Source organism: Mastomys coucha, unplaced genomic scaffold (assembly GCF_008632895.1).
Source record: "Mastomys coucha isolate ucsf_1 unplaced genomic scaffold, UCSF_Mcou_1 pScaffold5, whole genome shotgun sequence".
Taxonomy (NCBI): Eukaryota; Metazoa; Chordata; class Mammalia; order Rodentia; family Muridae; genus Mastomys; species Mastomys coucha.
This window is the reverse complement of record NW_022196911.1, coordinates 66,990,031-67,062,119: the sequence shown is the minus strand read 5'-3', so window position 1 is coordinate 67,062,119 and position 72,089 is coordinate 66,990,031. Positions and strand designations below refer to the sequence as shown.

The window sequence follows — 72,089 nt, the reverse complement described above, 5'->3', positions numbered from 1 at the left end:
GGCTTTCCGAGGACACCTGTTATATCTGCCCCTGATATTTGATGGAGCCAGCATGGGCTAGATAGCATATGGCCCCAGACTTAACCAGACTACATATCATGTGTTCCCCGGAGCCACAGTGTTTTGTCTGTTAACTCATCACCAGATCACACTTGGAAGGGAGACATGGTGTTCAGCAGAGGCTGGTCCCAAATCCAATCATCTCACTGAGCAAGAAAACAGCTTGTCTCTGTTCATGTATCTGATGATTTTAAGTGTGTTAAAGAGGGTGTGGTTGTGAGTCTATGATTGAAAAAGGTTGTAAGCTTTCAGATACTTGTTTGTGACTTGTTGATAGTTATCACTCCATGTTGGGGGTGATGGGAGAATCCTTGTTGACATGGTAACAAGTATCTTAGGGTTACCTCCAAATATGTCAGTTTAGGACAGGGGTTAATGCTGGGGACTTAATTCAGCACCTAGATCTAGAAAGCTCTTGGAATCTGGGATGGTGATTAGAAAGGAAGAAAAAAGCCTGTCACAAGCAGGGAGATATCAATTTTGGCAGACTCATGAACAAAGGTGAGAGAAATCACAAGCTTCTAAGGAGCTCGGCAGCCATACTGGCTTTGTATAGGTGTCCTTGGTGGATTAACTAGCAGAAATTCAATCTTTCATGCTTCTGAAGATTAGAAGTCCTAACACAAAACACCAGCAAGTTTTCTACTACCTGGAAGACTCTGAGGGATTATCCTACATGCCAGGGCTTCTTTTAGTTTCTGGTGTTGCCTGCAATATTCGGAGCGCCTTGACTTGAAGTTATCTGATTCCAATCCCTCCTTCTATCATTATTCTGCATCACTCTCAGGGAGGGATATTTCTGATGATGGCATCTCACTTTGAATACATCTACAAAAAACCTTATATCCGAATAAGGTCACATTGACAGACAGTGAGTGTTAAGACTTCAGCATATATATATATGTGTGTATGTGTGTATGTATACACATACACACACACACACACACACACACACACACACACACACACACATACAGGGGGTCAGGGAAGGGGAAGGGAAGGGAGAATGTGACTTACATCAAGCCCCTACCACAAGCAATTGAAGCTTACCCAAGAGGCAGTTGAACAGGGAGGATGGTCACAAATCCAAGCAGGATTGTCCCACGGGTGATGCTCAACCCCAGATCTGTAGGTTCTGGAGAACAAGACTGTAAGGAAAAAGCAAGGAAACCCTGGACCTTAATACACAGTATGGGCAAGGGTGATCTCTTAGGAACAAGGGGGTCAAGGTAGAGATGGAATCTGCAGTGGGGGCACTTCTTGGGCTAATCCCTTCCTTGGGCTAACTGGATCTAATTCCCCACTCATATGGAACTCATGTTACAGGGGGAACTCAGAGATTTTTCTTTTTTTAGTATTTATTTATTTATTTATTTATTTATTTATTTATTTATTTATTTTAAACTCCAGATTTTATTCCTCTTCAGTCTACCCCCATACCACATCCCATACCTCCTCCCAGCTCCCCTGTCTCCACAAGGATGTCCCCACCCCACCCCACCAGACCTCTAAACTCCCTGGAGCTTCCAGTCTCTTGGCGGTTATAACGCTGCATCTTCTCTGACTAAACCCAGACGCAGCAGTCCTCTGCTGCATATGTCTTGAGGGCTTCATATCAGCTGGTATGTGCTGCCTGGTTGGTGTTCCAGTATCTGAGAGATCTCGGGGGTCCAGGTTAATTGAGATGGCTGGTCCTCCTACAGGGTCACTCTTCTCCTCAGCTTCTTCCAGCTTTCCCCTAATTCAACCACAGGGGTCAGCAGCTTCTGTCCATTGATTGGGTGCAAATATCTGCATCGACGCTTTCAGCTGCTTGTTGGGTCTTTTGGAGGGCAGTCATGATAGGTCCATTTTTGTGAGTGCTCCATAGCCTCAGTAATAGTGTCAAGTCTTGGGGCCTCCCCTTGAACTGGATCCCACTTTGGTCTTGTCGCTGGACCTTCTTTTCTATGAGGAAAGAGCCAGGAGAGGGGTAAGCAGGGGCTGAGATGCAGACAAAGCTGACAGCGCCCCCTAGGGAAAAAGCATTCCCTCCATAGTGTACCCTCGCCAGCTCCAGTCTGGCCCATAAGGCAAGAGCAGGTTCCATCCATTCGGACAACTCATCCAGTTTTGTCTTGATTTTCCTCTGAGATGACTCATTGGTCTGAGCACGTTCCTCCTGCATCAGGAATGGGAGCCACGGAGACGTCTGTGGTTCAGCACCCTCTAAAGTCATTGGTGACCGTGATGGAAGTATCTGGGGGTCAACAGTAAAAGACAGGGGCGAAAATTATTCAAGCTCTTAAAAAACGGGATAATAAGGTAACTTTCCTCCTCCCGGTATGAGCTCATTTAATTGTAGAGATCTTAATAAATTCAGCCTGATTAACTCCAACCTTGTGGGGGAAGGTTATTCAGTGTTGTGGAATTAATTTCAACAGAAGCCAAAAGAAGGGGAAAGTCAGAGTGAAAAGGAACAAAAAAAACTTTCAGTGCAGAAAAAAGAGGAGGTGTGTGTGTGTGTGTGTGTGTGTCTGTGTGTGTCTGTGTGTGTGTCCCAGTCAGCCCTGTCTGGGGAGCATCTATTGGTGGACAGTGAGTACCAGGATGGCTTCTGAAGCCAGACCGTGGCCTTCTGAAACCTGCAGGAACCCCAGGCACTGCCTCCAGACATCTAACTTGGTTCATACATACCTCAAAAAAGAGATGTGAATCCTCCAAGGTCTGTAGAATGATCCTGAACCCCTGCCCTGCTTCAACTCACCTATTGCAACTCCACCCCAGTGCTGCTTTGCCCCAGAGAGGCTTCAGGTCCCTGCTACTACAGCGCTCTGGGGTCCTTTACTTACCAGTTACTCAAACTTGGAAACATTCACCCTATGGACTTTGGTTTGTAATCCTCACTGGGAGGATGAAGTACTTGTAAGCAGCATGGTCATCCTTACCTAAGGAATAGGAAGGCTTGGGTCTGAGTGTGTGTGTGTGTGTGTGTGTGTGTGTGTGTGTGTTTGGGGGGGGGTTGTTGTTGTTTTGTTTGGCCTTTCCCATGGCCTCAGTGCTATATGGCTAACAAATATCATCTGGATTTCCCCATGTCAGACCACTCAGGTTACTTGTTGAGTCCTTAATGCTGACCTTGACCTACAGGCCATCTCGAGTAATCTGAAAAAGGAGCACATGCCCTAGATCCTTCTGTTTTAAAGTGGGGTTCAAGGGAATTGAGGGTTACTGGCTCATGTTCAAAGGGTAATGAATCACACCCACACCCAGGGCCAACATGGCTTCTAATACATTTGAGAATTTAAAATATGCATTAATTAAACAATCTCGGCTCCTCTGCCCAGGTTCAGGGCTCACTTAAAAGGAAGCAGGGCTCTGACAAGGGATAGAAAAGGACAGAGGATGTGCCCCCTCTCCCTTCCAGGCAGAGCATTAGTGTTGAGGACACCTCCCAGTGTAGGGGGGCTAAGCTGGTGGTGCTGAGTTTGGGGACCTTGTGAGTGAGTTCACCACAGGGTTGGTTAATGGTGTCACCCTGGTGGAGATCAAACAGGACAGTGTGCTCGTTCTTCAGCCTGTGTCCAGCTGAGCATCCTCCTTGCTGAGCCCCCACAGCCCCGACTTAGTCACTTTCTGCAACTGATAGGCCGTTAGGCCTAAAAGACACACCTCCCACCTGACTCAGAATTCCCTTTCCCTCCTGCTGGGTCAAGTTCATGCTCTGGTTGGCATGGGTGGCGGGCAGTGTAGGAGGAGCTCTGGGTCTACCCAGAGCAAGGAGTCTACCTCTGAAACAGGCTCTCCCCTTTGCTGACAGATTCCAGATCCCTGTCCTGCAGTCCTAGTGCCAAGGACACCTCTTTGTAGCAGCACAATGCCAGATAAACACAACCCCAGAGATTAAACAGAAGACAGCATAGCATGGAGAAGAAAGCGTGCTGGGAACTGGGCAGAATCCAAGGCTTGGAGCCCACAGGACCCTTTGAGGCCTCACAGCTTCCAACTCTGAGTTTCTTGAATGCTCCATTCCTCCCCTCCGTTCAGTACTCCTTCTTTCTCTAACATGGCTACCTATAAAACTTCGGACCTGTGACCCGTGGCTATTGCACCCTGCCCCGGGCAAAGGGTGGTGGTGTCACATGGACACAATCTAGGATCACCTGGGAGATGGGCCCCTGTTGGCCTGTGGAGGATTATTTTGATTACATTAATGATGTAGGAAGATCTTCCCACTGTGGGTGGCACTGTGGCTGGATCCTTGACAGTATAAACGAGGAAAAACGCCAAGCAGTAGAAGCATTCATTGTTCTCATTCCTTGACTGTGGTGCGGCCAGCTGCTCCAAGCTCCTGCTGTCTTGATTTCGCTGCTCTGACGGACTGTTAGCTAAGAAAAAGTTTTCTTTCTGTGGGTTGCTGTTGTCAGGGTACTTTATCACAGCTATAGGAGAAGACATTAAGACACCCTGGCAAAGACACCAGGCCAGAGGGGGCATAGGGGCTGAAACTGAGCCCCATTCAGATTCCCCAAAAGGCTTCCTTTACTCTCTGAATCCTTACAGGGGGCGCCCTCCTGTAATTTACACCATAGTGACCATGGGCCAAGAGATCTCCCTTTACCTAACCCGGCATGTTGGTCTGACCCACTTTAGCTGTGGTACCTCAAATCCATCTTCACACAGCTGAGTAGCCTTTCTGAAGGTGCCAATAGGACACTGTCACTTTGCTGCTTTAAGTCCTTCTCTTTATTGTCTTCAGCAGAGTCTGAGTCCCCAGGACTGCCCTTCCTGGCTTATAAGTTTTCCTAACCCTTCTGCCTTTGCTGAGTTGGATGTCTGGCCTCTTCTCCTATGCCCCTTTCCCAGGAGGCCTTGGCCCCACAAAAATCAAAGTGGATTTATTTTTGTTTTGGTTTTTGTGGTTTTTGTTTGTTTGAGACAGGGTTTCTCTGTGTAGCCCTGGCTGTCCTGGAACTCACTCTGTAGACCAGGCTGGCCTCAAACTCAGAAATCCGCCTGCCTCTGCCTTCCAAGTGCTGGGACTAAAGGTGTGCGCCACCACTGCCCAGCCTCAAAGTGGATTTTTAAGAAGCATCAAGGGGGCTAGCGAGATGGCTCAGCGGGTAAGAGCACTGACTGCTCTTCTGAAGGTCCTGAGTTCGGATCCCAGCAACCACATGGTGGCTCACAACCACCCATAATGAAATCTGACGCACTCTTCTGGTGCGTCTGAAGACAGCTACAGTGATTACACCGGAGCGAGCAGGGCCGGCAGAGGACCTGAGTTCAATTCCCAGCAGCCACACACATGTTAGCTCATGGCCATCTGTACAGCTACAGTGTACTCATACACATAAAATAAATAAAATAAATCTTTAAAAAAAAGAATCATCAAAGGTCAATACTGTTATTGTCTTAACTAAAGACTTTAACCATTTGATAATAGTAGAATTAATTTATTGGGTTGCAATCAACACCTCCTTGATCTATAAAATTGAATAAAAGACAGAACATCAGAATGATTTTTATTCAATAAAGGTGGATATTGTCTGGTGAAGCTATTGACATCACGTGTGACTTTGTGCCTATGTACCTAGGCTGTGATATAAAATAATTTTTTTTAACATGGAAAATAATTCCAAACTTTGAAGTCCATGGCTGTGTGTTTCTGCTGCCTAGCCAGGTTAAGAATCACAGCTCTCATTTGGGGAAGTTTTAGAAGCTCAGAGTATTGACTGGAGTCCCTGTTTAGGATCCAAAGGCCCACCACTGTTCTCCTTCTGGAGCTCTTTGTGAAAATTACAATGGGTATGTGTGGCTATGGCCACATTGTCTCTGAGGCGTCACCTCCCTAGAACCACTGCCCCGGTGCTCAGTCCACCTCTATGCGCTTAGCTCCTGACTGTGTATGGGTGGATAGCTGTGGCACAGATGCTTACTGGCTGTGATGTCTTATGTACACTGTAGAGCCACTGCCTTCCAACACTTGGTTGACTCTCAGCTGGTTGTGACAGAAGCTGCCAGATCTCACTGTACCAACTGAGAGACTCTTGTGGGATCTATTCTTGGCAGGCGCTGAGGACTTGGCTTTCCTGCCCCCCCCCATAGCCTGTGGCCAAGAGAAAGTGTTGGGGAGCCAACCTGATATATACCTTGCTTCTGATCCAGGTCCATGGGCTCCCCGAGAAAGGTGCTTAGCTGACTTTTATAAACAAGGACATTCATCTTTGTCAGCCCTAATGAACTGCATTTGTCAGACAGGAACCGGAGAGCAGCTGTGTTGGAGGGAGACAAATCACTTAATCCAGAGCTCCTGATGTGGCAGCCCCTGGTGAGATGGAGATCATGGCATTTAAGCATGGAGGAGCCTGGAGGACGCATGCGGAGGGGAAGAGCTGGCTGCCCTCCGTGGTTCCTGCCAGGAGGGACTGTGAGGGCTGGCAAACCCAGTGTGTGCATTGGCTGGTGCTTCTTTCCCTCATACTGCACCTGCTTCTGGGTCGTGCATCCTGCAGACACCTGGACAGGAAGGGAGACACAGAGCTGGCAGACCCTTGTCCCAGCACGGCACAGGCTCAGGAAAAATGACTAGGATCCGAATTTTGCCTTCTAGTCCCACCAACTTGCTTCCTTTCCAAGAGCATTTAGGAAAAGGCTATCGAATTCTAAGGACAGAAACCCTTCTCGAATGAGCTTAGGCAAAGGGAGAAGCTCAGCAGCTGTGCAGCCATGATAACAAGGGCACAGCTGGGCTTCCTGAAGAAGCCCATCAGAGACCGCAGACAGGATGCAGATGCCTCTGCCACCTCCTTTTCCTGTGCTTCTTCCTGCAGCACGCCTTCCTCCATGTGCGGAAATGGGGCCACTGGCAGCTCTTGGGTTTAGGATTCCATCATGGGGAAGTGGATAGAGATTTCTGTGACGTGAGTGGGGAGATAGGGTGGGGAGAGGAGGAGGCAGGAGAGGAAGGAAGGAGGCTCCCAGGAGATGGGTATTAAAGCCTTTCAGATAAGTCTCCATGATCCTCATCTATGACATGAAAGGTTATCTGAAGCAGTTTCCACAGGGAACACAGCTGGCACGAGAGAGATGCCATCTCAGGGAGAAACATGGAAGTCAGCAGAGACGATATAGCTCCTGCCATTCTGATAGTCTTTTATCCTTACTTCCCCTCAAATCCCCTCAAATCCAGCTTTTCCTCCCCTGGAAATACTTTCAGGTCCAGAGAGAGTGAGCCAGTCATTCTTCTTTAGATACTTGGAGTGAGATCAGGCAGAAAGGTGGGTGTTTTTGGATGCTACTCTGTGCCCATACAACTTTCAGGACAGCATGTGACATCTAGGAGTGACACCAGGCAAACGCTATGTTTTCAGGTAGTTTAGCTTTGTTGGGTTTTACAGACCAGGGTCTTAGTGTACTTTATACACTTACTAAGTAGCTTAGCCTCTGAGACAGCCAGGCTTAGATACACCCCACACGACAAGGGTTACCTGCTTTTGAACGGTGGCACCGGCCTAGCTGGCAAAGGTCTTTTACACCCATTCTCTCAGCAGCAAGCTTTTTTTTTTTTTATCATGAACTTCAGTAAAAATATATCTGATTAAAGAAAACAATTTTTCTCTTGTGACACAAATGTATTTAAAACATGAACATATTTATAAAATCAAGTTTCAGAAAGTATACCTACTGTATGAGCCATGGCTTAATACCTTTTGTCATTGTTTCTTACTTTTCTATTCTATTTTTTTAATGTCATTTTTTTTTCATGGATCAAAGCTGAGACTGACTCTCCATTTTGATAGCATGCATAGCTCATATATTCTTCCTACAATATCACATTGAACAGGCCTCTTTATACCAAGAACTCCATGTGCACTGTCCCCTCTGAATGGCAGGCTTTTGTCTTAGCTTTTTACATGTGTCTTATTTAATCTTCTGTTGCTTTTAATATTTGTAATGGAACCGAGGGCCAGTGACTGAGACTGGATAGTAACAAAATTCTGAGTAAGATGAATAACAAAACATAAACCTTGAGACTAGGAAACTCTACAAGACTCGAGGCATCCCTGAGTATAATAACTACATGCAGAGAGAGCTTAAAGGTAATCCTGGAACCTTTTCTGATGCCATCCTCTTAAGTCTGGGCTGTTATCAGCAACTGATCAACTGGCAAAAGAGATAAAAAGTGGCATTTTGAGATGACTGGGACTAGCTCAGAAGTCTTGTATCATCTGCCTTGGTATCTCAGGTTATCTCTTTAGGTATCCTGGGCCACCAGGCAAGAAATCCAATTACCCAAGACACCATTCTAAAGAGCCATGTATAGATTCTGTGGCCAACAAGAGGATTCCAGTCTTCCAGCCATGGCCAAGACCCAGGCATATGAGCAAAGATATCTTGGCCATGCTAGCTTTACTCATATTGAATAGAAGAATTTCCCTGCTTAGTTGAGCCCTTCCCTATCCCTATCCCTATCCCTTGATGTCTTCAATAATGAGTTTCACTAAGTTAGCTAACTTTTATAACCTACTGCATCTTGGGTATTTTGCTCTGTGGCACATGGCTTCAAGAGCTACAGGCTACCACTATCTATATCCGAAAAAGTCCCAGGAGCTGCTGCCCATCCCCATTGCTACTCCAAATGAGTCTTCAACTCTATGGTTCAGTGTGTCACAAAGTTTGTCCTGCTGGTGCCTCAGTCCCTAGGGTGGCAGTGTTAACTAGGTAGGACCTAGTGGGAAGATTTGGTCAGTGTTGATACTGTCTTTGGAAGTGACTCGCGTAGTTTTCAGGATACCCTTGGTTATAAAGAAAGTTCAAAAAAGCAAGTCTGGGGGTGGGTCTGAAAGGATGGTTAAATGGTCAAGAGCACATTATGCTCTTGTAGAGGACTTGACTTCAATTTTCAACGACCATTTTGGGCAGCTGCCTCCAACTCCAGCTCAGGGGGAACCCAGTGCCTCTGGCCTGTGTGAACATCTGGGCTCACATGTACATTAACCCCACACAGAATCTCACATACATGTGATTAAAAATAATGATAAAACAAATCTTTTAAGGATATTTAAAAAGCAAGCTTGGCGCCTGAATCTCTCTCATTTTCCCTTCACTCCTTGTGAACACTCTTCTGTATACACTCCTGCCACGCTATGCTATTATTACCAGGCTGCCTCCCACCAGAGCCAAACAAATGTTGGCGCCATTCTCTTGAACCTCTAGGCTCGAGAGCTAAGCAACCCTCTGCTCTTTATAAAGTGCCCTGCCTTGGGTATTTTGTTATGGTAACACAAAAATGAACCAGTAAAAGCCAATCATGGCACACCCCTATAGTCCCAGCTCCTTGGGAGAAAGAGATAAGAAGATCACTCGAGCTCATGAATGCAAGACAAACTCGGTCAACATAGTAAAACCCCAACTCAAAAACAAAGGCAATCAGACAAAAGGCAGACCAGAACATTATGATGGTTTGTATATGCTCAGCGGCCCAGGGAGTAGCACTATTAAAGAATGTGACTCTGTTGGAGTAGGTATATGACTGTGGCTGTGGGCTTTAAGTCCCTCCTCCTAGCTGTCTGGAAGACAGTATTCTGCTAGCAGCCTTCAGATAAGCATGTAGAACTCCCAGCTCCTCCTGCACCATGCCTGCCTGATGCTACCATGTTCCCACCTTGATGATAATGGACTGAACCTGTAAGCCAGCCCCAATTAAATTTTGCCCTTATGAGAGTTGCCTTGGTCATGATGTGTAAAACCCTAACTAAAACAAACACCTACTGAATGATTTCTGTCCATAATATGTGGAAGCTGGTCCCCAAATGTCCCTCTCCTATTCTGTTGCCTGGGTTGCATGAGTTCAGAACTTGATTATTCTGTGTACCGGAAGATACACTTAGAAAGACTTTGGGGGTATTCTCTAATCCCATATCATCCATATTAATCTGCCCTGCTGGCCACTCGCTTCCTATGGCTCTCTTTCAATGGCTACAAATTAGATGGAGAGTGCCAACCCAGGGTGAATGATCCAGGCTTGGAAATGGGCGTGAATAATAGAAAAGCATTGCCTTCCATGCCTACCCAAGTCTCAGGATGCCCAGCTGGAGAGAGAGAGGAGGGAGCAGCTCTGCAAGTGGGACACACTTGTTGTGGTTGTTGTTGTTTCTTTTATTAATTGATCCCATGTATAATAATTGCAGGTATCATGCCCTCTGCTGCTTCACAGATGAAACATATAAAATATTAGCTATAGATCACATATCTCAAGCCACTCCCTCTAAGCTAAGTTCTGGTTTAAGGAAATATAGAAAAGTAGTTAAGTGTTTTCAGAAAATCTGATGAACTTACCAGGACATCTGTAAAAAAAAAAAAAAAAAAATGGTGTAATCATTACACAAAGTGAGCACTTAAAAGAAAAAAATGGAAAGAGGTATGAGAGCCACTGTTGGACATATGGTTTTGGGCAGTTGGGAGAATAGATATTGGGTGAATGATACTAGCTATATACGGTTGGTTACTTGTCTAAGCTGTGTAACACTATAATTGTGGTCATGTGAGTGTTAAGTTCTTAGGCGATCCCACTTATTTAGAGGTGAAATGTCTCTCTGTTTACACCCACTTATTTAAAAAGTTATTCATTTCTGCTCCTACTTGCACACATACCTACATTTATACAGATACCATGCATATGTACATATATATATATACATATATATGTGTATATCCATTGTATACCTTAATTAATTAATTAATTACTTCATATGTATTCACTTTACATTCCCCTCAATGCCCTGCTCTTGGTCACCCTCTTCCACAATCTTTCCCCTATCCCCCATTCCTTTCTACTCTGAATGAGTGCCCTCCCACTTGGGGCATCCCTAGAACACACTTCTTAAAAGGAAGTTTTGTAGCACAAGCTCAGCACCACACAGGGAAGGTAAGAGTTGCCCTTAAACAGCACACAGACTCAATACCACACAGAGATGCTGGTGAACAGCACATGGGCTCAGTATTACAGAGGGAAAGAAAAGGCCCATGAACTCCTCCCCAGGGGATTGTGCTGTGGGGTGATGCAGAAGGACAGGGAGATGCAAGTGGGGGAGGAGGTGTGTGAACCGTTTGTTAATATTTACCCACATTAATAAGATGTTGAGCAACAGACTCCCCATAAAAGCCACAGTTAAAATTAGTAAGCTGTTCGCCCTGTTCTAACAATATGGAATAATTAATTTCCACACTTGGGTTTTTTTCTCCTATAAACAGTAATTAAAGAGAAATATTATATAGCTGCACCTGTTTTTCACTTCAGCTTTCCACAGTGGGTAAACCCAATCTTTTATGGATGAGAGGAGACACGCACTAGGAAACCTGTAGGAAGAACAACCTTCCCTTGAGACGTGTAAAAAATCTCAAAGTATTAAGCCATATGGAAGCTGTGCTGGGAGTGGTCTGTTCCCACCATGGGAATGAGACCTCATGCTCCACTGACGTCCAGCTCCTCAGAAGGTTTCAGGGCTATTAGGGGAGAGAGGGTGTTCTTCTAGGAGCAAGAAGACCCCTGTGAGTCCATTACCCTGAGGATGGGCTAACCTCTACACTACCTCTGGTTCTCTGACTGGAATGGATTCCCTGTATCCAAATAAGGGTGTCAGACGTGGCCCAGAGAAAGCCAGAGGCAGTTGAAGTTCAGAGGTTCTCAATGTTCCTCTGGCAGATGCCAGCCATTCCCAGCTGCTTAGCCCTTCTCAGATGAAGGGTTGCGGCCACATGGTCAAGGGGAAGCTGGAGCCAGAAGAGGCAAAGAGCTAATATTTGCACTGCACTGTACAGTCGACTCTCTACAGCTTCCTACAATCACTATGTAAAGCTCTTCGGCTTTCTAGCTAAATCCCAGCAGGCACTGGGCCACATCTGCCTCATAGAAATTCTGATGTCTGCCCAAGGTTCCTGATGGCTCCCTGCAGTCCAGGAACTAGGGACTAGCAAATGCCCTGTTAAGGTGTGGAAAGTTTATGTTTCTGATCCTGGCTTTCTGTGAACAGCCTACCTATTAGTCTGTTCAGTAGTTAAACCCTAGTCAGTTTTATTTCTGGAAAAGAGACCCTGCATCAAAATAACATGGGTGGCCTTTGGGTTTTGTCAGACAGGAACAAAGCTGTAATTGGAGGCCAGGGGCCCTAAGCAAGGACTTGGGGTACAGTTCAGAGGTATAGACATACACCTTGTTTCTTCAGTTTTAACAGACACAACTTGGGCTGCGGAATAAAGACACATCATCCTCAGTGACTATGCAGAGCCTGTCACAATGCCAGAGCAAGAATCTATGCCAAATTCTTTATAGTGGTTTGAGGATTTAATACCTGGGGTGACACCAAGGAGGAGACTGTCACCCACCGATGAGAGCCATGGGGAACTTTTCTACTGGATTGGAGCAATCTTACTCTATGATGCTTACCATGCCCACTCGTTTATACCTGCCTCCTAGGTGATCAAGAGGTGGGGGGGGGGGTCTCCCAGAGGTGCTTCAAAATATTTTTCTTGTTGGCTTAAACTCAGAGATCCACCTGCCTCTGCCTCCCAAGTGCTGGGATTAAAGGCATGTGCCACCACCACTGACTTAAACTTTTACTATTTCAAATTAACTTTTCCCATACATTCTCCCAATTGCTGTCTGTCTGTCTTGCCCAATTCTTGGGATTTCATTCCGTACAAAAGAGACATGGTAGCTTCAGTCCACTGCACTGTTTATGGCTCATGAAATTAGATGACGGTTGGAGGAGAAGAGCCCCAGGTCCCTCGAGTCCTGAGCGTTTCACATAACATTACCTGCTTTAAATATTTTCTTCTTCTTGTAAGCCTGTCATCTCACTGTCATCTCAAATCTGGGAAGCCACAGTTGTCACATGACCTCAATCTATTAGTTCTGTTCCATTCTTTCCTCCCTGTAATGCTTACTCCCTATGGTTGGCAGATTCGCAAGAGCCCTGTCTTGGTTCACTTTCCATTGCTAAAACGAAATACCCAAAGCTTCCTGACTGTCAGGCTGGCCTCATGTTCCCAACGTCATGTCTTCTTGCCATGATGGACTATGTCCTTCTTGGGTTGAAATCTAAAATCAACCCCTTTCTTCTCTAAGTTGTTTTTGATCATGGCATTTTAATATAGCAACAGTGAAGTAGCCAGTGAGGACATTCTAAAGAAAAGAGATTGATTTGACCTCACAGCTCCAGAGGTGGCAATGTTAGAGAGCATGATGCTAGCATCTGCTCAGTGTCAGGTGAAAACTTCAGGGCAGAAGGACATCAACTATGAACAGAAAAGAAGCAAAAGAAACGCAGTACTGCAGAGTTCCTGGCTTGGTTTTAATAACTTAGTTTGCAGTGGCCAATCCAATCTCAAGAGACCAAAAACTTATAAAAGCATCAATCCCACATAACCAGGGACCTTTGAATGGTCCCCCCTCTCAGGATCTTTATATCAACAATATCTTTAGCAGAGACAAACCATGCACACCATCCTAATCTTCAGAACCTGTATGCAAACTGGAAATAGTGAGGTGGCTCTGAATTATTTGGGTGGTCCTTAAAGGCAGGAGAGGTGGCCAAAAGGATTTGAGGGAGACTCAGCTATGGTGCTGACTGGGAAGATGGAAGAAGAGCACTAGGCAAGGAGTGCAAACATCTCTGGGAGACAAAAACAGACAAAACCAAGGAAGCAGGCTCTTCTCCAGTTACTCCAGAGGAACATGTTTCTACTAATGCTTTGACTATAGCTTAGAAAAAGCCTTGATCTTGTACAAATGTGTAATGAACTTCAGTGTGAGTTGAGACAGCACCAGCAGAAAGTCCATCCACCTCTCTAACATGTCCTTCCCACACAAACCTTCACAACCATAGTGACCCCTTCTACATCAATCTGAATTACACATTTCTTTATTTAGGTCACTATCAAATTCAGAACATGTCCTTAGTCATCCCTCCTCTAATCTAAGGAGGGAGACCCCTGGTCATGGATGAACAGTTTCTCTTCAGTCCTGTGAATCCAGCACCTCTGTTATAACACATATATTCCAGGACCTGGAATGCAGTGAATGTGAGACTCACCAAAGCAGGTTGGAATGCTTAAGCCTGTGAGGGATTAATCTTGTAGCTCCCTTGAAGCTTTCTTCTTCCACCAGCCACCCAAGTTTGCTATCTTGTCTCATTACCAGAGGAAAGGCAGTGACTATGGCCCTTGTTTGAGTCTCACAGAGTGACACTGAAATTTGTCCCCAATTGATGGCGCTGTTTGGGGTGGGGGAGGTGATGGAACTTTTAGAAGGTAGAACTTGGCTAGGGAAAGTATGCCTTTATGGGTATGATTTGATGTTTATAGACCGACTCTACTTGCTACTTGCTTCCCAAACCCAGCTTCCTATGTGTAGACAAAATGTGATCTCACTGCTCCCTGACTGGCTGGCTTCGTGAAGTCCTATCTTCCTGCCATGATGGACTAGAGTCTATCCTCCCTGGGTTTTAATATAAAATCAACCCCTTTCTTCTACAAGTTGCTTTTGGTCATGGAACTTTAACATAGCAATGAGAAAATAACCAACACGGGCACCAGGGACAGCTACGGTACTCACCAGACCTTTCTGCTTGCTAGGCTCTCCCACAGACCATCCTTTCCAGCACTCATGGCAGAACTAGAGGTCTGCATGTCCAGTGCTTAGAATATGAAGATGTCTCAGGTATCTGGCTGTCTGGCTATGGTTGCTAATGTTTTCAGAGCATGTCATTATTTCCAGAGCATGCCACTGGCCTTCAAGACTAAGACTCAGGTAAGAGAGTCCGAATGTAAATCAAGCCTAACAACCTCATTGGCTTCCTGTGGAGCCCATGAGTGACACAGGTCCTCTATGCTGTCTTTGGCAACTATTCAAACTGTTTGGTATGGATATAACATAAACTCAAGATGGATCCGGGGCTCATCAATTGTATTCCAAGGAAGCAAGGAAAGTCAGAAGGCTATCTGGAATAGATGGATTCTGGGTCATATTGAACGGATAGACACCTTAGCAGAAGGAGGTACGAGTAATGTTTCAGTGATGACTGGAGTCCACAACCAAAGAAAGAAGTTTGATTAGAAAATGCAAGGCACTGATAAGACTTTGGAAACCATGATGGTGAGGTGGAATAGGAGTCCTTGGGGATGACTCTGAGGACTCTGTGGAGCACAGGTGCCTGTTAAGCCTTTATTTTGAGAATAAGTCCTACCTCGTGTACACTCTGCTGGTGGGCTATGTGATACTTCAGTATACTGAGTGAAATGACCTGGCACAATATTAGAGTCTTCACAGGACTAAACAATGCACGTGACCACTAGATGACTAGCCTTGAATCTGATTTTTACTGGTCCATTTACCTCTGATCACAGATAGACACGTTTTGGGTTTTTCTCCCCTCGTTGTAAGCACGCAGGGAGAGCATTTTGGAAAAAATCTATTCTAAAACTCAAAAGAACTCATCTTTTAATCAAACCATAGATTTTCTATGGATTTCACCTAAGAGTACCATCAGCATGCAGACCAAGACTTTACATAAAGCTGTCCTTCATTGCTTAACTCAGCAGAAGAAAAAAACCAAGATCTGTGTTCACGGTGCCATGGTTTGGAAGCTGCTACACTGTTGTAATAAGCAAAAATCTAGGACAAGCTGAACATTCTTGTATTAACTCACAAAGAAATGTGAAAGATCACAAGTCTCACTGACCCTAGACTGGAGAGACCAGCAGGGAAATGAAGAGAATTGGAACTTAGTAGACCAGAGACCCATGGGACAAAACAGGAACAACTGAAGGTTGGGAGACCTCAACTGTGGTGAGCTTGCAGGAGCTCACATTATCCATTATGTACCACTTAAGGCTGAGGTGTGGGGGTAGAGAGGAGGATGGTGCAAAGCTCACAGTCTAAGATAGTGGTTCTCAACCCTCCTGAAGTGTCCACGCTTTAATACAGTTCCTCACGTTGTGGTGACCCCCAACCATAAAATTATTTTGTTGCTATATCATAACTACAATTTTGTTATTGTTAGGAATTGTAATGTAAAAATCTGATATGTCAGATATCTGATATGCAACCCCAAAGGGGTCACAACACGCAGGTTGAGAACTACTGGTCTAAGACATGGACTCACTGAAAGACTGAGACCTTATTAAGGGACTGCGGTGACCTCCATCCAAACACCATTATAAAATATAAAGGTCTTCTCAAAACACTTCTGTTTACCCGCAAACATCACATTTGGCTGCCAATGAGAAACACACACAGGATATAGTAAACGGGAAAAGAGCAGCACAACTTAAAGCAAATAGGAAGCATCGGAACCAAGTTCAGATGTGGTAGGAGTTTGAAATAAAGAGGTCAACGGTTCTACAACTAACTATAATTAGTATGTATGGCATATAACAGCTACAGTAGACTCTATTCAAGAGAATACGGGAAAAGCCCATTGGACAAAAAAGGCCTTCACTTGATTAAAAACTCTAAGAGAAATGATGACTTCTTGATGCTCCTCCTACTAGAACAGGACTGGTAAAGGAGCTCTACTGTGAAGATATCTCAATAGAAACTTCCAAATCTGAAAGAGCCAAGAGAAACAATAGATGTAATGAAGAAGAGGAAGGAAAAAAAATACCCACGGGGGGAGGGTGCGGGGAGACTGAGCAACTACAGAGGATACGCTCTAAAAGCATACAGAAGGATACGAGAGAGGGAGGGAAAAGGAGGCAGAAGAAATCTTTGAAATAGTGTCACTGAGAATTTCTTCCAGATTAATGCTAAAACCATATACCCACAAAGCCCAGAGGACAACAAGCGGGAGAAGTAACAAAATATACAGCAGGGGCCTTGCTTTCGAGCTATGGAAAATCAAAGAAAACCCAGCAAAAAGCTGGAAGACAAAAACACCTTGCTAAAAACAATGACATCTGATTTCTCCTTAGAAATCGTACTTGAAAGAGGAGAATGGAGAGAAGTTATTTAAAGTGTTGAGTGGAAAAGAAATCCAGAAACTTAGAATTCTGTACTGGGAAATCATGCTCTGAGAGGGACAGGAAAGAAAGACTCTCAGATGAGCAAAGGTGACCAGTGTCCAAAGCTCAGATCCACATTAAGAAAGAGAGTTGGAGAATGAGTAAGTAAATATAAAATAGAAACTCTTATTATCATTTATAGTTTATCTAATAGGCAGCAGTTATCTCAAAATAGAGGAAATATTATATATATATATATATATGATTATATAAACATATAAAAAAAAGTATGACAATGACGACATAAATAATAAGCCAGAGAAATCTGGAACATTTTGTTGTTGTCAGGCACCAGCACTACCTGTGACATTATGTAGCACTGTCTGAGAGTGTGTAGATTAGTTGTACATGTAGAATATATATTCTGAGAGGCTATAAGATAGTGTTTAAAAAAAATAAGTGAAATGGTAAGAGAAAAGAAGAAGTAGAATTATGTAAAATGCAAAAATCATAAAAGTCAGAAAGAGTAGAAACATTTTAAAGGGGAACAAAAACTGAGGCAACAAATAGAAAATGGTCACAAATGAGGTGGATATGAACCTGGTTTTATCCATAACCATTTTGAATATCTGTCTGAATGCAGAAATGGAAAGACACTTTGTCAGAGAATATCAAAAGACAAGTCTCTCCATTGTCTAGAAGAATTCTTTCCTTACCAGGACCTACACTCTTAGAGAGAACTGACTCTAGAGATTGTAATGGTTCCTTGGTAAGGGGTAGGACTTCATGCCCAGCTCCTCTCTCTAGGATTTGATGCTGGGATTTGGTCTGGCTTAAGCTTGTACTGATCATGTGCATATTGTCACACCCACTGTGAGTGATGTGCAGCTTCTCCAGCATGCATGGAAAACACTGCTCCCTTGTATTCATCCACCGTCTCTGGCTCTCATGCCCATTCTGTCTCCTCTTCCACAACAATCCCAGGGTCTGGTAGTTGACTACACTCAAGTAGATGGCCGCATATCCAAGAATAGCTCAGCATCACAAATTGGTCTTGATGAGTACTTAATGTTTTAAGAACAAAATTGAGGGGGTAAGAAAGTAGGGGTAGATGTGGGAAGAGTTGGAAAGGGTAAATATGATCAAAACACATTGTACAAAATCTCAACTAATAAAGATATTTTAGAAGAAGTCTACTTCTTAATGAATAGATATATAAATTAAAAATAAATGGAGAAAGACAGACCATTCCAGAGAAAGATAACAAAAGAACAGGGGAAGCTGTGTAAAACCCAGGCAGAACTGATTTGAAAAAAAGAAAGTGTTGGGCTTAAAAGGGCCTTTATATATGAATAAAGGATTCAACAATCCTTAGTGTGCTTATGGGTAACAACAAAAAATAAAAATATATGCAGCAAAATGTAATAGAGTTGTAAGTAGAAGCAGATAAACCCACTACTATTGCTGAAGTTTTCAGTACTTTCTATCAGAAATGACACATGTACAGGACAGAAAATCAGTAAGAACACAGCTGAACTCAAGAGGACTGTCAGTCTATCAGATGTATGAGGCATTTATAGGCATGCTCATCCAATAGAAGCAGAGGGCATGATTCTGGTAGGCTAATTTTGGGAGCTGGATGTTCACCAAGGCAGACCATATCCTGGGAGGCTTAGCACCTCAAAGAGCAGAAAACGTTAAATTTCTGTTTGCGTAGCATGGTGTGGATATGAAACAGTAAGAGAAGGGTTCTGTTACCCCTACCTGAGCTGCAGACATTGAAGCAATAATATTTGTCCAAGAAAATCACTCAAGAAAATGTTTTAAATACTTTAAACTAAATAAATGAACAGCTTGTTGAAGTTTGTGAAATACAGAAAGAGCAGTGCTTAGAGGCAAATGCATATTATTGTGCATGTATTAGGTAAGAACACAGGCCTTAGGCCAATTATTTACATTTTCACCATTGGGGACTAGAAAAAGAATACCAAAGTAAGACCAACATAAGATAAAAGAAGAAATAATGAAGTTGGTACAGAGATCAATGAAATTGAAAACAGAAAATCGATAGAAGAAATCATTACAAACCAAAAGCTTTTTTATTTAATAAAATCAGTAAATCTTTTTCCAGGCTAAGGGGACAAAAAAAGAGCCAAGACACAGTGGCTACTATCATAATAAAAAAAAAGGGGGGGGCGCTCTATCTCACAAGAATCACATATGTAAGACAGGGGAAATGTGCAAGACTCTGTGCCTGCACTGTGACTGCCTCAATGAAAGAAAACCTCCAACCAAAAGCCACAGCCTGTCAAAACTCACACCGAAAGGGATGACCTGGACAGGCCTGTGCTCATTACAGAAAGCGAGTCCATAAATAATACAGCAAGTGTCAGCCTTAGGCTCGTTCACTGATGGCTCTTCCAGACATTAAAGGAGGGCCACAAACATCAACCCTCTGTAGACTCTTCAAGAAAATACAAGCAGAGACAGCTTCCCAGTTCACTCTGTGGTGCCCCCGTCACCCTAATGCAGAAACCAAAGAGGTTGTGAGAGAAGAAAGCTACTAACCGGTATCTTAGAAGCACTGATGCAAAACTCAGCAATACTAGCAAATAACACCAGCAAATCAATGGAGTCCAGACAGATGGCTCCTGGATTAAAGATGCTTACTCGGAAGGCCTGATGACATGAGTCTGACCAACCCAAGCCAGAATCCACTGTGGAAAGGAAGAACTAAGTCCAGAAAGATGGTGTTTGTTTGTTTTTTGTTTTTTGTTTTTTACTTCCACATAGGCGGTATGGCACATGTACATGCATACACCAATAAAAAAAATGAAACAAAATTTAAATTTTATAAAGTAAATAGATACATTTTTTAAAAATGTTGTGGGCTGGAAAGATCGCTCAGAGGTAAAGTACTTGCTGTTGAATCATGAAAACTTGACTTTGGGTCTCTTTAGGTTACACATAAAGGCCAAGCTGGACACTGTGTGCCTGTAACCTTGCACTGGGAGGCCAGAGATGGGTAGATCCTGGGGAGTCACTGGTTAGGCAGTTCCACTGAAATGGTTAACTTCAGGTTCAGTGAAGAGATGCTATGCCAAAAAGTGGAGAGTGATAGAGGACACCCAGTGTCAACCTCTGGCCTCCACATGCCACCACAATTATATCAAGGAGTGCTTACAAGGCACCTAGCAAACTCTACACTAAACCAAATTTCAAAACAAGACAGAACAAAACAGCTTCAACCAACTGGAAATGGATAGGAGGCCCATTAACTCATTGAGACCCTCTTTAAGAGTCTGCAGACAACCCACACGCAACACGGAGCAAGTCAATGCTTTGCCATTAGGACCCAGGGCAAACGAAGCCACCCTCTCTTTGCTGCTCTTTCTGTGATTAAACTGAAGGGCAGACTAATGGATCAAAATAAAGAGGAGAAATGAGAGGTATGTAGATGGTGAACGTAAGCATGAGGCTGTCTTTGTCTGCAGAGGTATCTGATCGTCTATTTAGAAATTTTAAAAATAGGCTTACAACCTCTTGAAGCTACTCATATAGCAGGCCTAGAAGGTTAAGCGTTAGTACCCAAGAGGCAATTAATTAATTCCTATTCAAGGGAAGTGAGCAGGTAAATTTAAAATAGAAAACCCCACAACGCTGTTTATATAAGCATGCTCAAAAGCACTTAGATTCAAATAGAATAAAATAATGGAAAGTCTGTGTGAAGAAAACTATGAAACTCTGTGAGAAATTAAAGTACCAAATGGAGAAATAGACACTATTCATGAATAGAAAACTCAGTGTTGAGATGTCGGTCTTCTCGTCGTGTTGTAAGATTCAATCCACTCAACCAAGTTAGTTGCAATTTATTTTGTGGGTATCAATAAAGAAAGTCTAAATTGATATAAAGAGACCAATGCTCCAGGATATCCCAGAGGATATTGAAGAAAGAATAGAATTAGAGACTATATTTTCTCTGAGGTGTGACAGTCACAGTATTTGTGAAGAAGTAAATCAGTGAATCAATGGAAATGAATAAAGATACCAGAAATAAGCCCACATAACCTGATGAAGTGATCTGTTCTCGTTGATTCTCTGTCGCTGGGACAAAAACAGGACAAAAAGCAAACTACAGAGGAAAGGATTTATCTCAGCTTCCGGGTTGCAGTCCATCCTGAAGGAAGTCAGAACAGGAACTCAAGGCAGGAGCCTGAAGGGAGGAACTGAAGCAAAGGCCATGGAGGATGCAGCTTACTGGCTTGCCAGCCAGCTTTCTTAGATAACATTGGTCTCTTACCTGAGGATAGAACTGCTTACAATGGGCTGGATCCTCCCACATCAATTAGCAATTAAGAAAAAAAAAGTGTCTCATAGAGGCAGAGACAGGCTGATTTCTGCAATTCTAGGCCAGCCTGGTCTACAAAGCAGTTCCAAGACAACCAGGGGTGTTATGCAGAGAAACCCTGATGAGCAAACCAAGCAAGCAAGCAAAAAACAGACAGACAAAAAAACAAACCACAAACAAATGAAACAAAATGAACAAAAAGCCAAAACAAAAAGCAAAGTCTCAGAGGTGTTTCCATAGCAAAACCTGTTGGATCAAACTCCTCAGTTTTTTCCAACGGGAAAACTCCTTAAGATTTTTTCCTTGGGAAAAACTTAAATTTGTATCGCTAACTAGAGCAAACTGGTATGGAAAAGCCTGTATGTTTATTATGTAATGTCAACTGTATGACATTCTGTAAAAGGCAATAATATGAGAATGGTCAAAAGATTAGCAGCTACCAGGGGTCAGGGTGGAGGGAAGGATGTTCAAGATAATGAAATACCTCATAATTCTATAATGACAGACACGTGTAAATCTGAAAACTTAGAGTGAGTAGAGTGAACCCTTCTATAAACTGGAGAGATCGCAGATCCATAATTATTAAAAATGTTGCACTCTGATGGCACAGGTGAGTTCTACCGAGGGAAGCATACAGGTCCAGGAAAGCCAACTCCATTGCCTGTCATTCTGGAATGCTTGACCTGGGCAGACAGAACTCCATCCCTCAGCTGGAAGCTCAAGGTGAGTACCTGGGCAGGGTTGGCTAGGTCAGAGCAGTAGTGTCCCTGAAGTGGCTCTTGGGACAAGGCTTCATTTCTCCTTTTTGTGTAGATGATAGGACAGCCCACTTAGCTGGCCTGGAGTGAAGCCAAGCTTGGGGACAAAAACGACCAAGAACATGGCTCTAAACAGCATGCATTTGTACACAGAATCTCTACCTTTTCCCTCAATTTTGCTCTGAGTCTAAAATGCCCTAAAAGAACATTCTCCTTTAAACAAAAGAAAAACAACTGACAAATTACTTGAATATTCAACAAAAGAGAAGTAGTTATGCAAAGAAAACCCAACAGCAAAACATTATGCAACCGACGGAACTGACTACGAAGATACTATTTTTGAGGGAAAATGGCTCTGACAGAAAATTATATATTTGGAATGTGTGAGGATGTGCAGATACCAATAGAGAACACCTGAGTGAAGGAATTCAAATGACTGCTGCTTTTCTTGGCTATACTTTTCTACACCGTTGACGACGCTCACATACTACTTTTAATGAGAAGAAAACGATTTGCTGCCTTCTGTGGGCCCTTAAGGAGTTGATTTCCTCAACTCTGCACCCCTCATTAACCAGGTTGAGCTTTATGAAGCCGGTCCAACATGTTCTCTCCCAGTCCCTGCCTAACACAGCCCAGCAGGAAAGTCATCGGGATGAGACTCTAGATCCAATCAAAGCACTACAACCGTGCCTCCTCCTTGGAGCTTTTGCTACAAATTCTCAACACAGCAGATGCACAACCTTCGGGAGTCTTTGTCTCCTCTGCACTGCCAAGTTCTCTTTGAATGCAAATTCTGGATACATCGGAAACCCCCAGACTATTGCTAACCAGGACACCCTAGGTGCCATCGACTGAGCTCCTGCACTTTGAGTTCAGATCCTCACAGGTCATCATAAAAGATGAATACAGACTGAGGATGTTTTCAAGAAACACGCCAGCTAGAATAGAAACCTAATGCAACTTGGCTTCAACCATAAAGGAAAATTCAGGTGGTGGCAGGCTTTAGGCACAATGTGATCCAATTGTTCTGGGTGGCTCAGAGCCCTCGCTTTGTTTTCTCCATCAAGTTCTTGGCTCTGTTTTGTCCTCAGGAGAGCTTATTTCTGGGCTGTAGCAACTGAGTAGGCTGCTCTCTCATTCACACCGTGCCCACTCAGAAGAGATGCTGTCTCTCTCAAGAACCCCAGAAGAATCCCTTGCTCTGGCTGGGCCAGGTCTGACCAGACACTCGCTGTGAGCTGTGACCTGAGGGGTGGGGGAATAGGCAATCTACACAGGTCTAGTGTCCCAGCAGGCTGGTAGTATAGTCACCTTCCTTCAGAGTCAGGTGGGTTCCCAGACAGAAGTCACCACCTCCAGTTAGAGGAAACTGGAGCCAGAGGAGGTTCCCACACATGCCCATCATGGCAATGCTGCTCTGTGAAACTGCTCCTTTACAAATGTATCTAAAGGGTTGTTTTTGCAAGCGTTAACAACCAGACTTTTTACTCAGAAAATGCCTTATCGTCAACTTACAGATCTAGTTACATGGAACATTTTAATATTCATAATTGAATTTTTATATAAAAACATTTCTTATTTCATTGTTTCTGGCACTTCAAGGAAATGAATATCTCAAGAATATTGATTCAAAATACTTCAATGGCCCAAGAAAATAAAGATTAGGAAACTAATTATAGCTTTTCCTTTTGAAAAGAAAAGATGAGTTTAATAAACAGGCCAATGAAATCGATGTATGAAGATAGACTCCCTCCTCAAGGCCTTATTAGCATTTTCTAAGTTCTCCCCTGTGCCCTGAATGTCCTTCTTCTTTTCCATCTGCTGAAAATCACCTCTTATGCCAGCAGCTCCCTCGAATGGCCTCTTCTTGGATCATCCCCAGTGTTTTCTGTACTGCTGTAACTCTTAGTCTCTCCCGTGAATGCACACTGGCCCTGGTTCTCTGTCTCTCCCCTCCAAGAATGTTCACTTGAAATTGTATTATAAGCATTACCACCCTGCCTGCTACACTGTAAAACATTGCCATTTGGTAGAGGAAGGATTCAGACAAGGGAGGATGCTAATCAGGAAGAAGTCCCTCGGGAATGGCCAAGGGATTTTCAAACCCAATTTCCAGCAAATCCTACCACGTCAAATGGTTTCTAGTAAACAATATTCTGCAGAAATTTGAGAATAGGAGCCGTGATCTAGGTGGGAATTGGCTGGATAGAAGAAGAGGAAGAAAGAGAGCTGGAGCAGAAAGTAGAACATAACAATGAGGAGACACAGATCCCATCAGGAATGCCTAGGTTGGGGGTTTGGGGAGTGGGTAGAAGTAGGCTTGATGTTTCCATACATAACAGGAACCCTGAACAACTGGTCGCTCATACCTTGAAAGCTCATGCAATGGAATAGACACCTAAAAAGTAATTAGAAACCTGAAAAGTAGGTTGTCATTTGGTTGTGAAGAGTCATGGAGAATTTTAATCTCACTCTCTCTCCCTCCATCCCTCCCATGTCTTCTTACCTTGATCCTTCCATCCCCTTTTCCTTTCTTTCCTCCCTTCATCTCCCCTTTCTCCCTCTCTCTACCCAACTAATAGGCTAAGGAGATGCCACCCTCCTTGGTTACCCTGGTTCTCCCACCTCTTCTGGCTCTCTGAAAGCTAGCAATTGTATCCAGCAGTCCCGTGGATATTTATATCAAGGCCCAGCCAGGCTCACTCATCTATATGCCTTCTATACCTACTTTTGTGCCAGAAAGGCAGAGCCTGGTATTGCAACAGATGATATATGATTCATAATCTCCAGAATATTTACTCTTATCCATTGCAAAAGTCTACTAACTCTTCATCCTTGGCACTCTTTGGAGAGAGTTGACTGCCCCAGGGACCTTTCTGTCTCTCACTGACGTCTCCATGGAGGACTCCAATGTGGCTTCCCAGATCCACCTTTTATACAGTGTTTCTGCCAACCAAGCACCAGTTTAAGAGACTCTCACCTTGCACTGTAATGCTGACAGGACTCAGACATCCTGGTCCCATCAATCATTCCTCTAACAAAACACAAAATTGTCCTTCAGATACCCTTTCTCCCAAAATGTTTATCCACTACTAGCTGATCTGACCCAACTCTTAATACTTCTGGACAACTCCTCCCTTCACCGCCCCCCCTCACCACACACGCACACACACACTGACCACCAAAAGAAGCCACCAGCTTTGGAAAACTCATTTGAAAACTGAAAAAAAAAAAATGCTGACAGCATTGCTCCTCTTTCTGAGTGCTTTTTCTTCTTACAGAATAAGACAAAAAGTTGAAGCTGCTATTCAGACCAGAAAATTCCCTTTTGTAGTTCAAACAAGGAGAAGAGGCTGCATAAAGTGTGCTCTTGGAAGCTAATCAACCCTGCTGCTCAGCCCTGCCATTTGGACTCATGGGAAGAAGGCACTAGTTTGAAAGGCATCCTGGAGAGCAGGTGGCCTGATAGTGGCTTTGAAGCAATTTTCAAAGTAGGTAGAGTCTGGTCAGGGCAGTGAGTGGTGTCCTCAGACCTGAGCTGGGTGAGCTGCCTCAAAGACAGTCTTGAGGTCACAGAATAGCCTGGCTATAGCACCTCCTATGAGACAGACTGGGCTGTGACCTCCACTTTCAACCATGCAAATTTGGGAAAGGCAACTCTCTTCTTTGAGACACAAGAGGTTCTTTTAAACAAAGGATACTGCACCATGAGCTCATTAAGCTGGCATATAGAACAATAGCCCCTGGCTCAGGATGGTTCAACTCAGGGTAATTGACATCTTTGCCATGTTGCAAAAGGAACACTGGAAGCCATGTTTTAGTTTGAATTTTGGATTTTTTTCCAGCCTAGCAATATGTGATCTGAATATTTCTTAAGATGCTGACCAGCAGCAGTGAGCCACAACATAGGGAAAGCAACAGACATACTAGTGGGTACTGTATTGCTAAGTTCAGATTCTCATAGGTCAAGGGAATCAGATGCACTTTAAACTGATGAAGCTAGCTCTAATTTACAATGTGGTTGTGGGGGCATCAGCTCAACATAGGTGTACTGGTTTGTTTTTGTCAATTTGACACAAACTAGAGTCACCTGGGAAGAAGGAACCACAATTAGGAAACTGTCTCTAACAGACAGGCCTATAGACAATTCTGTAGGGCATTTTCTAGATTAATGATTGAGGTGAGAGGGCCCAGGCCACAGTGAGCAGTGCCACTACCCCTGGGTAAGTGATCCTAGGTTGTATAAGAAAGCAGGCTGAGCAAGCCAGAGACAGAGAGCCAGTAAGCAGCACTCCTCCATGGCCTCTGCATCAATTCCTGCCTTCAGGTTCCTGCCTTAAATTCCTGCTTTGACTTCCCTCCGTGATGGGTTGTGATAAGGATATATAAGTGAAAAGAATCTTTTCCTCCTCTGTTTACTATGCTAGTTGGCGGGGTCGAAACATGAGGCAAACTAAAGTCTCATGTAGTAGCCAACTTTATTCAGAGCATCTGATAAGTTATACTCTGAGGGTTAAGAGGTCACTCGAGTAAGGCGCTCAATCACAAGGTCAAGCCACATATAGCAAAAACATATTTTTCCACAGAGGCGTATGAATGTAACAGCTGAAGTAAGCTTACTACTATTCCTTGTGCCCAGGAGAAGCACAAAAACACATTCCAGCCAGGCGGTGGTGGCACACGCCTTTAATCCCAGCACTTGGGAGGCAGAGGCAGGCGGATTTCTGAGTTCGAGGCCAGCCTGGTCTACAGAGTGAGTTCCAGGACAGCCAGGGCTGTCGAGACAGAGAAACCCTGTCTCGAAAAACCAAAAAAAAAAAAAAAAAAAAAAAAAAAAAAAAAAAAAAAAAAAAAAAAAAAAAACATTCCAAGAACAACTTTGTGTCTTGAAGAAAATGAGGTCGCGGTTTCGTGTCTTGTTTTCTTGGAGTTTTCTCACGACCCTTGAAAATCTAACATAGCTCCATCCATGGAATGTGTTCTGACACTCCCTGTTCATCATAGCAACAGAGAGCAAGCTGGATGTTCTGACACTCCCTGTTCATCATAGCAACAGAGAGCAAGCTGGGACAGCGGGTGATCTGAGGTGTGTCGCTATGTCACTAGTCAGTGCTTGTCGTCCTACCTCTCTATTCATATATCTATTCCATCCATCTATTCGTATATCTGTCTTTGGTTTAGGTTAGGGGATTCTGATCAATGTCATTTGATTCTAATCCAGTCTTCACCATTCATTATCCAGTCATCTTCGTCTGCTCACATCTCGGATCCTCGTCTGTGAGGTAGGAAAGTATAGTAATACCTCCATAATGGAGTCATTAAAAAGATTAGATGGAATAATACACAAAGCACTGGCCTGGCGCCTGGTCAACATCCAGGCCATTGGCTTTGTCTGACTGCTGCTATTGGCATTGTGGGTTGAGGTCTGTGATAATGTGGGAGGGTGCAGAGCAGATGGTTTCCGTGAAAGCAAAAGTTCCAGGAAGACGTAAAGTTTATTTTCCCATTTTCAGAAGACCCAGTTCCCATGAGAGAGAAGATTTGCCTTTGAAACGATGCCAGATCACCTGACAAACAAATGGTTAAATACAGTCAAGTTTTACATACAAGTTGATCCAGCCAAGACCATGGAGGTGAAGGTCATTGAACCAGAGAAAGATGCAGAATGATGGATCAGCACAGAGACACAGTAGAGACCCCGTAGTTCACACCTGTCTGTGAGCATCACTTCAGTCCTATTAGGTCTCTTCATCCTGTCTCAGTGGACCCTATAGGAAAAGTCAAAGCAAAAGCATTTGGTTTCAGCTTCTATATAGACTGAAGGGCAAGTTTAGGCTCTGTAGGGAACTTACACCCAGAGGTACCAGCAATGCCTCTGACTAACAGTGTGTATATCTGGATGTTCCCTTAGAGACCAGGGCTTCCTTCCTGAGCCTTAAGGGGTACCACAGACAAAGTGCATGTTTACGAATGCTTTCTCAGTTCAGTAATACTGAGATAAAGAATTAGAGCTGTTTGACTTGGATTTATCTGCTCTCTACACCCGAGAACATGTAGCCTCACCTATGATTAGGTGGAATTTTATAGAGGAGGATTCTCTGTTGGAATGTAACTATCCCTGGTTCTACTGACCAGGCCACCAAAGAATGTTCTCCTCTGAGCCCCTAGGATAGAAACAGAAGTGAGGAAAGGATATATGTCACTGGTTACTCCTACCTTTGTGATGTGGAGCAGGTTCTCTTCTCTAACCTGTGTATCCATTATCTTCTGGTTTTTAAATCCCAAGAGTTAAAGGTTTACATCAGTGTATTAGTCAGCTTTCTGTGAGTGTAAAAATACATGAGATAATTTAAAAAAAAATAAAGGTTTATTTTGGCTACAGTTATTGAAGTCTCAGCCCATAACTGTTTCAGACATGGTTTGTCAGTAGCAAGACAGTATAGATCGCTGGGGCATTTGAGATAAAGAAGCAAAAGAAAAGGATAGAAACAGGAAGAGGCAGAGGTCCTGTAATGTTCATCGATAGCACTCCCCTGATGACACAGAGGCCTCATGCAGGACTCCACACTCTTGAAGGATCCACCACCTTCTAATGTTCCACACTGCAGACCATGCCTCTGCTACACAGAGGGAGCTCACATTCCAGATTCAAATAATAGCAAAGGCTAACCCTTAGCGAATGAATCTGTGATTGAGCTCAGCAGGAATGGCTAATCGTTGCCTCCTATAGGTGAGAGACAGAGACTGTATTTACAAAAGGGTAAATAAATGTATTCAGTTGGCAAGTTGATAGATGGTGGCTTGGAGTTCAAGTCACCTGAAGGCCCCTTTATGAGCTGCCTTGGCTTCTTCATGCTGTTATGAATAAGTTCTTTTTTTTCACATTTGAAAAGTTTATTAAAACAGGATATGGACATTTATACATGGATTTACATACATTATAGTTTTATACATTCTAAAGACAAGTTTCCCAATATAGCAAAGAGGGAATTCAAGTATTTTGTAACCTGGCCCTTAAAAATCTATATCACTGTCTCAAAAAAACCAAAAAAAAAAAAAAAATCTATATCATCATTTCTGTCTATAGGTTGACATAATCACAAAGGGTCACTAACTCCAAAGTGAGAAAGCAAAAACATTTCTTATTTGGGGGGTGTGGTGAGGTCTAGAAGAGATTGTGAAATGGGAGTGAGTTGGGTCCTGTCTTCAGAAAGCACAATCTGCTATCTTATCTGACCTCCAGGACTTCAAATGTGATGGCAATCTTTTAATTTGCAAGGAAAGCCCTGTAGTTTTAGAAATAGAAGCTTATGATGGTGAACGTGGCAGGTGAAACACAACCTGGGACCTCATCCACATTTATCTTCTGAAACATGGAGGCAGAGTAAAGTTTTATGCAGTTCCCCTATACTAGAATCCTAGCAGGTTAGAGGCACCAATGAGCCTTAGATAATAAAGGAGAGCTGAGGAGTGAACAGAGTTATGTTCTGTGCATGAGAGAGTGGATGAGCTGGGTGGGGATATGAAGACATCTCTGGGCAGGGGGAGTTGAGATATGAAGGCATTGGCAGATGCATGGTGTGCTGTAGGCTTCCTCTGCCACCTCCTTCTTCCCCTCAGGAACATATGCTATAATCTCTCATGCCTTTGTGTGAACGGGGTGCTAGTGGAGGAATGGAGAAATTCCTGGGAAGGCCCTGAATTTAGTCTTTAAATCAGTGTGGAACAGACAGAAGAGAAGATGAATAAGAACAAGGGATGAGGCAGAGATGAAGATTGTAGTGGAAATCATAATTTTGACCACAAGGAAGTAAGTCACTCCACTACACTCCTGCAGAAGAACTTAACCAATAGAGGACTTGATTCAACTCAGATATCAGGGAGCCTTCAGTTATGTGTCTGTCAAGTATTCCTCTTAATAGTTAAAGATACCTAGTCTCAGAGGTTGTAAGCCTGGAATATGGGGCTGGTACTTTCAGAGAAATAACCTCCACTAACTCCTCCCCCCAAAGAGAGCATTTGACTCTCTCTTCTAGCCTTCATTCAGTGGGATACAAGACTGATATCACCTCCAGGAAGCTTAGATCCTGCCTGTTTCCTTCTGGTGTTGGAACTCTGAACTACACAACAATTGTGATATAGGACTAATGTATTGAGAGGCCCAGACTGGCATATTCTCAGCATATTCTTGAGCTGAGAATACTCTCAGGGTCTTGTGCCAAGAGAGAGTTGGAGGCCTTTCTTTCTTTCCTCCTAAGGTACTCAAAAGGCTCATGAACAACCGTAACAGACAGAAGCATAACCTTTAATGTGGGGAAAGAACTCTAACAGGCAGGTTTGGAGAAGATATGAAGGCTATGTAAAGCTTCCAGCAGAATATCTGCTATGTAAATTGACCATGCCACTTCCCACTTAAAACTTTCCAGTTACAGACTTTTGTATAATTAGAAGGCGATTCACACTCTTCGCCATGATCTGTGGACCTCCATCCTGAGCTAGTGCCTGCCTGTTACTTCCCATTCTCTTCTTCCTCCTCAGACCCAGCAATGGCCATTCCCATCCAGTGTCTCCCGGTACTCTGATCTCTTTGTTAAGACATTTTCTCACTCAGCTCTCTGAGGTGTCAATGCATCAGACAAGCACAGGATGGAAGACAGGATCACTATGCAACTATACTTTGTGATAACTTGGGTTTAAACCTATTTCAGTGGTGATCATTTCCACCCGTCCCTAAATGGGAACTAGAAATATCCTTTGTTTTCCTGCATGTCCTTGGACAATGGACAGTCCTGTAACCACTTCCAGTCATAAGTTGTAAAAGTGTCTGGCCCAAAGTATTAACTAGCACTTTAAGAAAAGAAGACACCTCCTTTACTGCACATATAGGCTTGTACCTGAAGATCCTGTTTCTGAGGAATGCCACAGTTGGTGACCCCCTCATTCTCTCTGCTCATATCCTCTCTCACTTCCTGGCTGCTATTTCACTTCCCTCAAAGGTAGACACAGGGTCAGCCAGGTGACATGCTTCACTCTAATCCTGTGAGGAGACATAGTGTCATGGCAGGATGCATATGTGGAGCAAAGTCATCTTGTGGCAGCCAAGAGCAAGGGTCAGGAACTAAAAACATCAGAGGTCTTCTCTCTTGAAGAACCACATCGCTAAGGGCCCTATTGACTACCTGAACTTAGAGAGGATATGAGTAGAGTTCCCAGCCCCAACTGGAATCTTGATCAAATATTTGCAACTGAGGTCCCATCTAAGCCACCCATACTCCTGACAGACATAAATAGTAAATATGGTATTCTATGATACAAAATGTATGCTGTCTCATGACTCAACGATAGGAAACCAAACCCCTTGAATGGTGGCAATGGTCATTTAATGCCTACCTCACTCCACCCTTATCTTTCTTGAGTTTGTTTTCATGAGTAGTTAAAATTCAGCAACCTGATTATATCCAAGCTTTGCCATAGAATCTCCACACCTCATCCATCCCTTCCATAACCCCTAATAACTTTCTATCCCAGGCATTATGATATTTCATACTCTAAAAATTGATCCCTACTCAGAAAGTGTGACCAGAAGATCCAATTGAGCCACTTATACCAAGGGACAGAACTGAAAGGGCAAGTGGGACTGTTCTCATGGTGGCCCTTCTCTGGAATCCCGGTCCCGCCAATACATTTCTCCAAGTTTCTTTCAGGTCCCTAGCTACCTCAGCATCTTCTATGCTCTTTCAGCTTCTCTATAAGCACACGCCCACTTCCCACACTGTTTTTTGAAACACCTTCTATGGCTTCTGCTTTCCTGATACACCCACTCCTCCTCTCCCATCAGCTTGAACCTTTGACGATAGCAAACATTTCATGATTGATTATTGATAGTGTCAGATTGTAGCAGAGATTGGAATCCAGGTTAGCATTCCACACTACACCATCCTGGGATCACACCAAGAGAAAACAAATCAAGGCTTGTGGAGTGGATGAAGGAACACAATAATAGTCAGAGGCACTGTGTGCTCTGACCCTCTTCCTTTGAACCCGCAATGGATTAACCGTTGCCTGCCTGAAGGAGTTTAAATTACCTATCCATCAGCGAAACATCCAGACATTAGGCTCTTGTCCAAACTCCTCTCACACCTCAGCCTGCAATTTCCTCTGAACAAAGTGATTGCACCACCCTTTCACAGGGGAAAATTAGTCTTCTCAGTCAGGTGACAGGAGCCAAATGGGAGGTGAAATGTTCTGCCTGCTCTCCACCATCTGTGAACATAACCCTAAGCCACCCTCACATTTGTGCTATCCCTGCTTGGCTTGCTCAGAACAGGGCTGCCGCAGATTTGATTGCTTTTCTTGAGGTGTGTGCACACTCTGAATGCACCCCACATCCACACTTGCTTCTCTTGCCTCTTTGGAGGGAGCGTCTAATGTTCATGTATCTGTCGGCTGAGCACTGGTCCAGGACGGACCGTAGTGATGACAGGCGATGGGAATCAGCACCAGGCACAGTGACTGCACATACAGGATTCTTTGTTTCTTATTGCTCTGTGGGTATCTGTCCATATGTTATTTGTAGTCTGGGATGCCACGAATCTTGGCCCCCTGGGGTTGAGTTGCATTGAACAAAACCATCCTTTATTAAAATATGACCTGACAAATTCAGCCTGCCTCCCTCTCTTTGGAAGCTCAGAAGTAACATAAATTTGATAATACAATAGGGCCTAACATCCAATCCAAACAGCTCCCTTCAAATTCACTTAGAAGAAAGAGGCAGAGAAGGACAGTATCCCATCACTGCTGTGACATCTACATTGTCTTTCTTTGTGTGCTTTCTGATAAAGGTGAAATGGACAGCACTATCCATTGAAAGCGACTTCTCCTCAAATCATTTAATACTACTAGCATGACAAGAGCCAAGAGAGTCAGGAAATTCAATTCTTTCTGATGTCTGCACAGAAGATTAACCACCTTAGAGAAATTAGGAAGTGTCTTCCTACCAGTGACTTAAAGACATAGCTATGCAGTGTGTTCATGAAAACTCCATTGATGCTTGGCATTTATCAACTGTCAAAGATTAGATTTAGTCATCCTGTGATTTTAATTAGTGTTAACCCAGCTAAACCAGCAGGAAGTTGCCGAGATTCAAGCAGCCACATTCATCTGCATAAGCTTTTATTGGCTGCCGCACAAGGGAAGGCATGGGTGGTAGGAAGAACTTCAGGAGAAGGTGGCGTTTGAACTGGACTTTGAAGGCATTTGATAATTGTTCAAAGAGAGGAAGCTCCTTCCAGGAAGAACAAACTGCATGCACAAAGAGCTAGGCCTTTAAAGAACATGACACCTGCCCAGAATAGCAAAGAGTCCGGTTTGTCTAGAGATGAGAAGGGAAGAGGCAGGAGGAGCTCTGGTGGTAATGGGGTCTCAGAGTCAGACTCAAAGCTGTCTTGGTAGAAATGGAGAATTATTGAAAGCTTTGGGCAAAGTGTGACGTGGTTCCATCTGGGCTTTAGAGAGAGAACTCAGAGAGAGCAGTGGGTGGAATGAAGGGAAGTTAGAGGGAAGCATTCAGGGCCTGTTCCTCTTACAAGTCCATTCTCTTAATGGAGCGGCGTAAAGCAGAGCACTGATAGAGTCTTCTGTGAGGTTGTCAGGGCACTGTGGTACAGCAGAAGGCAAAGGTTTCATGGTAGTTAGAGTATGGGTATGGGAACAGGGTTTAGGCTTCTGTGAGCTTTGATGAAGTCTAAGGACATAGCAGCAGTGAGAGCAGCAAAGGTTGTTTAAGGACACAGAGTGATGGGTGGGACTAGGTGCCATTCTGCCCAGAACTTTGGCAACTCCAAAAGAGAAGCAAGGCTTGGGGTGAGAGTCAGGGGAGTTGGGGAAGGATAGGGGATGGTGTGTGAGCACACCAGGGAATCCCTGTCCAGCTTCTCTGAAAAAAAAAATAAACCCACAAACTTCAGAAACAGAAAGCTTGTGTTTTAGTTTTCAAACATGCATACAAATTCTTTAACACTTCTTTCTTCAAAAGGTGGTCTAAATCTTTACACACACAGACTAGACCTCACGACTTCCTTCCAATGAATATAACATGGAAGAACTGGTGGTGTGTCAGCTTCACAACTAGACCATGAAGGGGGGAGGCCTGTAAGCTTAGCCTTAGAAGTTGAGACAGGAAAATGGCAAGTTCAAGACTTGCTTGGTCTACAGAATGAGTTCAAGGATCATCTGGTCAAGTTAGTAAGACTCTGATTCAAAACAAAAAATTAAAAAGGGCTGGGCTATAACACAGGCAGGGTGCTTGCCTAACAGATACAAGACCCAACACTTTATCCCCAGTGCCTCACGAATAAAACTGTAGATTGTGAGGCATCATGCCCCACTCTTGTGTTCCTTCTCTGATCACTCAGCCAGGAAAGCCAGCATCCAGGACACTGGCTTGTTGACAGGCACATGAGGATACCATCTTGTAAACAGATTGTCTACCCCTTCACAAGCAGCCTTGGCTGTTTTAATTGGAACCTCATGAGATACCTTGAGGTACAGCTCAGCTATATTACTCCTGAATTCCCAATCCATAGAAGCATGGGTTGAGAGTACCTAATGAGAGTAACATGTTTGCTACTAAGTTTGGGATAATAAATAGCTAATTACATCCTCGGTTCAGATTCAGACTCTGTCATATATACATTATATAAAGTTTAGGCCTCTGTTTACTGAATTGTAAAACAGAGTGAGACTCATGGCTCAGGTTTGATGTAACCAATGAACCGCCACACCAGGTTCCTGTCAGCAAGCACCTCTTGACCACTGCAACAGTGTTGGATTTGGTGTCTGCAGACATGATGGATCCCAAGGTAGGGCAGTCCCCAGTGGACCCTTCCTTCAGTCTTTGTTCCATTTTTTTTTTTTTTGGCCCTGTTCTTCCTTTGGATAGGGACATTTCTGGGTTAAAAACTTTGAGATGGGTGTGTGGCCCCATCCCTCAACAGTAGATAGGGGCCCTGCCTATCTACTGGAGGTAGTCTCTACAGGTTCTATCTCCCCCTTATCTGAGCGTTTGAGCTAAAGTCACCCCCTTGGGTCCTGGGAGCTTCACATTCCCCTCGTGTCTGGGACCCTCCAGTAGCTATCCCCAGTTCCTCATCACTCCTGCTACATATTTCTGTTCAATTATCTAACCCTCTCTCACATCTCTTCCAGTTCCTGATATTGCCCCCCCTTATTTCCTCCCCCTCCTCTCTCCCTCCTAGGTCCCTGTCTCCCTCCACCTCCTATGATCATCCTATTCCACCCTTAATGCAAAACTGAAGCATCCATACCCTGGTCTCCCTTTCTTCTAAGCTCCATATGGTCTGTGGGTTGTATCATGGACAATGTGAGGCTTTGGACTAACAACACTTATCAGTGAGTACATACCATGCATGCTCTTTTGTGTCTGGGTTACCTCACTCAGGATGGTATTTTCTAGCCTCAAATATTTGGGCACAGGGAAAAACTTCCTGAACAGAACACCAATGACTTATGCCTTAAGATCAACAATCGACAAATGGGACCTCATAAAATTGAAAATAAAAGTGAGGATGTGGAGAAAGAGGAACACTCCTTCATTGCTGGTGGGATTGCAAGTTGGTACAACCACTCTAGAAATCAGCCTGGCAATTACTCAGGAAATTGGAAATAGTTCTGCCTAAGGACCCAGCTATACCACTCCTGGGCATATACCCAAAAGATGCTTCAACATATAACAAGGACACGTGCTCCACTATGTTCATAGCAGCCATATTTATATTAGCCAGAAGCTGGAAACATCCCAGATGTCCCTCAACAGAGGAATGGATACAGAAAATGTGGTACATCTACACAATGGAGTACTACTCAGCGATTAAAAACGACTTCATGAAATTCACAGGCAAATGGATGGAACTACAGAGAGATTTTTATCTATGCAGAGAGGCATGGGTAATATTTTTTGGTGTTGTCCTTTCTAAATGCAAAATATGGGAACTAGTTGAATGCTCAGGAGAAAGAAGAGAAGCCACCAGCTGCTGATACTGCAAAATACTGTGAAGCATTTTTGTAATGAGCGGGATACATAGATTGACAATTTCCCAGAGAAAAGGTATATCAAGGCAGGCAATTATAAACACACACACACACACACACACACACACACACACACACACGATTCTATTTATGAAAAAACTCAAAAGCTATCAAATGTTTTCAAAATTAACACACACACACACACACACACACACACACACATAATTACATAGAAAGTATTGCACACTACATAGACTCTGATAGCTACACCTAGAGAGGAGGGCATTAATGGCCAGTACAAATGGACCTTAGATTTATTGTTAGAATTTTTCCATGAAGATCAATAAATACATTATTTATGCAGTTGATATGAATTTATATAAGCTTATATGATTTTAAATAAATATATTAGGGGTATATTTACCTAATTCTCATCAAATGGGCCAAGAAAATGCATCAGATTTCTTTCTTTCTTTCCAGTGATTTGATATCCCTCACCATCCAAGAAGTCCCCTGGCTAACTCACTTTAAGGCAAGAAGAAGGGTATGGGTGAAGGTTGAACTTGCCAGTCAAAGTTCTGCCTCTGACAGTGTGTGTTCTCTTCTGAGCAGCACAAGCCTGTTCTGACATGTTCTTCATCTCCAGATGCATCTGCATCTCCCTGGGGTAGTGTCTGAGCATCTGGGAGGTTCTCTACCTTTGTGGCTGAGAATGGAGGGTAGTGTCTGTTCTTGGCTCTGTCATTGTGTGCCACCTGCACAACTCCATCTTCAGATGCATCATTTTGACACCTCTCTGGACCCAGGTTTTAGGTATGCTCACCTTGTATCTTCTCTCTACACATGGTGTGCAAAAGCTAGAGTAGAGGGCAGGGACAGATATGCTGTCTGTTAGAAATCTTCCTCTTCTCTCTGGTCTGCCCTCTCAGTTGACCCCTTCTCACTGTGTTTTTTGCTTACACCTTAAAAGTAGTCTTCAGAAGGTAGACCAATCCTAATTTCTAGGTTCAAAGTCAGTGGAGGTGGGAGGAAGAAGGTATCTTTCTATCCTGGTGTTCAGAGGAAAAGTGTAATGTTCTCTGATCAGATGTGCAGGAGCCAGGCATGACTGGGTCACTAACTGGTTATTAGAGCTATTAGAACAGTCCTAGGGGAAAAGCTTCATTCTATTGTCTAAGTCCACAGTGTCCTGTTGAAAACTAGGGCTCTCTTCTTATGGTACGAGGAGGTCTTGGGTCCTTTCTTATTATCAGTTAACTCTATGCCCTTCTTTTGCCCTTAACGGGTAAAGTGAAAATGACTGGGGGCATTTGGCATTTGGTTCCTTCTCCATCTCTCTCCTCTGCTCTTTGTCTAGGATGGGAAGTGTGGACTTTTTCCACTCGTGCCTAGCTTCAGCTTCCTGGGTGACCAGCAGCCTTCATGCAAGCTTCACCTGTCTCAAGAGGTTTCTGCAAACAGAAAATTGACTAGGTTCATCTCTTAGCCTGAAGAACCTACTGGGACAACCTCTTACAAAAAAGAAAGAAGAGACTATTGTCCCCTCAAAATCCATTGGAAAACTCTTCTTACCTCAGCCCCTCCCTTTTCCTTTGTACTCCTGATGCCTGTCAGAAGTACAATCTGGGCAGCCATCAAATCCCAGTGCTTGAAGTTCAGCAGACCACTGGAGGCACAGCCTACATCTAAACTTTGAAGAGCAATGGGATCCCTTATTTAAATTGGACAATGACTCCATGGTGAGGGAACTTTAGATATCAGCCTCCTACATTTGGAAAACAATCAACTAAGTCACAGAGAAACCAGGACATGCTCAACATCAAGGACCAGGAACGTGAACTCACCAGCCTCCAAGTTCTCACCTCCACTCAGCTATCTGCCCAGATGCCTAAGCAGCACAGCGACAAAGGGGGGCTTTGTTTATTTGGGGTGTGATTAGACAGTGACCTGGCATAGCAAGCGGACAGCTGGGCTCCTGCCTGTGGCTCACAAGTGTGAGTTTTCCCTTTCTAACAGAAGGTCTTTTAGTCAAAGGTAATTAATCTCTTCTTGAAGTGACAGGTGGCGGGAGCAGCTTCTTTTGCTTTCAGCAGATCCACACAAGGAACACTGAGCCTCTAGCACAGAAGGGATTTGTGAGATGCAACAGTTGAGGTCTAATTCCTTAGCAGCCTAACAGGAAGTAGGAAAAGAGTCCTGGGATTTTGAGAAAACTCTTTTATAGCTTTCGAGGAAACAGATTTCAAATGAGCTTATAGCTTCCCATAACAAGTGCCAGAAAACCCAGAGTAAGATAGTTTTAAAAATTATTGCCATATAGCTGAACATAGCATGGGCGGATCCAGATCTCTCTCTCTCTCTCTCTCTCTCTCTCTCTCTCTCTCTCTCTCTCTCTCTCTCTCTCTCTCTCTCTCTCTCTCTCTCTCTCTCACCTGTCTCTCCTTCTCCCACTCTCTCTCTTCATCATCATCCTCCTCTCTCTGGTCTACCCTCTCAGTTGATCCCTTTCTCACTGAGATTTTTGCTCATACCATAATGGTAGAACAACCTTGATTTCTAGGTTCAAAGACAGCAGAGATGGGAGGCAGAAAATATCTCCATCCTGGTGTTCACAGAAAAAAAAGTGTAGTATTCTCTGATCAGATGTGCAGGAGCCAGGCATGATCAGGTCACTAATTGGCTTTACCCTGGCTGCCCCAGCTTGGCTCGTGACTAAGACTGATGGAGAAACAATCCTGAAACAAAACTGAAACTGTTGCCAGGAGACCAAGAGAGGCAGTATGTGAGTAACAAACAGGAAAACAATCGTGTTATTTAAAATCATTGGTATGCAATAAGCTCCAGCTGAGTGTAGAGAGAATTCTGTGTTTTTTCCAATAGCCCCCTGTCTTGATTTCTTTTCCTGTTGTTGTGAAAAATACTCAAGTAAAAACAACTTTGGGAAGGAAGGCTTCCTCTGGCTCACAGTTCAAGGTATACAGTCCATCATGATGGGAAGTCAAGGCAGCAAGAGGCTGATCATATTACATCTGAGAAATCAGAGGAAGAAAGATGACGAGTATTTGGCAATGATCGAAGGGCCCAGTATTGGCTCAAGACCCCCAAGACTAAGTTCTCAGTACAAAGGAGATATAATTGCTCCAGAGAAACAAAAGGCAGGAGTAAGAGACAATGACAGGAGACAGAGGATGAGGGAGAAGGGAAAGGGACATGGGAGAGGAGGAAGGGATGTTTGTCTCTGAGGGCAATGGGACAAAGGGTTGACTGGATAGAGAAGAGACAGGCATGGCCCATAAGCAAATTAATTTCTAAAGGTACAAGCAGAACCCCCCTCCCCGTTAGGATGAGGTGATTAATTTTGATTGGACAGGTTAATTTGGGCAGTGACAAAGCTGCTTTGATTGCTGGACTTCAATTCTTTCATAGCTGGATTTTGATAGACAGCCTCAGGAAGAGGAAATACCCAAATAAGGTAGTAGCCTGTGATGGCTAGCTCTAGAAATATAATCTGATGATTTTTAGCAAGGCCGAGGGGATGGAGGAGAAGGGTGAGGCCTACCAGATCCATGTTTGCCATGCTCAAGCTAGCCAGAGTCCCTTCACTTAGTCCATGTTTGCTACTCTTAATGCAGAAAATGTCTTCCCAGTTTCTTGAATGTAATCATGATAATCCCCATGGGCATGCCCAGAGCCCATCTTCTATGAGACTCTAGAGTCTGTCCAGCTGGCAACTAACACTAGACATCATACCCTCTCAAACACCAACCCAAGATTATAGATAAATAGCTGAGGGTCAGCAGTGCTGATGGAGCCATCTATAATACCCAGCTCTAAGTGGCAGGGGAAGGATCTGAAACTCTCTTTACACCAGTGTTTGGACAAATGTTATCTTCACCTTGAATGGGATAGTGAAGATTACTGAGATGCCCAGAGTCAGAGCCCCTTTTTGGGACCAGTTAGTCTATAGTAAATTTGTTGTTGTTAAATGAGTTCAGTCTGGGTTTTCTTCCATTGAAAAATGGAAAGACCCCCTGATAGACACAGAATCTATGATCAGTATATCAGGTCTGCTTTTAAAAGGTAAGCCTTGCTGCTTCTCAGAGATGGAGTTTCTGCAGAGTCAACATGGCACGCAGTCTTGGCATTTCAGCACCATCAGTTGTGGACACATCAGCAAGTTCAGTTTCGTCATCCAATCATTTCTTTTCTAGGTGAATTCCTTTTGCCCCATCCCCCTCACCACCTTCCCACTAATCACAGCCAAGACTGGCTGCTTCTTTCATTTCTGTTCTTTCACCGAATCAGAATGTCTCTTATCTTATCTGGACCAGATACAGTCCTTTCAGGAAGTCAGCAAGCATCCAGAAGCAGGAGATCTTCTGCATGGAGCACATACATCTGGATGGCACAGAAGCATCCATTTTCATGATGAGCTGCTAGAAGATGCCTTGGAGGGCTGCAAACGTCAATATGGCAGCAAAGATAAGCATCCAAGGGAAGGGAGACGGAAATGAATGACAGTTGGTGCACCTGCTCCTAGGTTCCCAAACTTGGACTGTCAAAGCCAAGTTGAGAAATGCAAGCTCTGAATCCAGCAGTTATGCCTCCCACTGAAGCATGAGGGAGACCTGTACTAGGTTTTGCTTTTGGAGCCTGTCCCTGAACCCTGGAAAGCCCAGGCTCCCGGTATCTTACTCTTGGCCAGAACCGAGCACAGTAGGTAGAGGAAAGAGGGAAACTGTGCAACAGTGCTCTCTCCTCTTTTTCTCTGTGGTGGGACGCATTCTCTCCTCCACTTACTCTTATCACCTCTCCTCTACCTCCTTCCTCAAATACAGTCTGATAGGCAGACAGACAGACAGACAGACAGAGATATGATAGGCTAGTTGGCTACTGGGATGAACATTTTGACTTCTCCATCTCTCACCAGTTCGGGCTCTAAATCAGAGTTCTTCAGGCTGGACTGTATGTCAGATTCACTTGAATCTCCCTCCCTTTCTCTCTCTCTCTCTCTCTCTCTCTCTCTCTCTCTCTCTCTCTCTCTCTCTCTCTCTCTCTCTCTCTCTCTCTCTCTCTTTTTCTCTCATTGTGTGTGTATGTGTGTGATATGTATTTATATGCATATGTAGGGGAAGCATGTTTATGTCCTGCTCTTGAACTCTGTGTGCTATTCCCTTTAAGCAAGGTCACTTTCTGAACCTGGGTCTAGGCTAGTGACCAGCAAGCCCCAGCAAGCTTGTCTGAGCTCTCTATATTGTGGATTCATGTGCTCAACCATGCCCAGCTTTCTCTGTGAGCGCAGTTGTCCAAACTCAGTTCCTCATGCTTGCAAATCAAGCAATCTTTCCCACTGAGCCATCACAGAGATTTTCTTTTTAATAAGATACCTGTCCACCCTGGTCTGTTGGGATAGAATACATTTTAAACAGTGACCTACGAGGAATGTTAAGTAATTTCAAATGAATACTAGGCCTGAAGGATCACTGAGCAGACAGAATTAGCTTAGGCATCAGACCCAGGCACCCTCTACCTACTTGATTTCCACAAAAAAAAAAAGCCAAAGAAAACTGCAGTCCTTTTGGTAAATGCTTCTGTTAGACAAAACAAACAAACAAACAAAACAACAACAACAACAACAAAAAACAAGCTGCAACTTTGGTCAATCAAAAAAAAAAAAAAGGTTTTGTGTTGGTTTTGTGTTGATCTGTCTACAAGTCTTCACTATAAGCTTCCTATAATGTTGTTTCTCTGGGAATGAAACTGACAGAGTAGGCTTCTATGGCTCACGTGGCCTGTACTTCGGCAGTACTAGCTGAGTACCCTGCCTTTGGTAACTGACCAACAAGGCAGTTGGGCTGCTCTGGGTATCTTGTGATCACCCACACTCTTACAACACTTCAACCACAGGAACCTCATAGCTGAAACATGGTGCCTGCTCCTGGCCATACTCATAGCTACCCAGACAACATAGCCTGCTCTTTCTTTCCCTCTCTCTCTTTCTCTCTTCCTCTCCTCCTCTTCCTATTTCCCCTTCTTCTTTCTTCCCTTTTATCTCCCCTTTCCCTCACTTTTACCTCTGCCCTCTGCCTATTGTGAATAAAGCGCCTGTGAATATGGGTGGACAAATGTTTCCTGAAGACCCTACCAATTTTTCTGAGTATTGACCCAGAAATAGAATTGGCAGGCTTGATGACAAATCTATTTTTAACTTTTTGAGGAACTTTCATACTGTTTTCTAGGGGGGGCTCAGAAAGGTTTTTTTTTTTTTTTTTAATATTCTAATATTTAAGATGATTGGAGAATGAACCTGACCTTCACCTGCTATCCTGACTCAGGAAAGATTTATGTCTTAACTTCTGGAAGGTGACCAGAACCTGCATAAAACATTAAGGCAAAATGTTTCACTCAACTAAATCACACTCAGCCTAAGATGAGTGCTCTGAACATGATTCTGGGCTCCAGCTGCTTCTCTGGCCTTGGAAATAGGCTATCTCTTCATTACTGGTAGATGTTATGTCCTCTGGGCCAAAGCCACAAAATACACATACACACACATACCATAATACACAGCACATACACACATACTACAACACACAATACACACATTACATAATACCAAACAACACACCTCACATATGCACACACCACATACCACAATACACAACACACAATATGACATATGATTCTACATACACACCAATACACACATCACACACATACAGACCACATAGCACAACAGACAATACACACATACTACAAAATAACATAGACCACACTTCACACCGCACATCACGTACATCACACAGCACACATATATGCATATATTGTAAACACATTCACCAAATATGCTACACATATAGACATAGAATATACCCTCACTGCAAGTTTTAGTAACATCAGGATCTTGGGAGAGTTCCACATGAAATACCCAAGTCACTGATGTCCTAATCACAGTCCTTTGCTGCCTTCTCCCATCGGTGGTCTCCTCAGACTGTGTGCAGTCTTGCAGTCTAGGATCTTTGGGAAATCTTTTCCCTCATGTGTTCTCTCATGGTCCTTCTGTTCACACTAAGCCATCAATGAACCCTGCAGTAAGTCTAGTTCTCATTCATATACCTTGAAGATATGAATGAGAAGCCATCATAAAACTCAGAGATTAAAGACATTTAAGTTAAAGTTGTAGTCTTTGTTTTCACCTCCAGTCACAGCACAGCTTACATCTGTCACCCTCTTCCTCTCAGACAACCATGGTGACCTCCGAGAACACAGCCCTATTGGCACTTGGTTTTTTTCTTCTCTGCTTGCCCAGCCTTGGTCAAACCCACCATTTGTGGACTTCCTGGTGGCTTATACACCGTACTGCACCTCAGCTCTTTGAAAAGATGCTGCATTTAATTGACTCAGATTGTTCACCTGATAAAAATAATCACAAATACTGCATCCATGAGTGTCTTCCATTGCTGATATGCCTACATCGACCTTGCCTGTTTACTCTATCGCTGTCCCTTTATGGGAACACAAGACCTAAAATCCTGCTCCCATAGAGCAATCAGCTGTTCCACTTGAGAGGCACTGGCTGTTCCTCTAATGACATGCAGAACTTAAAAATAACCAGGATGATTGTGAATGTCAACATGACGGAATGTGTGGTGACTTCTTGTGGAACCACCCCTTGCTTTCTCTGAGTACTCATACGCAGGTGCGTGAGGAGAGCAGGGGATATTATGGATGAGGGTCCACATAGGGACTCAACTACTCCACTGAATACCAGGCACAGACTCAAGAGTATCCATCCTGTAGCACCCCCGGGCTCTCAACTATTACTATCTTTCTTGTTGATTTCCCAATAGATGACTTACACATTTTATTTATTTGTATTATAATAGATGTATTTTATTTCTAATTGTATCTGTGTGCATACACACACCTATGTGCTTGCATATGTATGGGCACCTGAGTGCACATGAGTGCAGGTGCCTATGGTGGTCAGAGGCATCAAATACTCCTGAAATTGGGATTACAGAGGACTGTCAGCCATCTGACATGGGCACTTGGAACTGAAGTCGGATCCTCTGCAAGAGAAGCATGTGCTTTCAACTGCTGACCCATCTCTCCAACCTCAACTCACATGCTTTCAAAGGCAGCTATTTGTTGAAAGCCCCGGGAGACTCATGGGCTCAATCTACTGCTTCTGCTCCTCTGAAGCCCCTAGCTTTTTACACAGAATTGAGATAAGGTATGGTGTAAAAGCCACCGGGTAGTTCATGAACAATGGGCTTGACCAAGGCAGAGAATGTAGGAAGAACAAACCCCAATTACAAAAAGAAAGAAGCTATGGGGAGGCCGCACCACAGTCTCTTTTATGAGACTGGTACAAGGTAACCAGGCTGTCTCTACACTTAGATCCCAGGCTCTGGTGATCCCAGGTCTGCTGTAGATAGTTCAATAAGCAGTATCCACAGGGCCATCACAGTCTTCTGCTAAATGGGGAGAATAATGGACTTTCCCAAGTTTTAAATAAGCCAGTGAGTGCAAAGCAGAAATAATCACGCCTGGGGTCTGAAGGCACCAGGCACCTCCGTCCTTATTTTCATGACATGTTGGGAGGCATTTTCTGTAGGTTTCTCTCACTGTAGAACTTTGGAACACACAGCTTTTGTGTAGACTCTCAAGGATGTTTGTACAGCAAACAACCTTGGAAGATACATCATCTCCCTCCAGGGAAGAGAGGAGATTTGATTGTTGTCCAGGATAATAAAGAGAAATCTTCCATCTGGGGCAAAGGGTGAACTGGGTTTGTTTTTAGCCAAGTCATAAGATGCTAGAGCCTTCTAAGCTGTGACACAAACTCACTCTATAGAGAGTATTCACTTGGCTCTTGAACTTGGAGTCGAAGGAACCAGTTCAAATAGAGGGCCCATAATGCCCACTGTGCTAACCCTCTGTGGTCACTGGTCCAGAAGTCCTTGCCTTCTGCAAGCACCTATGACACTGTAGCCAACTACAGGTAGCGTGAAAACAAGACCAGGCTATCACAGACTTCAAATTTCTCATTTGGATACAAGCAAAAAGCTAACTGTTCCTTCTGACAACATTGACGCAGTGATAGTGAATTTGAGAACAACCTTGATCCATGCTGTTAAACTGTTCCATATCCTCTATCCAGCCTGCATGATCATCTTATTCAAGACTCTTTTGAACAGTTCTCTTGCTGGGTATGTTGCCCCTTCCTTCATGGTGTACATGGGAAAACCGGACTTCCTGACCATTCAAATCAATAACTCCTAGACACTCAAGCTGTAGGTGCCTGTGTCCCTCTAGCGCCAATCTAATACCTATTTCTCCAAAGAATTTTATATGCTAATGTCCCAACTTGTAAAGGGCTTCACTGTCATTTTTCTGGTTAGGGTTTATCCTACTCGCAATACGGTTTCCCAATTTGCTATGACATTTTAAGCACCGTGGACTTTATTTTCTCAAAAGGCCAAGTGACAAAGTAACTTGAACTACACCCTAGAACAACTGGAGGACAGCGACAGGGAGATTAATGCTCTCTGTATCCACTGCCCGGTATCTATACCCCCTTTCTCAAAACCTGTAAATATGTGATTTGGCAAAGGGAAATACAACAACAAACAGAATCAAGGTTTCCAATCAGCAGGCTTGAATATAGGAAACGTGCCCAGTATTCACTCAGAGGGGAGAAAATGAGAGACACGTTTCTGGCCTTGAAGATAGAAGGCAGCAGGTGGAAATTTCTAGAAAATGAAAAGAGCCAAGTAAAAAGATTCCTCAGGCATTTTCAGCTCCCCTAGCACCTTGATTTTAGCCTAGTGAGACACAGCCTCTTCTGACCACCAGCCTGTGAGGTAGTCTGGGTCATTTTTAGCCACTATGGTCATCAGTCACAGGGCTGAATGCAAGTCTTTGTTATGCTTTGAATAAGCTGATAGCAAAGACCAAGGAACAGTCGAGATGCAGGAGTGATGCTTCCAAACTCCATAGAGACACCGACACCCACATATCATACTTCCCCTCATAGTGGATCCCTTTCATGTTTCTTTCTTCCACAAGGCCTGACAAAGTACTCCAGCTCAGCAACAGCAATGTTCCCTCTTGTGTTTGGGTTTGGTTTTAGCGATCCAGCCCATTGGCTACAGGTGGAGAGCAATCTTACTATTTTCTACTGTTTCTGTGTGTCAGTTAGCTTATGTGAGTGAGCAGGTGAGTGAGTGAGTGTCCTTAGAGGCTACTCTGACTTAGCCTCTTGAGGAATCCATTGGAATGAAGCCTAGTGTCAGAGAGAACAACTAAGTTAAATGATAGGCCTCCGAGTAGATAGGAACTACTTGCATCCATTTGAACCATGTATTACTGCACCTTTCTGATGACTTCTGAGTAGCTTACCACACTGGGCTATCTTGAGGATTGAATGAGACCATGGACATGAGAAGGAAGAGTCCAGGAAATGGAGATGTCTCATTCAGGCTCAGAGAATGTTGTAGAAAAGAAGCCTGAAGGAATGTGTAAGAGCTAGAGGATGCCAAGGAGTGTCATGAACTGCCATCTTCTGAATATGATGCTGCAATTGCAACCATGAGCTCATAGTCACAATGGTTACCTGCACGAGGTTGAGCCATCCCAACTTCAGGCATACATAAGGGTGGTGCTTTTCAGGTTCCACCCCCTCATATGCAACTACTGGCATCTGTTAGATGCTGAGAGAGGGAGAATCATTCTTCTTTGATACTAGTCCCACTAGCAGGAGTCCTTTATTATAGTGGATGGCTCCATACTCATGCACATGTAGCAGCAACTGTACAAAGTGGGTTATCGAAAAAGAAAAAGGCATGAATCTGCGAGGAGGATGTGTTAAAAAAATGGGCAGGGGGTAGGTAGGCATGATCATATTTCACTACATATGTGTATGGAACTCTCAAGAATAAAGACAAATTATAGTAAAAATAGACTCTTGTCATTTGTGCTTTTGCTTCAATAAAAGCAACATGATAATAATTACTATGCATACTAAAGGATGAACTGGAAAACTGCTTCTTCTCAAAAACAGAAATGACAGGATGATTAAAACAAAACAAAACAAACAAACAAAAACACCCAACATGCTTCCTGAAAATACACATCTGCTCTTGTGTGGTGTTCAGGTGTCAAATGAAATGAACCTTTAAAACAGCGCCTGCTGCACAGCTTTGTGAAAACAAAAAGGCACAGAGAATGGTATCTCTGCACTTGACACAATACAGGTTCTCTACATGGCATCATGTTCTCATTTTGTGTCTGAGGAACACAAATGATTAAAAGTGCTATTTTGCAAGATAAAGAGTCTAGGAGGTGGGATAGGGTGATCATACAAGATGAATGTACATAATGCAACTGAACTGAACACTTAAAAATAGCTAAGATGGTGAAGTTTGTCTATTGCCTATTGTACTACAACTAAAGAGGGGATTGTGAGTATGTGTGATGAGGTCTCACAGTTGTTGAGTGTCAAGGATAGAGGTGGGGGAAAGTCTCCAGGCAGAATGGCCATGTACTGTAACACAATACCTGAGACAATCCATTGGCAGGAAAGGTTCAATTTAACTCACAGTTTGAGAGGCTCCCATCCACGATCACTCATCCTCATTGTTTTGGATCTCTGGTAAAACAGAATGCCACGGCGGTAGCATGTGCTTGAGATGGCTGCTTGCATCATGGCAGAGGAGCACAAAAAGAGAATGAAGAATAAATTGGAATCCCAATATCCCCCTTCAGGGGTGGACCCCAGTGACCTATCTTTCTCCAATTAGGTCCTGTCTCTGGGATTTTTCATCCTTTCCCAATAATGTCACAGGCTGGTGACCAGAACACTTGACCAAAACACAACTGTCACCTTAAATGGAGTAAGAGATAATTTATTCTGGAGCCAAATGAGAGTGTCCACAGCTCAGAAACATAGATTTAAGTTACTCCAAATTTTATGATCCAATGACAGTTATTGTAAGGTCTTTATACTAACAAAACAAGGAAAATCATAAAGCAGAACGTTTTACTAGTACATTGGTGCAAAGATTAGTTAGGCAGGCTGCAGCAAATTAGGGAATCTCTTCACTCAGCCTTAGGTGCTATTGTTAGATGGTATTCTTAGCCTGTGGGATGGTGGAAACTCAAGAAGTCTGTATAAACATTCCAAAGGATTAAAGTATAGTTCCTAGAATATTAAACCACATACAGTGTGGACAATAAATGGCCATTTAGGAGGCCTAAGATAGCTCAAGCATAATTTGGCTCTGGGCCTGTGGCCTTCCAACTGCCCGCAGTCATTGGCATTCTAGATGGTTAATCAGCCTTGGAGAATTTAATGCAGCTTCTTTTCAGAAGTGCTGGTTAACAGTCTAGAACAGTGAGAGAGCACTAGATAGGAGACAGAAGACTGGGCTGCGGTCCAGGCCCTGCACGATCCTGGGAAAGTTTTTCTCATTCTCTGGTTCCTTCAGACTCAAAAAACAAACAAACAAAGCCCTCAGGCTCTGTGGCTCTGTCCGTGGTCCCAGAGTGCTACTAAAGATGCCCAGAGCAGCCTCACACGGGGCACAGAAAGCTTCATCATTCCTGGCGGGGCATCAGACAAAAAGGATGAGCTCCTAATACAGGAAGAGACACCTGGCGCCAAGAGGAGCCCCAGGTACTTGCCACCCACAGAGACAGTAATAGTTTGTGACTCTGAACTCACCAGAAGGTCAGCTGGGTCAGGGCCACAACTTGAGCATTTGCTTACATCTCTGTCCAAGAATCTTTCAGGTTGCTGCAGGAAGATAATGAGTTCTGAAGCACAGCAGAGTCAGACCCTTGGTGGGTTGGATACTAGCTGCTCTTTGATGAGAAACCCATGCATATTAATTACATAAGGGAAAAATGGACAGAAAACCACTGTTGCTTGCTCAGAAAATATTTACTGACTACTGCCATGTGTAAGAGTTTTCCCGGCACTGGAGACTAGGTGTAGGTGATAGAAGAGGCCAGTCTCTGTCCTTGGAGACTGCATTCTAATGAATGCAGATGAGAAAGTCAGGAGGGGGAGGAAGGATGGCCAAGATAGGTTGAGGAGGTGATGTTTGAAACAAAGCTTGGTTACAAAAAAAGTCACTGTGCATATAATCACAGAGGAAGGATTGGGGTGCAACCCCTGAGGTGGAAAATGTCCTCATCAGCACCTTGCAGAGAACATTCTCCAGAGATTGTCAAAAGCCCAGAGCTGAGTGTGGGTGACTTAGTAGGAATGGAAAAACAACAACAACAATAAACAACTCACTACCCCCAGGATTCCAGAGTAAATTATGGTTTGGGTACTGTCTGATCACAGAGGACTCAGATATGAGAGTGAGGGACAGTGTGTGTGTTGGGGGACACATGCTGAGAGAAGCCTCAGGTTGGGACCATTGAGCCCTGGGGACTCTGGCCTCCTAGATCCAGCCATGCATTGTTATTTTGGGAAGTGGTGGAAACTGGGGGAGGTGGGTAGACAAGTTCTACCTGGAAGAAGGAAGGTCACTGAGGGTGCACCTAAGATGGTGACATGTGATTGTCCCTTCTCCTGCCTTCACCTCCTGTTGGACATGAAGTACCTAACCTCTGCCACCTGCCTCTCTTGCCATGATGCTTCACCACCCCAGGGGCCTAAAGTCAACACAGACCTTGGAAAACACAAGCTAAAACAAATCCCCTCCTTCTAAGTTGTTTGTATTGTCACAAAATATGACTAATATAGAGGGAGGTGGGCTGTCTAGAAAATGACAAGCATGGCAGGGAGGCTCCTGCCTGCTTCTTAGACTCCTGAAGAAGAGCTGAATAAATCAGTGAGGCCTGAAAGGATAACAGAATACCAAGAGGAGGAGCACTCCACTTGCTTCTATCCCAGCAGGATGGCCAACGGGCGGGACTTACCTCCCCTTAATCTATACAAAAGACTTCATGACCCCAAGCTCTTGCTTGGAGATGGTCAGGGCTATTCTCTGCTGCTAGGAAGACTCTTGTAGCTCCAGGCCTTCTGGAGGAGGCCTTCTGAGGGGTGGGGATTATTTCCTCCTTCCTCTTACAGATGGAATGATCCTCAGGGATCATGAGGAATAGTCTTGTTAGAATGAACATTGTGCTATCCCTACACCTGGACCCTTTGCTTTCTGGTACAAAGTAGAAGACAAATCTCGTGGTTCAGGTATCCCACCAGGGGTCCCTGCAGACCAGGGCTTGCTGTGTCCTTTATCTTCAAATCTGTTGTCGTCTTTAGTTTCCAAGCATCCCTGACCAAGACACAAAGGCCATCAGAACAGCAGCTTCCTTCCTTCCTTTCTTCTCTCCAGGAACCCACACTACAGTCCCACAGCCTGCATGCACCGTGACCATCGCTCAACTCCTATCTTGCTTAAATTCCAGCTGCTTCCATGACTCCTCCAGTGTTGTCACCTCCAGGAAGCCTTTCGGTGTGCTGCCATATTTATATTCCTGGTGATTCCCTGCCCTGTGCTTAGGAGCTTACTGTCTTATCATACTATTCTCAGAGTCCTGGGACAGTATCTGGTCCATCAGTCCAAGGTTAGATCTGCTACATCCCTTCCCTGGTCTAAGACAGGTTGCAGAGCAGTTCTTTTCCTTTATTTATTTATTTTACGTTATTGCTGTGTTGCAGATTGAATGAAGGGCCTCACATATGCTACACAGGAGAACTACCACTATGCTACACTCCTGTCCCAGAACAACCTCTGAATAAAGGGCAAATGCCTACTGACCAAACCCAGGACAGCAAAGGGAGCTATGAATCCTGCCATCTCCCTCATCTGTTTAACAGATCTTAACAAATCACATAAAGTTTTATCAATCATATAAATTAGATTTTTATGGAGTGTGCAGATCACCTACAAGACACCTGTAGATATGGCAACCACCAGGGAAACATAAGGGTTAGTGAAACAGACTGGCATCTGGATTCCACCTCCTCATCTTGCCTGGAAGCCAAAACATGGATGTCCAGAAAGATTTAAAAGGGAATATTTGGCATTGCAGAATGGGGCCTAGAACACTGTGAACTGACATCTCATGTTTTCTCAGAACTGGATGATGTGTGGAACAAAATATGACTCCTGAGCTTCCCTACCCAGGGAAACTCCCTAACCCTAAGCTTCATCTACACAGGGAAACCATGACACCTGATTCTCAGGTCCATTAGGAGGGATATTTTGTCTATTATGAGGTACAACATGCATTTTATTAGTGTCAATGCCCTGATTCCAAGGCCTCTCAAGAGAAGTTGTTGGGGAATTTGGGCATGTCCCTGCTGTGTTACTACTGTGTTGTAGAATATAAGTGGGTCTTCTACCCGAAGACCTATGAGAAGGTCAAGAATAGACCATGCCCTGGTTGAGCAGCCCTAGGCCACTCCCCATCTTCCTGAGACTCTGTTATCCCTACATAAAATAGGTATTAACAATGGCCACTGAGAGGGTTTCAACAGAACAGAGCAGCATAGGAAAGCCCATGACATGTCATTGACCCATGGGAGAAACCAAAACACTTTGGTTCCCTTTTTTTCCATGTATAGGCTTCCTTTGCATCATGAGGATGTAACTTCCAATGATATAACAGATATTAATATGGCTTTCAGCTTAGGAAGTATCATTTGTTCTAATGATCAATAAGTAAGGAGAATGCACAGGAAGAAGAGAGGAGATTGGTGGAGACACTGTACATCACCTTGAACAAGGTATCCTGGCTTCATGTGCTTATAGATAAGGCACACTGAGGAGGACACAGCATTTCTTCTTCTGTGAGGTCTCACGGAAATCCTATCTACTCATGAGCAACACCTGACAAGAGTCAGTGGCAAAACCATCTTCAAAACAATTATACAGAATTCCTCAAAAGCCATGAGACTATGGATTGTGCCAGATTAGAAGAAATGAAAATAAGCACAAATGTGTTGTGGGTCTGCAGTGGAAAATGGCAAATTTTGAATAAGGCATTTAAAAATGTTACTAGGATCATATTAGTGCTGACTTTCTAGGTTTGATTAACATTCATCACCCAGAGAACCTCAAAACCCTCAACACTGTAGAACCCCCAGGATCTGAAAACCCCTGGGTTCTTAGGAACTCAGGATCCAAAGGATATCAGAAGCCCCGGGGCCTCAGAAACTCAAGACTTTAGAGAGCTCAGAACACTCAGAACTGAACATCATGGACTACCAGAACTTTAAGGTTATTAAGGAACACAGGCTTCGTGGGAACTCAGAACGCTTAGGGAATATGTGTCTTCAGGATGTTAAAATCCTTAGAACATCAGAACCTTTAGGACTCCAGAATGTTTAGAATTGTCATGACCTCAGAAGCCTCAGGACAATTGGGACATCAGAGATTCTCAGGGCTTCAGAGCTTTCAGATACTCAGACATCTGCAACACTCAGAACCACAGAAATTCAGAACTGAAGACCCTAGTGTTTGCATCAGGACATCCAAAGCCCATGGCGATGCATGGGCGGGTCCTCGGACCTGTTGCCAGGGCAACAGCCACCATATTCCCAGAATCCATTGGGCTCACCTCCCACCTTTACCTGTGGCCATACATCACAACCCATATATATACAGGAAACATTCCTCCACCTCTTACCCCCTCTCTCCCTCTCAATTAAACCTCTTACACGTGAAACTGTTTGGGCCTAGTGTGTGGTATGTTCTGATGAGACTCGCCGTTCTAACACATCACCTAGACCCTTCAGAACATTCAGGGCATTCATGACATAAGAATCCTGAGGACCTTGCTACCCTCAGGATCAATCCTCAGGTTCCTCTTGGGTCTTCTGTAGATCCAGCCTGGTTTTGATCTCTCAATTTTCATGTCTCTGCCTTCTTCAGGATAAGGCCACCATCATGCACTCTCATACCCCACACACATGTTACCCCAGCCGACTATGATGGTCTCTCAGGCCTCTAAATGTGAGCATCTCTTTCACTTCACCCTGGCACAGGCCTAGTTTCAATAAGGTCCACCCCTACACTCTTTGCTGCCCCTCCTCTGTTGGCCTCTGTCTCCTCAGTGATGAGTTTCATCATGGCTACCCTATTCTCAAACTCCACCCAGGCCCTCTCAAGGAGGTACAGGCTTCGGAGCTTTCGGTGCCAGAGCCCCAGGAAAGCAGAGACTTGCATTGTCTTCCTCCAAAACAATCAGCAGTTGTCTGTAACACTGTTAGGACATGCAGGACTTCAGAATCTCAGACCATTCTGGGCCTCAGAACCCACTGTTCCCCAAGACCCGATGACCTCAGGAATAGAGTCCCAAACCCATGTTTTCCAAAGAAAGACATTGGTTTTTCTGATTGCCTAGTTCTGGAAAGGATGTGGTCATGTTATTGTGATGAAAGGCCCCTGAAACCTTCCCCTTTATTCCAACTGTCTTGTCATACAGAGGGGGAGACTGAGGCCCAGAGAGGGATAAGAGTCAGGCCAAATATTACAGAGAAAGAATCAGAGGCAGAGTTAGAGCTCAGGACACAGTGGCCCATTGTTGTCTGCAAGCCCAAATCATTGTAGGACAGTATTTTAGGTGTTGCTTCCTTGGTCATATGACCTTGACGTGAAACTGTTCACATAGAGCTGAAACCCTTCATCTCACATAGACTTGAATTCTGAGTCTGTCTCCACCACCTCATACTGTGAAGCTCTCAGCCAGCATTTGAGCCTCTGAGTTCAGACCCACTGTTCTGAAGCCGCCAAGCACAGTGGCTCAATCCATCCAGCACAATCAGGAGTCCCAACAGCCCCAACATGGCTGCATAGCCAAAGAAAGCCGCCTTACTTTCTTTCCATTTCTTCCACATGTATCCTTTTTTTGTAGGTTTAAAACAATGTCTTTGTAGCATTATATATGAGGACACATTTACATGTTCATTGAACCTTGAATACCCATAGAACATTCTTTTCAGTGTATGTTGTAAGCAATTATGTATCTATTATAGTTAAATAAAACATGTAGATTATATATATATACATATATATACACAAACACGCATACACACTCATACATATAACAACTATTCAGAGACAAACCACATGCTTGATGAGCCGTAAGACTGTAATAGAAAGATGTCTGACTGTGGTGGTATCCTGGCCATCATATCATTTACCAGATAGTAGTCCTGTCATTAAGCAACATGGAATTATAATCATAACATATAATCATAACATTATAATCATAATTATAATCATTATTATCATAACTATTATTAAAATATTTGTTTTCATGTGTATTTAAGTGTATGTGAGTGTGTGTCCCATGTGAGCAGGTGCCTAAGGTGGCCAGAAAGAAATATTAAATAGACCCCGTAGAGGTGTAGACACGTGTGGTTGGGAGCTGCCTGATATGGGTGCTGGGAACCAAACCTGAGTCCCTGCAAAGGTAGTAAGTGCTAATCACTGAGCAGTGTTCCCAGTCTCATCATACTAGCTGGGAGCTGAGAATTCAAGGTGACTCTCACACAACTCCCTACCCTCAAGCCAGGCACATCTCATGCTTGCTGTTCACAATTCAGTCAGTCAGCCCTCACCCTTAGTTCTTCCATAGCTATCCTGCCCAGCCATTCCAAAACTGAATGTGCCCATGATTAGATCATGAACAAGTATCCATGACAGTCAGCAAATGTCCCTCCTCCTATGGGAATTTCCTTTAGATCAATTCCCAAGAGTGGGATTACCACACCAGAGGCCATGGACTCCTAATGACTCTTGATGTGGGTTATCAAATTGCTTTCCAAAGGAGATGCACCCAATTTACACACTGCCACCAGCTGTGTATGGATGCCATGGTAAAACCATGACTGTCTTAGCCCTGGGTGTGATAATTAGGTTTCTTAATTTGTGCTAAATTAATAGGTGTAAAATTGCATCTCATTTTAATTTGCTTTTCTTTGAGAGTTATGAAGGTTGAGCACTTTCTCTAATAAACATACACTTGGATGGCTTTGTTCATTTATTCATTCATTTAAAAGTTTGCACATTAACCCTATACCTCATGGCGGGGCTCTCGAAGAGCCAAAGACAGAAATACAGAAGAACCAGTCCCTATTCCCCACCCAGGGAGGAAAGCCAACAGATGAGCAGACAGTCTCAAGACACTGGAGAGCCAGTGTTTGTGTATTGAGAGAGAAAAGAAGAGGGGTGGAGGGAGGTGAACCAAGGAGAGCACCTGACTCAAGGGCGGAAGGAGGGTTTCTGATGTTTGGATCTGTGCCAACAGTCTGGTGGATGTGATGGCAAGGACCTCAGACTGTTAGTTTTTTTGTACTGGCCTTGTGTATACATTATTCTTGTTTTAAATTTTATTTTTATTTTTATTTTTAAAATTATATGCATTTATGTCTGTCTATGTGTGGGTATTGCACATGGGTGTAGCTGCACTTGAAGCCCAGAAGAGGGCAGTAGATCCTCTAAAACTGGAGTTAAAGGAGGATTGTGAGCCACATAGGTGGTTGGAAGTGAACTCTGGCCCTCTCCAAGAACAGTACTCACTCTGAACAAGTGCGTTTTGTGTGCCTGTGGTCATTTGAATATGCATGGATCATGGAGTAGCATTATTAGGACGTGTGGCTTTGTTGAAGTAGGTGTGGCCTTGTTGAATGAAGTGTATTACTGTGGGGGTGGGCTTTGAAACCCTCCACCGAGACACCTTGGAGACTGTCTATTCCTGGTTCCTTTGGATAAAGATGTAGAATGCTCAGTTCCTCCTTGCCATGCCTGCCTGGAAGATGCCATGCTCCTGTCCTTGATGATAATGGACTGACCCTCTGAACCTCTAAGTTGGCTTCAATTACATGTTGTCCTTTATAAGAGTTGCCTTGGTCACGGTGTCTGTTCACAGCAATGGAAACCCTAACTAAGCCAGCCCTACTCTATTTTTGTATTTGTTCAACTGTAAGTCTGTAGTTGGTATGCATTTGTGGTATGGTGGACCTGACTATTCTCTGAGAATGTAGCAGGCTGCTTTGGGCTACAGTTGTACTTAGCTTGAATCAATTTCAGCTCTGTGTGATGTGTGCTGTGGGCTCTGCAGTTCTGTGCAGAGGCCAGGCAAGCTGCAGCTCTTTCTTGTTGGTGGACTGTGGTCACTTGCATGGGGCTCCTCTCTGCAGAGGTGCTCTCTGTGCCCACACTTTCTAGCCTAGGGGCCCTGGGTCAGCCAACATTGGAGCTGGTCTCCACCTCTGTCTGTAAGGGAAAAGAGGCTCACCCTGGCCTCTGCATGAGCTCTACTGACCCAGGCAGACTCTGCCATCTTTGACGTGTCAAGTCGCAGTGTCACCACAATAATGGATAAACTCCATTTCTCTTCCTTTGGGCAGTCCTCACTGGGACAGGGGATCCTTAGAAATGCGTGGGCCAGAAGGAACTCAGACTTCCAAGAACTTGGAATAATTGATGGATCATAAGAATGGCCATTCATCAGGACAATCTCCTGAGGAAGAAGGAGAAGGCTGCCAGTTCTCTCTCTCTCTCTCTCTCTCTCTCTCTCTGTCTCTCTCTCTCTCTCTCTCTCCCCCCCCCTCTCTGTGTGTGTGTGTATGTGTGTTACACTGGCCTTCTGTCACCTGTGAAGAAAAGCTACTGTTCCCAAAAGTGGAAGAGGTGTGGAATGAAACTGGCTTTGACAAAGGATTAGACACCCATCTGTACCCTGGCTGGACCTCCTCTTTCGAAAGCCTGAGTCACTGTGTTTTTCTACCTGACAAAGATCACCAGCACCAGACAGGCATATCACTTCACTTTCCTAATGCAGTACCATCCACTCCTGCTAGCTGGTTGAGAATGAGACATGGCTGTAATCTAGCACTGGAAATGCTGAGGCAGGAGGATAACAATTCAAGACCATCCTGGGCCACATAGCATGTTCATTAAGAAATGATGATGTCGCACAGTGTACTCATTTAAAGTGCAGAGTTCAGTGTTTTGGAATGTGTTCTGATATGAACAGCCATCAATGCAGACTAGCATTTAAAACAGTTTCATTGTTTCAGAGACAAGAACCACCACCCAAGGCATAAATTTCTAGTCTACCTTTTCCTCATGTCCTAAGCAACCCAAATCTAATTTCTGCCTTCTGTAAACTTTTCTAGTCTGGTATTTCTCAGAAATAGAATTGTTACTGTGCATTACTCAATGCCTGGGTTGACTGACTTGCTGTAGACTTTTCAAAATTCGTTCATGTTGTAGTTTGGTTCAGTACTTAATTCTTTTTGAAGTGCAAATCCTATCCCCACTAATAGGGACATACCACATTCCCACTCCTAGGGACATACCACATTCCCACTCCTAGGGACATACCACATTCCCACTCCTAGGGACATACCACATTCCCACTCCTAGGGACATACCACATTCCCACTCCTAGGGACATACCACATTCCCACTCCTAGGGACATACCACATTCCCACTCCTAGGGACATACCACATTCCCACTCCTAGGGACATACCACATCTAGCCTCACCCACATTCCAGTTGCTGTTACTTTCTGCTTGTTTCCAATATTGTCACTATGTCAATAGTGCAGGTGTATGACTTCAGTACTTTGTGTACTTGTGTATCTCTGAGCAGAATTGCTGCAAGTCATTGTGATTCCGTTTTACTTTCCAAGGAATGGCTATCCTGTTTTCTAAAGTGCCTGCAGCATTTTTCATTCCCACCAGCAGGAAATAAAAGATCTTATTCCTCCAAAACCTTACCAAAATTGGTAACTAAAGCAAAACAAAACAAAACAAAACAAAAAAAACTGGTAGCTATCTTGGTAAAGCAGCGTCTCCTGACTTCAATCTGTGGATCTCTAATGACTAATTGTTAGCAGTGTGATATATACTGTTTTTTTTTCTTGTATTCTTTTTTTTTCTTGGTTTTTTTTTTCTTGTTTTTTTCATCTTTAGTTTCCACACATGGATGGCTCTGAAGTTTTGCCATTGCTGCTATTGGCAGTCTGCACACACACAAGCTGAATGCTAACGTATTCCCTGCGGTCACTCTCCCCCTACTATGTCTTAGAAGTCGCTTGAATTCATCATCCAAAAGTTCACTGTTAGATCCTGATTCCCAAATCACACACTAGTGTACTCGGAAGTGGAACTTTGCAGAGTTTTTAGGCTTAGATGAACTTGTGAAAATGGCTCCCATGACAGCTTTAGCAGCCTTCTACAAAGAGGAAGTGACATCTGGGCTACCAGCTTATCCATCTTACCATGTGGTACCCTTGGCCATGTTCTGATGTAGCAGTAACACCCTCACCAGATGGTGAGCAGGTGCAGGTAGTCTTCAACACCTTGAACCGAATAAACCTATTTTCTTTACAAATGACTTTATCTCAGGCATTTTATTATAGCAATAGAAAATGGATTACAATAGAGAAAAAGCTTTCCCTTTTAGTATAACTGCATACATTATCCTGCAGTATAGATATACTATAATTTAATGGTTTGTGGGCTATCCTGTGTGGACCTATATTTAACTTGCTTTAGTATTCACTATTGCAATCTATGCTTCCATATAAACAAACCTGGACATGTGTCTGTATATGAGTGTTGATGGCACAGCTTTTCTAGAAGTGAGTCTACTGGTTCAAAGGAATAAGGATTTCAAATGTGGCAGGATTCTATGTGGCAGTGAAGTCAATGGGGTTATAACAATTTACACCACTAATAGAGATGAGAATGTAGAAGAGAGAGTCTACATTCTGATGGACTGAGCCTTACCTTGGCAGTGCCTTCCCTTTCCGAAGACTTTAGAAGCAGAGGGTGGACTAAACACTCTACTACCAAGCTATTTCCCAAGCTCCTAAGATCCTCATTGATAAGATTTCTTCCGGCTTGAGAGTTCGGGAGTCTATGAAACTGAATGCCTGCACCAGACAGCAAAGGGCTTCCCAGCTCCTTGCGCTGTCAGTCTGGGTTTAGTGGTATCTTTGATATATAACTGGATCCCTATATGCACAGGAAACATAACTTGACCGAAGAATATAGCTAAAAGCAACAGCAACCTATGTGAAGCCTCCTGAGAAAGCCATGAAGTGTGTGTGCAGGGGAAACAAGGGCTTATTCTCTACACAGAGTGAACACCTTATAAACTCCTCCCTCTCTACCTACCACCTTCCATATGCGTGCATCTGGTAGCTATTCTTCCAATATCTTTCCTCTCTCCCTTCCATTCTTTCCCATTTATCCACTGAATGCTTTTCTTTCTTTTCTATTCCAGTGCAAACCTCCAGCCCATCCTTACCATACCCCCAGTTTCCCACCAGCAACCAATTCTCCACTCTATAAAGGCCAGAGCCCTGAGCTGGCAAAGCTCTGCTTAGAAGACAGGAAGAGTTGACTGCCGGGAGACACAATGGGAAAGAAATAATGGTCTTCTATTCTTTGGCAATGGAAACTGGGAATGTTTGCCTGTTAGTAATCTGTGCCCCAGATCAGGGCAGGCGCAGTTCTAAGGACAAACACCTGTTTGTGGTTATCGAGGGGGCTGTGGGGTGGGCAGACGAACCCTGAAAAATCCAAACAACATAGAACTCTGAGCTAGCCAGTTGTCTTCAGTTGTTACTGTTTGATTGATGGTAGCTCTGCTGTTTCTAGATGGCCTGGTCTGTGTGCAGACAGAGCTGGCTCTGTAGAATCCTGTCACTGATTGACTTTACTTTTGAATAAAGATTCTATACTTGTCTTAAGTTTTATTTTTAAGGGGCTGTGAATGTTAGTGCTCATGTAATCTAGAAGCAGGCTTAGGGTCCCTCTGAGCTGGTGTTACAGGCATTTTGTGAGCTACCCAGTGTGGGTGCTGGGATATGAAGGGGTCTGAATTTCAGTCCTCTATAGAGCAGCAGACTCTCTTAACAGCTGAGTCATGTCCCAAGCCCCAAGATGTTGCTCTTTCACAGACCCAGAGAGACAAAGCAAGATTCGCCCAAGGCTGCACAGAAGTCACTTGTTCAGACAGGAGTGAATGTCTATTTAAATGCAGCTATAGAATTCATTGGACAAAATAGAAATGTAAGACTCAACAGTGATTCAGAATTTCCAGACAGCTACAAGGGAACTTGAATACAAGTACATGTTTCTCTAAGTTTAAGGCCCCATGGCTAGCCAGATGGCTACTCTATGAAAGCAGACCATGAGGTTAAAGGCCCAGCCATGATGATCTGTCCTTCTTTCACAGCTCGGCTTTGGCAAAATCAGGGAGGGAGAATAGATGACAGGCGAGGGTTGCTCAGTATCAACCAGGTGCATGGACAACATGATCCAGTCCTTAAACCTTGCAGATCATCTGGGGAGCTGGGCAATGTTCCCATGTTGGGGCTGCTCTCAAACAAACTAGGCTGACATCTCCACAGGCAGGGTAAAGGCATCAGTGTTATTTTTTTAAAGCTTCCCAGGTGACTCCGATATGAAACCAAATTTGAGAAGCTCGAATCCCAGAGGCATAAACTTGAAAGAAAGGCATCATGAGTGTGGAGACTTCGAGGTTCTGGCAGCCAGTCCCTAATCCCATCCCAGGAGCAGAGGATCAGACCAAGTGCAACCTAATTACTGTCTCCTGTTGTTAACGCTGGCACAGCCCGTACCCTGGAGATGGCTGAATACATAAATAAATAGGCTTGAGCCCTTCTTAGCTTATTCAGGCTTCCCTGATAAATATGTATTTCTGGAAATTTCTAAGAAATATAATATTGTGTGTCTCTTTAGAGTGGTTCTGGTCTATTGGGAAAAGAAATGTTGAAGAGGCTCATCAGAGGGGCCCTCCCTCCAGGCTTAGCAGTATGAGAGGTTCTCACTGTAGCCTGACCTACAGCCCCTCCCCATGAAAGAGAAGCCCTTAGAGTGGTGGTTCTCAACCTGGGGGTCCAGGGTTGTCTAAAATCATCAGAAAACACAGATATTTACATTGTAATTGCTAACAGTAGCAAAATTACAGTTATGAAGTAGCGATGAAAATAATCTTATGGTTGGGGGGGAGGTCACCACAGCATTAGGAATTGTATTAAAGGATGGCGGCATTATGAAGGTTAAGAAACACAGGGGGATTTTACCACTAACCTGCCTAACAAATATGCCTTTGAGAGGCAGTGACACCCTCTGTGACCTCCTTCAATCCCAGGCTCTGTGTGGCCAGAGCTGTGTCTGTTTCGAGCGCTAGCTGTCAGCCCAGCTTTGTGACCCTGGGAAAAGAATCCCACTTTCTGAACTATGGTACCCTCTGCTCTTGTGGCCATATGTACCTTTTTAAATTAGCCCACTCTTTGAATAACTCAGACTTTTAGAAAGTTCTTCCTGAATGCACTGGTTACCCCCCTTCCCATCAGTGCTTTGTCTTAGCGGACCCAGAGAGGAGCTTGCTGTGGCTTTAGTTTGTCCCCAGGCCTGAGCCAGGAATTTAATCCCTGAAGTCTTGTGTTATGAAGAGAATGGAAATTTAATCCTACTGTGTGGCTTGAAGTGGACTTTTGAGAAAAGTATACTGTGAATCCAAATAAACCTCTTTTCATTAGTCTCTGTTTATCTTGTGATAGTAATGAAAAACAGACTATTACAAAGAGAGAGAAAGAGAGTGAGGGATGACTCTCTATCATCCCCTGCAAGGGATAGTTTTACCTACCCTCCAAGTCCTGCTGGCTTCAAGTTTGACACTGTGTAATCTCCTAAAAACATCTTTTAAAAGAGCTTGCATCTAGAGAAACTGGCTAAAAAAATTTGATCCATAGACTCTTTCAGACATGATTATAAAAACATAATTTGCATAAACATCATAATTTTGTTTTATATTTTTGCTGATAGCGTAATAAAAGAGAGAGAAGACTGTGAAGTGATCCATGTAGAAAGGCTGCAGACATCACCGCCTGCTCCCATCACCTCTGCAATGAAATCGTTTATTGCCAAAACCTAAGGAGGAATAAGGATGTGGTGGAAGGCTCATCCATCTTTCACAGTCTATGATTAGACACGCCCTGTCAGCCAGCATCCCTACAAACGCTGATTGCAAGTGTCTGGTGGGACAGTGGGCTGACTGACTTCAGCAGCCTGGAAGCGCATGTTTCCAAGAAGGAGGGGCAGGGAAGATTTTGGCACTGGTTACTCTGATGTCCCAGAGGCTGCGGGTGTTGGGGCATCCAATAGCTAGAGAAGATGCCTCTCTTGGAAGGAGAGCTTCACTTCATCCAGAGACCCTGTCTCATCACAGAAACGCTAGAACAGAGAGAAGCATTGCGTCTAAATGTTCTTGACCTTGCATGTAGATAGATATGTCGAGACCGTGTAGGAATCAGACCTAACGGCTGCTGCTGGGGCTTTACTTTGTCCTGGGAATGAGCAGCAAGTACTGCTCAGGATCCCCATATTAGCCAGTCGTGTACATAGTCTGTGGTACGTGTGCAAGCTATCTCAACACTGGGTAGCAGACAGCAATAATAAAATATACATGGTTCTGAATGTGATACAGGCAGACCCCACATTACCCAAGGAAAGTCCCTTCTCATGGCAGCAACTCACAGGAAGCTCATGTGAAGCTAGTATGTCCATGACAGCCATCCTCTTCCCTCTATGAGGTCTCTCTATGGGAGCACCCCTTGGTTATACTTTTCGAGAAGTGGAGGTCAATTTCAAGGAGTGTTGATGGCCTTGCAAAGGCAAGTTTGAGCTAGTTTAACCCTACATTGAGCACACTTTATTGGCAAATATAAGTTACACTGTAAAACTTCGTGTGGATGAGGATGACATCAAGTAAGTGGAGTATACTGACAACTCTCAGTCCCCTCTTGTGAACCCTGTAACAGCTGCCCAGTCAGTTCCCTAACTTCCTGGATGAGCCATGCCACTGAATGGCTCTGTTTTGCCTTTCAGTAGTAGAAGAGGGAGAATAAATAGAGTCTGGGGGATTGGACTGAAGTTTAATATGATAAATAGATTTCTGCCAAAAGGGATCTGGTTGGTTCAGTGAAGATTGCTATCCTTGTCATTTGGGGAGGGGGGATGGTGTAATGAGAGTGGAATGTAATGACTACCCAGCAGAGTTCTGAGCTTTGAGAGGTAGGGAATGGGGGGGACCTCAGAGACTTACAGCTCTTGGATTCCTGGCACATTCCTAGAATACGTTGGAAACCTGGGGAGAGAACCTAGAGGCCAGAATTCTAGATAGCAAGAACAGGAAGAAGCAGCACCATGATCATGCTGATTCATTGATCATCCCCCACAGTGAATTCCCCACCTAGAAATCATCACTTAACAATTATCAATCCCTTTACCCAGGGCAGTAATTCTTTAAGTGAGATTGATTGATCCTTCAGTGGTTCCCATCTTCTTTTTAGCCAGTCCCAAACCTCAGCTGTCTCTATGTTGAAATGGCTTAGACCCTACTGCCTCTATGCTAATATCCCCACTCCTTGGGCTCCAGCCACAAAAGAACATCATTCCATAGGACCTAGTCCTTTTTCTGTTAAAATCATGTGCATATTTTAGATTCCTTGTAATCTTATTTTCCAGGCCAGAAGGACTCTCACTCAACCTTCAAAGCACAAAAGAGATGGACAGTAAGATTGTAGGATTTACAGGGACCCAGATTCCAAGAACCATTAAAAGCAACACAAAAGAGTTGACAATGCTGGGCACTGGTGGTACATGCTTTTAATCTCAGCACTTGGGAGGCAGAGATAGGTGGATTTCTGAGTTTGAGGCCAGCCTGGTCTATAGAGTGAAGTCCAGGATAGCCAGGGCTTTACAGAGAAACCCTGTCTCAAAAGAAAAAAAAAAAAACAAAACCAAAACAAAGCAAGCAAACAAACAAACAAAAACAAAAAACAAAAAAAGAGCTGACAATGACAGCAAACCCTATTTTTCATCAAGTGCCTAGTTCCTACCAGACCAGTCTAAGAGTTCACAAGATCCCATGAGGAAGACACTAGTTTCTTTTCATTTCTTGGGTAGGGATACTGAGATTCAGAGGTATGAAGTAACTCACCACATCTAAGTACAAGGCACATGCATTTCTGCCCCTCTTCCTCTGCTATCTGCCTCACCTATGGGCATCTCCACACTAATTTCTATCTCCACACTAATTACTCTTTCTTTACCTTCTCACTTGATTGACTCTTGGCCGTTTTCTCCCCCACATGGAGAAAATATTCATTGTGTCTTCACTCACTCCAAAAGATTCATTGGGCATTCTTCTTTTCTGTGTACAAGTTCTCTCCTAGTCACCTCTGACTTCATTATCAAGTATTGATCAGGTTCCATGCAAGAGCTTAACAGAAACTTGATGGGTGGTTGTATAGGTTAATTGATGGTGGAAAGATCAAAGATAGTGATGGATATATAGATGGATGGATGGAAGGAAGGATAGATGATGAGTGGGTGGGCAGATGAATGGATGGATTAATGATGGGTGGTAATGGATATGTGAATAGTCAGAAGATATATGAATGGAGAAGGATGGGTGAATGGACAACTTTGTGGAATTCTGGTTTGTTTACACTGATTGGAAAATCAAGTTTTAATGCCTAGGAGACCCCATATAGCCCTGGTCCAGGCCTTAGTGGATTTTTGTTCTGTTCCAAGAATAGACACGATTGCTCTACCCATCTCCAAGTTCCCACAGAGGCCGTTTGTCTTAAGTGTTGAGGGCAGCTCTGCAGTGGTACAATTAGTTCTCGTTAGCCGCCACTGTAACTGGACTGTAATTTCCAGGCTGTTGGATGGTAATTGCACATGAACAGCTCGGTGAGGCTCTGCACCTGTAATGACAAGCGGAGCTTCTTCCCCTCTCCAAACACTGCTCCGAATGCCAACAAGCAGGTGAGCTCCTGATGCCATATTAGCACGCAGTGATCTTCATTACTAAATGACTCCAGGGCTGTCCAAATGAGGAGAGCAATTAGGCCGACCAGGGGAAGACAAAGCAGCCTTTGATGAGCATAATGATGACACAGGCAGAATCGCTCTGGCCTGGGGCAGAGTATGAAACCAGAGCCCAGGACTCAACAGTGGTGTAAATCAGCTACTTTCACCTCCTGGGCCCCTCTCCGGATCACCTGGGCATCCATCACCACTCCCAGGGCCTCTGTGCACACAGAGAAAAAACAACCAGTATTGCTATGTAATCAGAAGAAAGTGTATATTTAGAACTCTTTCCTGAAATCAGCAGTTATGGGGTGGACTCTTTCCAAGAAAAATGTTAGCCGTTAAAAGGGAGTTTAAGAACTGAAAATTATTCGCTTAAAAGTGTGTGTTGGTTAGTGTGGCAGTGAAAAGTTCCTGTGATCTGGTTTTACCTCTTCTTCTAATCAGCAAGTGCCACAACTTTTGACAAGACAGCAGGGACAGCCATGACTCCATGCCCATGCAGCTCCAACTTCCTGGAGTGTCCTCTACCTCACCTTTCCCACCTGCCTCCACTGTGAAGAACCTTACCAGAGTTACATTGTCCATCTTTCAGAGACGTTCCTTAAGATACAGGCTGTTTACAAGGAGGCAAAATATTCTGTCCTGCAGGGAAACTCACTAAGCTCAGGAAGTAGACAATTCAATCGCTGCTGGAAGTTCCCAAAACTGACCAGATTCACTAGTTCCCGTCTCTCCCCAAGCATATAAATAAACTTTAAAGATTGCTATGAGACACTCTCAAATGAGATGAGTTGCCTAGAGGAGACTCAGACAACCTAAATTTCCTAAAAGAGACTCTTGAGCTGTCTGTAAGCTGTGCCTTGAGCTTTGGCTTCCCAGCTTCCCTGAGCTGTCACTCCTGCTAGAAGGACTTAGATGATGCAGCTGTCTTTTGAGTCATTTCTGTCCTTGTAAGTAATCCTCCATCCACACTCCTGTGAATAACCCCAACAAAATTCGCCAGTTTAATCAAGTTGAACTTGAGTGGTATCTGTACTTTGATCTGTTGTCAGTTCCCTATCTGGGATGAGTAGACCTTGGTTCACATATTCCTAGGAAGAGTGTCACATGGCAGTCACCCACTGTCCTATGTCCTGACTGGTGAGTTCCTCATGCCCCTAACTCTCTGTCACTGTGCCTGTTTCATTCAGTCTTCTACATTATATCCCTTTGCTCATCACTCTGCAGTTCTGGGTTCACATGGGTGCCTTGTCTACCCGGCTGTTATGTATATCTGTGTCTCTAGCACCCAAAATTTTGAGTTTTTTTTTTCAGAAAGCCATAAATAATGCCATGCCCTATTTTTATTAATAAATGACACAGCTGGCCTCCTGTCTACAACTGGCTTCATAGCCCAAAGCCAGAGTTCAGTGGCCAGACAGAATCATGTGAGCTGCAAATCATGAAGCACTTTCTGCTTGGTTATTTACTGAACGAACTTACTACATCTGGTTCCGGGTGAAAGAGGCCCACAATGTCTTCCAGGTAAATCTCATAGTTTAGGTTAGATGTCGTATTGGACAAGGGTGAGAATGGTTTTCCAGATCACACAGCTGGATCTAGTCAGAACTGGTGACAGATCCTTGGTATGACAGCCTTATAAATGTGTTATCTTCCAGGGCCAGGGAATGGTGCAGTACATTCCCCTTGACTTCAGGCTATGCCTCAGATTCAACGTGTCTTTGACAAAACATGGTGTTAAAATTCAATTATGAGATCCAACCCCTGGCTGTCCAACTCTAGGCTCAGCTGCCTCCTGCTCACTCCCACTTGCTTGAGTGGTAGGTGGTGGCTCTGTGAATGGAACCACCTTGAAATCCCCACTGGTTTCATGGAGGCATATCCTGCCTACCCCAGGGAGCCCATCTGTTACTTCCTATTAACACATGGGCACTACCTGCTCTTGTTCCTCAGCTCTGCCAGCCTCCAACCCTTGTACCTTAGGTAACTGCAGCCTTCTTGGATCCCCTTCTTTTGGAGATCTTGGCCTCTCCCATGTTTAATAGTATACACACACACACACACACACTTCTTCCCTGGGTGAGGCCTCTTTATACTCTAGTTCTCTATGCTGAGGTTGTGCCTTGACATTAGTGTGTTTTAGCATATTCTTGACTATGTGACAACTAGGAAGGTCCATGTGCTCACTGCACGTGGGCTTTGAGAAAAGCAAAGTTCTAGTAATATGTGTGTACACATTTACTTATCTCTATACATATTTGCATATGTGTAGGCCTTGTGTGGCTATGTGAGTGAATTGTAGGCACATACTTTTAGCTAGGCATATGAGAAGACACATGTGAGACTAGAATGTCCCTGTGTTTTATATCATATGCTTGTGCCTGGATGTGATCAGGAGTGCCAAAATGTTAGGTCATAGCCTGGGGAAAGGGCTCAGCGGAACAAATGTTTGCTACACAAGGATGGGGATCTGAGTTCAGATGCCAAATCAACATCAAAAGCTGGGTGTAGCTATGTGTGCCTTCAACCCCGGTGCTGAGAGGCAGAGACTGGTGGATCACTGAGGCTTACTGTGCAGTCATTCTAACCAATCTGTATCTCAAAAGAAGCAAGGTAGATGATAAGTGATTGAACACTCCACATCAAACCCTGGCTTTCAAGGATACACAGGATGGTGTGTGTTCCTCCTCAGACTACACAGGCACATACATGTACACACATCAAGTCATTTTATCTGATAGTCCAGATGGGGTATCTCTATTGTCACAACCATTTGTTGTAACCATTTCTCAGGAGATAAAATGACAGCAATGTGCCTCCTGTCTTCAGAACTCCTGGTGCAATCCAGAGCTCCTTCAGTATACTTAGGGAAGGCATCACACATCACTTAGAGGCAATAACAGTAGCTTCATAGACATGTTATCTAGAGCACAGAGGGTGGAAGAGTTCAGGTCACATAGCAAGTTGACCAATGAATAGTAGAGGACTCTCCCCAGTCTGGTGATTTTTATGTACCTACTCTTTCTGGTTACCTGGGATGTGGTCAGAAGTCAGGGCTAATATAGATATGGGATCTATTTGTTTGCCCATTTAAAAAATAAATTTTTTTTTGGCTTATGGGTGGGTAAGGGTCATATTCTGTATGTATTTGTCAGCATGTGAGTGCCCATTCACATGTATGTTCACATGTATGCCTGTGTGTGGAGGCCACAGGGTGATGTTCAGTATCTTTCCTCATTCACTCCCTACCCTGTTTGTTGAGTCAGGGTCTATCAGTAAACCTGAAGCTTATTCATTTGGATAGGCTGGCAAGCCAATGAGCTTCAGAAACCAACCTATCTCTGTCTTCTAAGCATTGGTGTTACACACGTGCACCACAGTGTCAAGATTTTTGTGTTGGTTCTAGGGATCCAGATTCAGGTTTCAGCAAGCTCTTTGCTGGCTGTTCTTTCTTGTCAGTCCTGAATTGCTCATCTTGTTGTTATCTTGGTCTTGAGTTGTTAGTGTTCTATGTTGGAAGTATAGTACTTTTGTCATATTTATTAATGATGTATTTAGAATAACAGAGGTTTTTACTGTATATGAAGTCAAGTATTAGGTTTTTCATTTGTTTGTTTATGGTTTTTTTTGTTCTATGGACCATACTTCCTATAAGTCTAAAACTGAAGATTTCTCCCTGTTTCTGTTAAAAAAATTTTTAGTTTTATTTTTGTGTTCAAGAATATAATCCATTTCGAATTGATTTGTATTCCTTTGTGTCTATTTGTATGCCACCATTAGTCTGATTTTACTTTATCTAGATAGAAGATTAAGAGTCAGAGAGTACACATTCAACTTTTTCAAAATTATTTTAGCTTAATCCTTCATATTTCCACTTAGTTTTTAAAACCAGTTTTCAATTTTAAAAAATCCCCACTGGAATAATGATTAGAATTGAACTAGATCTATAGAGAATCTACAGATTCTGTAGAGATCTTATGTAATATATGGTTGCATCACATATCAATAAAAACCCTTTGGCCTATAGGAAAGGGTGGAATAGAGGTGGGACATCCAGTAGGCAGAAGGGATTCTGGGATAAAGCCAAGTGTGGGAAGATTGGACCCCAGACAAAAAGGAAGATGGTTATATGTAACTAAGGACCAGGTGAACAGACACGTGGCAGAACTTAGAATAGAATAATAAGATTATTAAATTATAAATGAGTTGGGAAACATGCCTAGCTATGTGGCCTAGATATTTATAAATGTATTTGAGTCTCTGAGTCGTGATTTTCAGGAATTTGGGGCCGGAAGGAAAAACGTGTGCTTACAGAAAACTCCCTACTACATGGGTCTATTGATCAAATTGGAGAGAATGAATAATTACTAAAACTGAGCTTTCCTATCTGCAAACATGGTATGTAATTCTATGTGTAGCATCATTAAACTTAGTAATGTGTGAAGTGTTGTATATATTTTTAATTCAATGTACTATTGAAATGGAATTTTGATTTTTTTTTTCAATTTGAGCCAGTATATAGAAATACAATACACTTTGTGAATTTGAGTTAATATCTGCCAAAGAAATGTATTCTTGCTATTTGGTCTATTTATACTTAGTGTAATTTTAAATTTTTTATTGATTCTTGGTGAATTTCACATCATGTAGCCCAGGCCCACTCATCTTCCCATCCCCTCATATTCTTCCTCTGCACCTTCAACCTCCCCCCAAAGAAAAAACACACAAACAAACAAAACATAATAAACAAAACATATAAAGCATCTCATTGTGAAAGTTGTGGTGTGTGCCAGTGTGTCCCAGTGTGTCCCAGTATATCTCATAGTGTGCTCCTCTGTCCACACAAATTCACTTGGAAATGTACATTGCAATGAGTCATTGGTCTGCCAAGATCTCTGGCTTCTATGGCACCATCAATATTGTGTTTATAGCTGGTCTCCTCTTAGTTATCCTGTTGTTGCCTTGTGTCATGGAAATCCTGAAACTTTAAATTAGCAGAGCTGGCCCTTTCAGCATGCTAGCAGTTCACAAATGATGTAGATTTGGGGGCAGGGCAATTCAATGTTCTGGATCTGGGCCTTGGCTAATTCTCCCTTGACTGCACCACCAGAATGAGCTCTCCAGCAACTGCTCCAGCCAGGCCACCCAATGTCACCATCAGCAGGAGGAAGGGTCATCTCTCCTGTTCTCATGCCCTTAGAGCATTTGTCCACACTCACGCCTGCAGGGTCAGCTCCACCTCCAGAGGTGGCGGGCCTCTGTGTGTCTACAGCCTGCTGGAGGCATGGGGTCCACTCTCCCAAGTGCTGCAGCCCGCAAGGGGCTGGAATAGCTCTCCTGCTCTCATGACCTTGGGGCTGGCTCACCTATGACTTCACTATCATGGCCAGCTCCACGGTGTTGCCCAGGAGAGATACAGGGCCCACTTTCCCTCCCGAGTGCTGCAAGAGTGAGGGGCAGGGCTAGATCTTCCTCTCACACTCATGATACATGGCCAGTTCTCTCCTAGCACCACAGGTGATGAGGTGCAAGGGGGTAGAGGCCATCACCCCCTTGTCTACTCCACCTGACAGCAAATGAGTGGCAGGGGCTTCTCTCCCCACTTATCTCCCTGGGAGCTGGCTCATCTGTACCCTCACCACCAGGACCAGCTCTACTGTGCTGTCCAAGAGAGGTGCAGGGCCCACTCTAATGACCCTGATGCCAGCTCTCCTGACTGCCTGAGAGTGGAGGAGTAAGGGGAGGAGGTCATCACCTCCACACCTGTGCCACCCATACTCATGTCCTCAGAGCAGGCTCACCCATACCCCTGCCACCAGGGCCAGCTCCACTGTGTTGGCTGGGCAAGTCACAGGGACCACTCTTCTAGGTGCTGCCACTGGTGAGATGTGGGGGCAGCCCCAGTTGAGGGGAGGGGCCACCCACTCATCTCAAGAAACTTAACCCAGAATTGTTTCAGTCTAAAGGAAATGCAGGGACAAAGAGTAGAGCAGAGATCAAAAGAAAGGCCATCCAGAGACTGCCCCACCTGGTATAGCTGTCCTATGAGAGGTTCTGCCAGCACCTGACCAATACAGATGCAGATGTATCAGACTGAACCCGAGGACTCCAATGGAAGACTTAGGGGAAGGACTGAAGGAGCTGAAGGGGATGACAACCCTATAGGAAAAACAACAATATCAACCAACCAGACCTCCCCAGAGCTCCCAGGGACTAAACCACCAACCAAAGAGTACACTTGGAGGGATCCATGGCTCCAACTTGATGGCCTTATCTGGCATCAATGGGAGGGAGACCTTTGGTCCTGTGAAGGCTTGATGCCCCAGCATAAGGGAATGCTAGGGCAGTGAGGCAGGAGTGGGTGGGTGGGTGGGTGAGTGATCACCCTCATAGAGGCAGGGGAAGGGGGAATAGGATAGGGGTTTGTGGAGCTGGAAACTGGGAAGGGGGACCACATTTGAATAAAATAACTAATTTTTTAAAAAAAGGGAAAAAAAAAATGTGAAGCAAGCTCTTCAGGGTACTGTAGCCACTAAGGGGTGGGGCCAGTTCTGCACAGCCCCTGCACATCCACATGTCCCTGACAGCTTCCCAGACCAGGGATGTCCTCATGTTCTCTAGTGAGAATGTGAGCCACAGACACTGACAACTACCTCTGACTTTGCATAGCCATGGACCCAGACATGGCACTCAGCAGCAGCATTGGTTGGGACTTCACCAGGGTCTCAGGTGGAGGCTATTCCTCCCCACCCTCAAGTTCCATCTCTCTTTCTAGTGGTCAAACCATTCCACTTCTCTTGCTCTTCCATCTGTCCGCCACATACTTGCACATTGCAGTGCCTGCTGTTGTAAGGTGGAGGCACTACGCAGTTGGAGGGCCTCTGGGTGACTTTCTCTGACTAAGCCACGTGGGTGGAGTGAAGGCAAGTGGGCCTCTTAGAGCTCTACCCCCGTGGTGGCAGGGGGGATCTGTGAGTACCTGTGGC

The 72,089-nt window shown here is 44.0% G+C and overlaps 2 long non-coding RNA genes across 3 annotated transcripts; one reads left to right on the top strand and one right to left on the bottom strand.

Moving 5' to 3' along the window:
- Positions 1-27,166: 27,166 nt before the first annotated feature.
- On the top strand, positions 27,167-28,523 carry LOC116077491. Of its 2 annotated transcripts, none has more exons than XR_004113255.1 (3): positions 27,167-27,235; positions 27,371-27,431; positions 27,663-28,523. It is a non-coding gene; the product is annotated as an uncharacterized LOC116077491 (long non-coding RNA). The 2 variants fall into 2 exon arrangements; XR_004113256.1 differs by having other exon boundaries at positions 27,331-27,431.
- Positions 27,626-48,999, bottom strand: LOC116077492. The gene is made up of 4 exons (XR_004113257.1): positions 48,929-48,999; positions 47,805-47,898; positions 28,366-28,470; positions 27,626-27,917 (listed from the first exon to the last, which is right to left on the bottom strand). It is a non-coding gene; the product is annotated as an uncharacterized LOC116077492 (long non-coding RNA).
- Positions 49,000-72,089: the final 23,090 nt, after the last annotated feature.